General features: G+C 38.4%; 2 protein-coding genes across 7 annotated transcripts; both read left to right on the forward strand.

Annotated features, from left to right (window-relative positions):
* Positions 1-2823: 2823 nt before the first annotated feature.
* gnb1 (G protein subunit beta 1) lies at positions 2824-38377 on the forward strand. Of its 3 annotated transcripts, none has more exons than XM_022765977.1 (11): positions 2824-3199; positions 24512-24618; positions 25934-25972; positions 26209-26315; positions 28844-28907; positions 29689-29851; positions 31609-31675; positions 32045-32246; positions 32815-33031; positions 35479-35594; positions 36126-38377. In XM_022765977.1, exons 2-10 carry the CDS (start codon positions 24562-24564, stop codon positions 35583-35585), a joined length of 1023 nt encoding a protein of 340 aa, XP_022621698.1. In that variant the 5' UTR covers positions 2824-3199; positions 24512-24561; the 3' UTR covers positions 35586-35594; positions 36126-38377. The 3 variants fall into 3 exon arrangements, with proteins under 3 accessions (XP_022621698.1, XP_022621699.1, XP_022621700.1); XM_022765978.1 differs by lacking the exon at positions 2824-3199 and adding an exon at positions 23147-23206; XM_022765979.1 differs by lacking the exon at positions 2824-3199 and adding an exon at positions 23796-23937.
* Positions 38378-40250: 1873 nt separating this feature from the next.
* On the forward strand, positions 40251-58329 carry nadk (NAD kinase). 4 transcript variants are annotated; one of them, XM_022765980.1, is made up of 12 exons: positions 40251-40359; positions 41187-41352; positions 45043-45126; positions 51602-51731; positions 52156-52264; positions 52362-52447; positions 52542-52644; positions 52795-52937; positions 53799-53898; positions 54988-55145; positions 55361-55443; positions 55891-58329. In XM_022765980.1, exons 2-12 carry the CDS (start codon positions 41201-41203, stop codon positions 56036-56038), a joined length of 1296 nt encoding a protein of 431 aa, XP_022621701.1. In that variant the 5' UTR covers positions 40251-40359; positions 41187-41200; the 3' UTR covers positions 56039-58329. The 4 variants fall into 4 exon arrangements, with proteins under 4 accessions (XP_022621701.1, XP_022621702.1, XP_022621703.1 ...); XM_022765981.1 differs by having other exon boundaries at positions 40251-40355; XM_022765982.1 differs by lacking the exon at positions 40251-40359 and adding an exon at positions 40497-40530.
* The last annotated feature ends 9402 nt before the right edge of the window (positions 58330-67731 follow it).

The raw sequence follows: 67731 nt of genomic DNA on the forward strand, positions 1-67731 counted from the left end.
TAGTAGATGTGTAACAGCAGATGTCAGTAATGCCTCAAAACGGACCAATGGGCTCTGACCTCTCTGGGAGATACATGCCGTAAGCATTTATCAGAGATTGTAGGAGATTATGCTAAATCAGATTACTGTACCCCAACCTGCCTATAAAAAGCAAGGTCATTATGAGCTTAGCCTCATGTAATGTCACTGGTTTTATGAAACGTATGAGATCATATTAGGCAATATTTGTGTTGCCATTTTGCCTCTTTTTTTCTAATCTGATTTCTCCTCTTATCTCTCGCTAATACCGTGAGATAGTGCTACTTATGGTCCCTGCTTTACTGACGAGCGCTGTGTGAGCGTTTGTGCGTCTCTGTCGGCCTATCTGTCTGTGAGCATTGTCACAGTCATTTTTGCACAGTGTACATATTTGTATTGTATATATTTGTATTTTCTATAACATTTCTTCACATTTTTATTGTAAATATTTTATATATTTTTTTATATATTTTTTTTTCTATTTATATGTAAGCTATCCGACCTGCTTGTTTTTATCTTTGTTTATATTTCTTTTCTTCTTACTATGTTTATTGTTATGCACCAAAACACCAAAGCAAATTCCTTGTATGTTAAAAACCTGATTCTGATTCTGGTTCTGGTTCTGGTTCTGATTCTGGTTCTGGTTCTGATTCTGGTTCTGGTGTATGAACAGCCTGTGAATGTGACATCACTAAATAGTCGCAGGGTCACGCCCATGAATTTGAACATTCGAAATGAGACAAAACACCTTTACAGCCATTTTATTTGCAGATTATCATCATCACATAGTAAGTGGTATAAATCATAAAAAGAATAAACTTGTGTTTACTATAAATAAAAATACAGAAATTATTGAGTTTTAATCTCTGTTCTTTTTTTTCATAGCGGCTTCAGTCTATATTTAATAACTAAATTGGAGCTTTCTTTGATACAGTTACAGGTACATCAAGGTGTGGACTGCTCTCTTTCCGCTCTCCTCATCAAAAGGCTGAATGCAGACAATAAGCTTTCTCCCCTGGGTGGTCTGAGGCTGTGCTAAAGAAGCTTCACAACACATGTATGCAGACAGGCAGGGGTGTATCCAGGGGCAACTAAATCTCAGCAGCATTAACCTGGGCAGATGAGTCCTGGTGGAAACCCACACCTAGAACACTGTCTGATACACACACACACACACACAGGGACAGTGTTTTCAGCTCGTACCGTGTTTATCTACCACTTTTTTCTTAGTTAAATAAATAAAAAGATAAATTAGGGCTAATTTAATCCACCACCACCAATATGAACTACTCCTTTATGTACACCTGAGTTTTGGTGGGATTACACTCTCTCACACACCCCTCCATACAGTACCGTACAATTACTATGGGGGATGCTCCTCTTGTAGGTGCACTAATGTGTGGTTACAGAGCTGAGGACAGTTCATACAGGATAGCAGGCCAGCTTCCTCCTACATGTTTGAGGTTAACACAATAATTTTAACCGACATGCTTTTTTCAAGGTGCAATCAGTTATTAAATTTCTGTTTATGTAAAATGTGAATGTAAAGAGATGACAGCAAAACAGATCTGACACAAACACTTCATCCCCAAATGCTGTGCTGAAGTAGACAGAGCAGTGCCCTCTGAGGAGTGTTCTTCATGCTGCCTTCGTCTTCCCCCATCGGACCAGGTCTGTACCCACTCTGTTGTCCCAGAGGACGTCAAAGTGTTCCATGTCTCCAAGTAACGCCTCAACCCGCTGAGCATTAACGTGTCCTCTGAGCACTCTACCTAGACTACTGGAGATAATGATCAAGTCATCTATGTGCTGTAGTGATGGTCCACCCACAAACAGTCAGCCTGAACTAGAGTACTGGGACATCAGTTCATGAACCATAAATTAAGGCAAATGAGACAATCAAAAAAAAAAATCCATTGATTATATTGATCTAATTTCTGGTGATAGATTAATGATAGTCCAGGAATTACTAATGGATCAGTATAAATGATCCAACATAGATAATCAAATTATCATTGTAGGGGAAAATGTGAGTGTTAGGTTAGGCAATTATTTCATAAATTTTAATCTTCAAAGTAAAACTACAAGATCCAGTTTAGTTTCTAAAAAATATATTATATTGAATGTACATGCACTAAAGTTGTGTTGTGGATGCTTGCTGGCAGGGAAATACATGCACCTCTGTAGTTAAATTTGTGGCGCAGTCTGGTTTGAATTGCAAATGAGACAGCTATTTGCTTGAAGTGGCTGTTGTATTGAAATGAAAGTCACATTTTCCTGGAGTTCTCAAACGTGTTCGTAGACACACAGTCACTTGAGGCCATATATACAGCCTGTCCAATTCAGTATGATCCCAGGGGCACATTTATTTGGGATTTAAGAATATACCGTGTGTCAAAAGAGACAATATTGATAAAACCTAAGTGTGTACAATATTCATTCAAAATTTTAAATTAATAATTCATGGTAAATTTTATTGTGAAAGTAACCCCCAAAAACCTGTGGCACTGTACAGACCAGTTTCAGAATGACTGGCATAAACATTGCCTTGTGTGTAGACAGGCCGTTGTTCTAACTCACTTTAACATAGAAAATGTTCGTTCGCGGGCCATATTTTTATTTTAACACTATAAATGAACAAAGTTGTAGAATTAAAAGCTGTGTTTTGCCAGGTAAATGTTATCTAGGTGCGCTGGTGTTACCAAAGATGGCAGTATTTCCTGATCTGTTGGAGTGGTCGCCGACCCTTCGCCGTGCGTTGTGACGCTGCCGTAACGTGGGGTTTCCCAGACCTGAGTGCAGGGTTACCGCGCCCATCTCTGCTGTTTGATGGCTGGAGGAAGAAGCGACTGAGATCCTGGCGTGAAGGAAGAAAAAAGAGGGACGACGACGGTGGGAAAGACAAGAAGGGATTTTTGCTTTGAGTTGGAGTTTGCGTTGAAACGGAAGAACGCTCAAACGGGACTCTGACACGTCTATCTGGGTGAAACACCGCCTTGTCTCTGCGCCTCTGTGCCGGTGTGTCTCCCCCCTCGGCGGGTCAAAAACTGGGTTCGGGGAGTGCCGCTCCTCGGTAGCTAAACTAGCTAAATCTGAGCGCCTGGGCGGAGAGAGGAGAGACAAGATTTTGCCGTTTCCAGTCAATGTGATATAAACAACGGATACCCTCGACTGAAAGCGGGTAAGGATATGTATTGATATTTGAAATTGCGCTTCAGGAAATGCATTAAGTGTCTGTGCAGTTGGCTAGCCTGTCGAGCAGGGAAGATGAACGAAAGGGGTTAACTGGGTTGAGTAGCTCCTCCGTTAGAGTTAGCTGCTGTTAGCTTGCTGCTAGCTAGTCGTTGCTGCCAAGAGAGTGGGTGTGGGCCACTGTTGGAGAAACTTAACGCACTGCGTTAACCCAGGTGTCAATTAACTAGAACAATATTGAACTGATTTCATACCCAATAGGTCTATCCGGCAACCAGGTAGTTAATGGCCACTGCTAGTGTTAAATAGCAGGTTAGTTGGTGACAGCTCGGTAGGTTAGCCAGCACCCCTCTCCAACGTCCGGGTATCTTTCTCCCTCTCTCAAGAAATAAGCTGTCTAGGTTAAACTGTATCGGCTGTGATTTAGTAGCCCATTTACCCCAGCAATATTTCAATATGGGATTCAACCAAGACGTAATATTTATCCCAGTTATTACCAACATTTTGGATGTGTAGGTCGGCTCACATTTTTTCACATCTTTGCTCTGTAGATGGCAAATGATTACCAGGTAAGCTAATTGGTCGTACATTTGCCACTCTCAGTTTATTGTTGACAAACCCTGGTCGAGCTGTTTAAGATGATTACACGGTTGCAACTTCTTGCACTTGCATAACTCAAACAAACATGAAGAGAGCTTGGATTTACTTCCACTCGTATTGAAAATTTGTAGCATCATGCAATTGTCAAGGAAGGGAGTCTAAAAATGGCTACTTCACCAACAGAATCACCACCACCCCCACTATTCTGTAGCCAGTCCATACAAGTTAGCCAGCAGTGGCCACAGCCTACGTTTCCAGCCTGGTATGGCTGATCTGGGTGTGTATATCCCGAACATGGCAGCCAGAACAATTTGCCTGTAGTGAATATCAACGGCGTTGTTGTTGATTGCCGCTTTTATGTAAAACTCATGCATTGAAGCGTTAATATTTGCCTTGCTAAAATTATTTACGTAATGCCGAATATCTCAGCTGTGGGCACTTATTTGACAGGCCCTGTTTAAACGGGCTAGTTGAACTCTCGGCGTTTAATTCAGCGAATCGAAACCAAACCATCACGGATTATAGCCACTGTATGTCACAGCTAACGTTATATGTTCACATTCCCACGTTTAGTCTGCAGAGTCAGCCATCCAGCCGTCCACTGATTGTGCTGAGAAGGAAATGGCTTATTCGTTATCGCAGCTGATCCCGAGAATACTCAAAGCATAAAAATAATGAATTTGCATTTATCGCCAAGTGGTGACTCTTGATCGCATGGGGGGAAAAATGACAATAAGCGCCGCTATGGACCTGTTAGTGGCAATAGCCATTTTAGTTTCACGAGTGCCAAACCGGCGTCAGTTTGCGAGCTACACAGTTCGGCCTTAATTTGAACTTCTTCTTTTAATGATGTGAAAACGAGATAGTCTAATTGGATTTTAACAATCTGTTTATCTCGATCACGGGTCTGTTGCAGGGCAAGTTGTTAGCAGCTACAGTAACCATGCCCCACCGGGCCGCGCTGCTCCATAGTATTTCAAGCTCTGGCCCGGAAAACGGGCACGTTTTTTTTCTTTCTTTAATCTCCGATGTAGCATCAAATCCTGGTCAACACGCCGACGTAAGGTGTAAGAATAGAAGAGAGGAGATCGGAGATTTTTATTTAGTGGCAGACATTTCGAAAGATGGTTTAGCAACGAGCCAGACGTGCTGTCGCAGGAAGCCGAGCTGAGCGCCTCCTCCAGCACCGAGGCAAGATATATGTAGCCTACCGCTTTGACGAAGTTATTGACCAGCAGTGTTGAGATTTTTTGCATCTAAAGAATTCATTTCTGAAAATAGCCGATTTCTATTCGTTTCGGGAAATTTTCATCGTTTCTTAAAAGAGGTATTTACTGGTTCACAAAGATGAATTCATTTCGCCAGTGTGCCCCCTCCCTCCGCCTCCTCGAATGAATGGGTTCCTGTATTCAGGGCCCAAGCAGCTGCAATGAACAAGATGGCGTTCAAAGCCTTTTTCATCACCGCTTTTTCTCAGACTGAGAGAGACAGCTGCCGAGCATCGGATGGGTTCAGGCTTGGCAGGAAAGATTTCTTTGATTTTCCCCCTATAGTAAAAATGTACAGAATGTATTTGTATTAAAAACGTTTTAAAGCTGATGGGATTCCTGCCCAGATGAATCTAATATGTGCACCTTAGATACAGGACAACATGGTGGGGAAGGGGTGTTGTACATCTTGACTATGAACCTGAATACCAGGGAATATGGCAACTATGATAAATATTTGTGTGATTTATAATAAATAAACATTTGAATTAAATGTTTTTGATATTAAATTTGATGTTTCATTTGAAGCATCTGTAACCACACCTTAGGAAAATGGGACATATTTTTCTTAATTCTGACTGGAAATCACAGTTAAATGTTACTGCATAAATTTAAAGATGTCTATAAATTAAAAATAAAATCTAAACAGACGTTTTGCTCAGGTTTAAGATCCAGTGTTTTTTCCACTTTTTCACATTTTATACTTTAGTCAAAGCTCATCATTTGAAGAACTTTATTTGGAAAACTTAACCTTTTCTGTATGATTTTATATGTCACTGAAATTTGAGTTTGCTGATTATTTCTCTGTGAATGAACTGGTCCAGCACTTTAGTCTTTTAGTCTTACTGCTTCACCTTTTTATCCACTGCAGATAAAATATACAAAGCATCAGATTGAGCATGTCTAAAGTTTGTCTCAGCAATAGTTTTGGTTTGAGAACAACCTGTAAGCACATCCAGCAGCATCCAATTATCAAACTAATCATAGAACATCGTTCCATTTAATGTTAGCTAGATTGTGTGTTCTGGATGTTACCCACACTGACACCTAGAATGTATTTGGCACTGTGTTCAGTGGCCCTGGTGGACAGTGATGGCATAATGTGCGGGCATTTCTGAAAAACTGTTGATGCCTCTGTGATGATACAAGTGGTGGATGACAAGCTTGTCTGACTGCCTTCATAGCAGTAATGTGTGTCTGAAGGACATTTGTCCCTGGGTTTGTACACAGCAGAGCTTGTCAGTAGGATGAGTGTCACCACCATATAATGACCATGTGTTTAAAACCTGTTGTCATTAGTCTTTCGCGCTGGGAGTGTGTGGGGTGGGGTGGGGGGGCTTTTGTTTTTAAATAAGGATTTTCATCCCGCTCATGTATTTTTTTTAATCTGCAAATGCAGGATATGAATGGGATTAAATTCTTAGTCTGTGGATTTCACTCTTTGGGATTATATGGCTTTGGTCAGTGATAGTGCTGATTTTTATTCACCTCTGATATGATCCTGTTTTTTACTGTTTGTCCACTAGGCATCTTTAAAAAGCAGAGAAGTACTGAGCGGCTTTACGAACAAACACCTGAAAAAGCATCTGCATCTTGAGTACCCAGCTGTATGTTACTGCAGATGCATTTTATAGATATTGAGACCTTGTACCATCTTGTACAGTGAACTATACACAATTAACATAGTAAGGTACGTGTTGTAATAGCTGCCTTAACATGTTTCTACTCATTTAACAGTGGCAAAAGAACGGCATATATTTATCCATGCTTGGTCATTTCTAATGTGGCGGCAGAGGTGTTTCAAATAAATATGGCTGCACTGAGTTCACATTAGCCGTAGCAACTGACAGTTGTAGAGAGGTCAATTGTAGCTCGTCCAAACCAAGGCGCCTAAAGTAACTCATGTAACCTTAGCAGAAATATATTAAACAGAAATGAAGATCAATCTTAAAGCTTTTCAGTGTGAATCTGTAAATCCCACAGTCTGAAACATTTACATATAGGAAGCTCATATCTTGAGTCAGTTACATTCGTTAGTTGAAATACCCCATTTTCGACTGCAATATCAGCACCATGTCTTTTGTCATTTTATAAAAGCGAGCGTGTTGGATGTGCCTATAAACATTGGAAAAAGCGGTGTGGCTTCAGGTGGTAAACGATCCTGTCTTTAGGGTTAGGGCCAGTTTTTCTAGTATAGTTAACAATATATTTCATCAGTGTGTTTTGTATTGCCCTTCAAGTACCATATTCCCATTTAGGATGATCTTACCAACAGTGTGGCCAAAGTACCACCACACAATTGACGCCTTGCCACCTAGTTTATCGAGAATTGCTCTTTACGTTTAAGATCTTCATTTTAGGTGATGACGTTTGAGGTTTCCTCAGACGTAGCACTCTTGTCTTTCTGTCCAACTTTTATCACCAAAACAACAACATTTAGCGAACTCAACCAGCCCTGCTGCAATTGAGGGAAGTGGCCTGTCGATTCCTGAAAGACCGCCATATGATTGGTTAGAAATAACTTCCTCTGTTTGATTTGATCGATGTTCATACATTGTCTAGCAATGTAACTTTTTTCAACAGTATATTTTCTTATTGAGGAACTGTTTCTACTGTGTCCAGTGGTTTTATTGTTTGTATAACCTGTTAGAAACACTAGACAAAAAATATTGAATGAAAAAAAAAAAAACTGTCATTATTGTTCAACCCAAGTCGGGTGATATTACATCTTTGGAAATACAGCAGTGTTATCCAACATGCAGACACATTTGCAAGTCACTCATGTGTCTGACACCACATGAAGGCATGAAGAGGCACTGGTGTTCAGGTGTAACTTCAGATGTGTGACCATATCAGATGTGGAGAACATAGGATGTGCTGTACACATTGTAATGTTTTGCATATGCACATAGTTAGTAAATGATAACAGTACTGAGATATTCTCTTGTTGTAAGTAAATATTAACCAAAAAATGTGCATATTCCTGAATATTTACGAGGATGTTGTTCCATAAGTATTTTTTTTTATCTTTGCTTTCTTTCTTTTTCCTGCTGTGCCAGAAAAATACCAAACTATGACCCCACAGCTGTAATACATATTGAACCCTGAATTTTACATGGAGTTAAACATGCATTGTCTTCCCAATGGGCTCTAATAAAATAGCCTTTTGCAGTTTTTTTTGGTAACTTTGATTATGCAAGTCAGCTTTGTACCCTCCTGTGCTGTGATTTGCAGAAAGTGGCATTGATGAGCCCAGTGCCTCTTTTAACTCTAAATTTGACCATATCCAAGCATTCAGAGATGGAAGCACATCTTTATCATTTTAAAACAAAAAAGAACTGACATTTTTGAGAGGCAGAGTAGAGAACGTGTTCTGAAGGGAAAGCGGTCGCATGTCGTTCCACTGTGGTTAAGTGTCTGAACACTCAGTTTTCTGTAAAACATCTATTTTCCTGGTTCCTTATTACATAATTTTAGTGCTGGAAAAAACACCCAAGACAGCATGTCTACTAATACATGGGCCTTGGCTTATCCATTGTTCTGTGCTCTTGAAGGCATAGCTCTCTTCGTCCACAATGGTATCTTCATCAACAAGCTTATTCTTGTGTCTTAATTTAAATGGACCATTAGTGGTGGCCTCTGCATTATGGTTTCCATTACTTTACTCTTGGGTCTGGCGCGATGTGGTTAAGCAATCTAAATCCCTTTTCCTCTTCACTCTCCAAGCTTCCTACAGAACACAGCTGAAAGAGATTCATCAGGATTTGTGTTGCGCATCCATAGGCAAATGTAGGGCTACAGATTGTCTGTCGGTACAGTTGTATTTTGAACAAAACTTTAAGCTGTCGAAGGAGTTTGTCAAAAGATCTGCTAGCAGATGAATACCTGTATCCATTAGTAATGATAATCCCTTGAGCTGTATTAGTTATATCTACACACCAATGTGTTATTTTTAACCCAGAGTGCCAGAGGAAGGCGTAGGGCTTCAGGCTACTGTTTTCAAAATCAAATTTGGCATTTACTCATATGTCTTCAAGTATGGCAGTTAGTGCAAACACCAGTACTCTAACAACAACAAGAGGTCTTTCCCTATACACCCGAACAATTTGGAGTTTGCATGCCGCAGTAAAAGACTGATGATGATGCTGGTAATAACTTCAACAGTGGGGTTAAATAAAACTATTGTACAAACAGATTCAAATGGGACTAAAGGGAAATTGTCAGAATACATATTTAGCATACAGTCGCCCACCATGCTGCGTAACAGTTCCCACAACATGCCTGCTCCATATCAAACTGTTTGATATTTCCAATTCTTTGACAGTGGAATAAAAAAAGGCAACACAGGCTTTGACTGCACTGAAAGTTACATCTAAATAATACAGGAGGAAGAAAATCCTAGCATGTTCCCATCACAGGAAGTTTTCCAGGATCCATGAAACCTTTTTTTGAACTTAACCTGCGTCCTATCTGGAGGAGCCTGGGTCTAAATTTAGTATCTGAGCCATCGTTTTGTCTAACAGAAAGTCCCTACACCAGAGGTAGTACATCCTAATGGCCCTAATGTTGTATTGAGTGATGGTGATGGTCAAACACAAAACCCAAAGCTGCTACAACTTGTGTACAGCATTCATTTACATATTAAGCAAGTACTGGGTGCCAGCAGTATTTAGTATCATTATTAGGATGAGGAATGGACATTTCTTGCAATGTTTATTAGCATTAAAAACAAAGTTATACATCAAATTTTTAAGTAATCTACAATTGGATTAAAATAAAAAAGTGAGTGAACGGTGAATTTATGAAGTTACAAAATTACTTTGTAATCTATTTTATTGCATGAGAAATGTATTTTAGACATTATATAGTGGTGTATTCTGTATTTCACTACTTGGCCATGAATATATGACCACTGCAGGTCCTTTCAGTTATTCTCCTTTAATTAATCTGTACTGTGAAAGTTTTGACCAGAGGCCAGAGACGATCGCGGCGACTGAGACCCAAAATATTTGTATTGTTAGTGGTGAAAACAGGACATATCCTACATTTTGAATGTCATATACTACCAGCATTTCTGTCAAGTAATGCTGCCCTCCTGCTGTGCGAGCCCACCAATAATCACATCATACACAAAAATAATTTTTAGCACAGACCACATGCGACCAGGTTTAGCTGTGATTTCTCCCTCTCTGCAGGTCAAACGCCCTTATCTGTATGGGTCAATGCAAACCTCCTTTACAACAGTCCTCCTGTCCAGGGTTGAAGAAAGGTGTGACACAGGTTGCCATGTAGTAACCTAAATCACTGTAACGATCAAATAAATGGGTATTAATTTAATGATATTTTTACGTTAGTCAATAAATAACAGATTCCTCAAAGAGAGAGAAACAGAAAATGGGCACTTACAGCAAGCGAGGGAAAACAGATGCACTGCATATATGGTCAAGAGGACAGAAGTGAAACCGAAAACTAACTTTTATTTGGTAATTCTGTAAGTCTATGGAACCAGTCGACAGAATGGTGTCTCAGCCAACAACCAGAGATTAACCTGTGACTGCTGTGACACATGACACCTCCAAATTTTCCTCCCATTCCTATCATCGGCAAAGCATTAGAAATATCAAACAATGTCCGAGTCGCAACATTTTGGGAAACATCACACAACGTTTTGACAAGATCCATGCTAAATATGTATTCTGACAATTTCACTTTAGTCCCACTTTTGACCTGTTTTTATACAAGTGTTTTTTTGTACAGGAATACACTAAACATTTGTGTTCCTGAATCTCTGTTTTGTTAAGCACGCTAGCTTGTTTGTCTATTTTGTTATGATTTGTTTTTTCTCTCCCTGAGCTATCCCCTGGGTCAACATAACAAAGGAAACTCTGCCTAATGTTTGCAGTGTGTGATTTGTGTGTAGTTTGACTGTAGGTGCTGTTATGTATCCATAGCTTGTCACCACTGGCCAAAAGGTCTCAGCTAATGTTTTGAATAGTCAAAGTAAGTGGCACCAGGGCCGCTTAATGACCCACACACAGGCCTGTCACCACTCAGACGCTGTGTAACCCTGCCGAAAGCCTGTCGCAGGCCCTCGCAGTACTTTGCATGCCAACATCTGCTCTGCTTCGTACAGAGACCGCCTCTGTGTCTATTTACATTCTAGCCCTTACATTTGACTGCCACAAGGAAAATGTGACCAAACCTGAAAACCAAGATGACGGGGAAAGACTTGCCAATATTAGTGAGATTTCTTCCTCTTTAAAGCAAGAAAGGCCATAGTCACTTGAGCAAAAGAGTGGGCTAGCTGTCATGTGACTCTTCACACACACTTGCTCTTCTCTTGGAAGCTCGGAGAGAAAGATGGGGGGAGGGGTATGATTATTAATGCAATCAAAGGAGTGTATTTTATGTTTTAAATAAAGTCATGCTTTTGGCTTTGGGCTAGCCTGACCCTTTTTCCTTTTTTTTCCTTTCCTATTTTAATCTAACTCATTCATTTCCCTGTATGAAAAGCTGGTTGTGCAGCTGTCCAAAGCACAAAACATACCTTTGTTAATGTATGTGACTTGTTTTTTTTTTTGCCAGCCAACACTACTGCGAGGCTGTGGAATCTGTTTTGCTTAAGCCCTTTTCTGGGAGTTGCTTTTTTAGTTTTTTCCTTGTTGTGGTGGTCAGAGAATTGTATTACACACCAGCTTATAGTGAATCATACTGTCGGATATTTTTTTGTTTTCATTTAGTGAGTTTTATTATCCTGTTTTTAATCACTTATTTTACAACAGCGAGTGTCTGCTGTTCCTACCAATGATGCACCCTGTCTAGTAAGAGCACACCGCATCATGGAATGTTTTACTAATCAATCAATTAAACTCTACTGTCACTCCCATTGATGTTATGTCCCCAATCACCAGACATTAACCCACAGCAGGCAGCTGCACAGAGAGAGCACATATAAAATTATACCCAGTTAAAGCGACAGATCTACTTTAGTAATGTTTGTAGGTAGGCCCAAACCTTTTATGTCATAGTGGAGCAGCTGTGTTAAAGGAGTATTTTTTTATTTTTGAAAACTTTGATTAATTTGTCAATTTTCTGTATGTGCTTGTCACTGGGTCTCATGGGTAACACCTGCATTGAAACCATTTATACTCGGATTATTACATTTACTTCTACAGGCGAGTTAGAGTCACCATGTTACCCAACCATGAGCCCATTAAAAGAATCTATGAAGAGGCAAAATAAGGTTTAATTTGATTTGTTAATCCGTGTACTTTCAGTAGCAGAAGGTCAAGGTAACTTAAGGTTGCAACAGTAGTTAGTGTTAATAGTGTTACATGGTGTTCGAGGCACATGCCGATTGCCCACTGGCCCCACTGTCTTTTCATTTTTTTTTTTTTTTTTTTTTTTTAGACATAAGTTTGTGCCTGTCAGTGGAATTTCCCAAGTTCAACAAATAAAAAAAAATAAAAATAAAAAAATTCTGAAATACTAGTTATCAATGCTTGGTTGGACGCTACAATTATAAACTGAGTCGCATCACAGAGTAGCGGAGTCTTACCATGTGAGGAGAGGAGAGTTGACTGACAAGACAATTTGGTGTCAAATTGAAAAGTGAAATTATTTTGGGATTTAAACCAAATGCCAAAAGGGAACCTGATAACATTAATGAGGTAATCTGCATCTGGAGGTAAAACTTCTGATCTATAGACATTGAACCGACGCATCTTTTCTTTTTAAAATGTCTGGTGTAATCAGTAACACCAGTGTTGTCACGAGTTTATTACCCGTTGGGAATATTTCCACACTGTAGCATCCCTAGTAACTGTGCATTGTGTCATTGAGAGTATGTTGTTTTTCTTACACTTTCAGGTAGTGTGACTCTTGTCCAGGAAATGTAAAGGTTTCACCATACTCTTCTTGCCCCTGGCTCCAAGTCCGCTGATGTGGAAAGGTTTTTGTGTCACGCATACAGCTCCAATGTGTCCTGTGAAAATGCTTCTTTTTTTCTTTCTTTTTTCTTTTTTCTTTTTCTTTTTTTGAAGAATAGCTGAATAATGAAACTATCTTTCTGGTACAATTCCACTACACGAAACTATTCAGGGAAAAGGTAACGATAGCCTCTAAAAGTTAGAAAATCGCTGTGCTGTACTGTTTCATTTTTCTGTCAGACGAATTGTGCACATAAACTGAGCAGAATATCACGATCAGAACTGTGTCAGCTTATGTATACTCATTTGTACCCCCAGGATTTTGCCCCACTTTCAGTGGAGCAAAATGGGTTATGGAGCCCGAGGCTGTTCATTTTCTCTTCAGCCATTTTTCTTGAGACCCATAAGGGTTTGAAATCCACCTACTCCTCAGACATTGGTTTAAAAAAAAAAAAAAAAAAATTCAAACTTTGTCAACCTTTGCTCATTGCCTAATGTATGTCATTAGGAGAAGTGGCCAGTATATGGCACAGTGCTAATCATCACACCGTTGCCAGGGCAGCCACTCAGAAACATCTCAAATTGACTTTATATTGACATAGTTGTGCAGACTTAAAGAACTACTACCATTCTCCTCTATGCCGCTAGAGGCAAAGCTGGGGTTGGTGGTTGTTCTGACTGTAGCCTCTTTGGTATTGCTCTCACTTAACTATATTTTTTTTACCTCCATCAATGAGGTTATGTTTTCACCTGTGTCTGTTGGTTGGTTTGTTTATCAGCAGAATTACGCAAAAATACTGAACTGATCTGAGGCAGATCCAGGCATTTTTGCGAGCATTGCGAGACAGGGCATTTTTTTGACATTTTTATTAATTTCTCAGGAAATAATGTATGGATCTTGATGTTAAAAAAAAAAAAAAAGAAATATACTATATAAATATTTATTACTGAGATCTGTAAGTTTGTACTTTTTGGTGGAGATCCAGATACCAATCCGGATCTGGTGGAAGAAAATGTTTGGCCTTGGTGCAGTTATGCTCTACTGAGTTTCAGAGCGGGTGGTGTTTGTATTCACTGTCAAACAGTCCACCATGTTAGTGCTGTCACACATTCGCTTGTATTTTTGTGGCTGTTGTAGTAAAACTTGACTGACTGGACTGTTGGACAAAACAAGAAATCAAAACAGTGAGGGGAGGTTTTCACTGTTTTCTGATACTTAACTGACTAAATTATTCCTTGAGAAATTATTCAGCGTATTAGTTTGAGCAATTTAGCATATAACATGAAGTGGAAAAAAAAATGTATAAACATTTTTATACACAGCCAATTACAGTACATTTCACAATATATTCTTTCATACTGATGCTATCCAGGGAAGGAGAGTAAGGCTTCATCTTCTCTTCTACAGTGCTGCAGTTGCCTTGTGTTCGGTAGGAAAATGCCAGAGAGAGAGAGAGAGAGGATGTATGTGTTGGAAAGAATGACAAGAAGGCTTTTAAGAAATGTCCAGGAGCAATCCCCTTCTGTCTTCTCTTACTGCATCACCAGCCCCCTTGTTCCTGCCTTCTTTGTGACCTGGTTGTGTTTCAGCTACATTTACCATGCATCACTTCCCCACAGCACTTAGATGGACCCTCACCCACAAACCACACCAAAAAAAAGGAAAAAAAAAAAAAAACCACTTGCACTTACAGTATCGTTTGGCCTGTGTTTTGCACAAAATTAGATCTTTAAACACAGAAAATTAAAACTGACATAAAATGTATTGTACTTTTTTTTCGCATCATTCAGCTTTACAGTAAATTAGTAAAGCAAGGTGATATTGCAGCATGGTCTGTGCAGGATTTGAACATCACCTCTCCATCCCCAGTGTGAAATTTACAGATGTGGTCAACCTCGGAAAAGTGGGAAATAGAAAGGACATCATTAAGCCAACACAAACCATAAAAAATGCTGATGCTTATGAGATTTGGATCAGGGCAGCTTATTGTTATAAACTGCTAGCTGTTATAGTTGACATCCACTCTGACTGGACATATTGTTGTCAGTTTGGTAGTAAGAGGTTGTCGTCAGTGGTTGTCAGTAGTGTTAGACTGGAGATGCCGAGGCACAATGAGAGATTTGCCTAACTCAACTCAAAGTGAGAGAGCACAGGGTTGGGAGAATGCTTGTAAATATTGCAAAGAGTTTTCTTCCACTGGATGGATGGACGGAGAGAAGAAGAAGCAACGAGGTGGCTTCTCTCCAGACAGAGTGCTTTTCTAAAAGCCATCCCAGTTGCATCAAGACCTATAAGTGCAGTCCCATTGTAAGACTGGAATAAGGTTTTTACGGCCATTCTGGCATTGACCTAGGTGCTACGTGAGTGACCATTTTTAGATAAAAGATGACACACAACACAGAACAGTTTCTTACATGCAGCTTTTCATGGTTTGACAAAGTTGGAATGGGATAACCTCATTTTTGTTAGTCAGGTTCCTTTTCCCAGAACTGATGATGTGTACATTCACATCATCAGATACGGGATAAGACCCCCCCCCAACTTCCAGGTTTGTATTCATTTCACACACATCTTGTGCTGTAACTACAACGACACGCTTTCTCACACAGCCTGCATTTTCAAACCAATTGCAGTGTTTATCTCTAAGTGAAACAGGGCACATAAAAAGTGATGCAGAGCAGATGGCTTTCAAGAAGCGCGTGTTCATACATCATACACCCAAGTCCATTAGTCTACAGAAGTATTAGGTCTTAAAAAAAAAAAGAAAGTTATATGTTTGGTCTACTCCCTAGTATGAACTTGGTTAAACTAAATTGTGACACTTCAGTTGACCAGAAACCACAGCTCCAAAGCAAATGTGATGAATATCTAAAGTCATATTTTGTTGATTGTGTCCAACACATTTGACTAGATTATGTTTCAGAAGTACAGAGCACCGAGAACACCATACTAATACTGGGTAGGGCCTCCCTTCACTCTTACAAAAAAAAAGTTTAAATTCTTAGTGGATTCCTCAAGATGTTGGAAACATTCCTTTGAGGTTCTGGTCCATGTCAACATGATTGCATCATATCATTTCATCAGATTTGTCAGCTGCCGGTCGGGTCCATAGATTCATGCTGTCGACGACGAATTCTGGCCCAATGTGTCATGTAAAAATGCTTTATTTAAAAAAGAAAAAAAAAAAGAAGAAGAATAGCTGAATAATGAAACAATAATGAAACTAGATTTCTGTTCTTGGCTGACGGGAACCCAATGTGTTCTTCTTCTGCTGCTGTTGTACATCTACACCGAGCTTTGATCGTGTGTGAGTGTTGTTTGTTCTGAGATGTTTTTTCTGCTTGCCACAGTGAGGAGTGGTTATCTGGGTTACCATAGCCTTTCTGTCAGCTCCAACCAGTTTGACCATTCTCATTTTACCTCTCATCAACAAGGTGTTTCGGTCCACAGAGCTGCTGCTCGCTGGATGACTTTTGGTTTTCGTGGCACTCTGAGTAAAAACTCTAGAGACCGTTGTGTGTGACGATCGGCAGTTTCAGAAAAACTCAAACCAGCCCGTCTGGTGCCAACAATCGTTCTGATGTTTGATGTGAACATGAGCTCTTGACCTGTATCTGCATATTTTACATGTATTGCCTTGCTGCAACATGATTTGCTGATTGGATTATTGCATAAATTAAGCAGGTGTATAGGTGTTCCTAATAATGTGCTTGGTGGGCGTAATTTCTGCTAATTCTGTCATTTCTTTCTAGTCGTCCTCTTTGCGCTTTGAATACCACACTTTGAAATTTACATTCATTCGCACAACAAAATTACCTTTACAATAATACACAAGAGCTCTTAAAGGTTTCAGGTTAATAGTGATTACTGTTGTTTACCTTTTGGTTCCCTTTAGTAATGTTCATCAAAGTCACCTGTCTCATGGCATCCTCAGTATACTCAGCTTCTTGCATTCAGTCACTCTTGATTATTTGTTTACCAGCATGGTTAGGCCTAGTGAAAGTCAGACTGACCTAATTTTGTGTGTCAGCCTCCTCTCTGTCTCTTCATTTTTATCCCTGCATTCGTCTCTTAACATAAACCTGCCTGTCAGGATGTCCTGTGTAACTTGTTCCTGTAATGCAGCTGATTGCATTGCCTGGTTCAAAAGCCTGGATGGACACTGGCAAGTGCAATGGTAGTAGCTGAAACCACAGAGCAAGTGTATTTGTAAAGTGTGTGTGCTGTCGCCACATCCGCTGAATGTTTTGACAAAGGGAAGAGAGAAAGACAAGCACAGCTAGGGAAACACCCTTAAAAAGGAAACGCCTGCTTAGAGAGACTCTGCGCTCGTATTAAGGCGGAGGCAGCGTGCTGACACAGATGAGTAGCTGAGACACTGCCACAGCCGGCTACTGACTGACTTGCAACAAAAAAAACAACAAAAAAAAAACAGCCCCATCCATATCCTGCTCTACCCCTCATACTGTATGTTTACAGGAGCAGGAAGTCAGCCACAACCTAAATGGCACTCTGAAGCACTAGAATATGTGATCCCACAGAGATTGAGTGAGAAGAAACAATCGGACGGGGGAGACGGGATGCAACACTCATGAAGGCAAGGGTGTGGCAGCTGGTATCCAAGCAGGAGGGCATGAATTATTAAGCCCACCATCTCTACACCACCTTTCAAATACTGACTTGAGCTTAATACTCGACTGTCTGTCTCTCAGCTTAGCAATACAAAAAAAAAATCACCATTACTGATTAGACGGGGCTGCTACAATACTGCTCAAACTCCCAAGGTACACTATGTCCTCCGTCCATATTCTTTTTTTTTTTAATATATATAAACACGGATGTCCCTGACTGAGTGACTGATTACCCTTGCACTATTGGCCAGCTGAATACCACCTGACTCAGTCGTGAAGTTACACCATTGGTTGGCCGGACAAGAGTTGGAGTTTCTCCATTGGCCGTTGCTTTTTCAAAATGAATCGGCTCCAACAGTTTCTATAAGGGGTTGGGTGAGTTTGTTTACAGCCCTCAGTGTTGCCGACTTTGTGCATTTGATGCTAGATTTACAAACTTTTCAGACGCACGTTGTAACAAATATAGCAACTTTTTGGACAAACCTTAGCTAGTTATCAGTAATGCCCCGCGAGTGAGAGGTTCAGCTCTCAGTGTGAGAGGCCCAGACGGAGGCTTTACGCCGAAATAAGAAAGATATTCTGTCGCTTCTAACTCTCCCTCCGAGCGATCATTTTGCATATAAATAAAGCCGAAATCACAACTCAGTCTTTCTCTTTAACTTATGTGTTTGGTGATTTTGTCAGATGACGTCACGGTTATAAAATCAGGATGTTAGCAGCAGCAGAGCGCCGGTTTGACACCAGGCAGAATGTAAATATGACGCACTGTCATCGGTTGTTTACAGTGGTCCAAAAAAATCACAGACCATACATCATCCAGTCATATACGAGGTTTTGACCTAGTATTATTTATTAGAAGGGATGTTCCAGTCACCCTCTTTGTCTTTGACACGTACCATAATATTTACATGCACCCTCACTCTACAATTGAATCTGAAAATATGCACAACTTTTATTACCAGCACACTCGTGTCATTTCAGACTACTCGTTACAGTTTGTTTGTAGTTCTCTTGTTCGCAATGCTGTTGGCTCCAGTGTTTTAATGCAGTAGGATGCGGCATCTTTTTTATCACCTGTATCACTTGATGTACTCAGACCGAATGAATAAGGGAAAGGAAACTGTTCTGGGCTTGTATAACCAATACCAGTCCATTAAAGATGCAGCCATTTTTAATGGACTGGTACTGGCGTAGTTGAGGTTTCAACTTTGCAAAACAGAGACACAGATGCATTTTCAGATTTAGCCTCTTAATCTGAACATATCCTATAAAGGTCATGGACAGCATTGATGCCTTGTTTTCTAGTATTCATGGTATGATAAAATCTCTGAATGTGAAACTAAAAATACACTGCAGCAACTTTGGAGGGGAAAAAAAACATTGTGCTTTCAAGGGGAAATGCTTGTGAAAATCCCCCCACTGACAATTGTGTTTTCATTTGATTTTGTTCGCCGGACTCATCGGTCACATCACATAGATAATCATTAAAATGTTGCCACAGTAGTGGGGCAGAATGAAAATGACAAGTAGATCTAACAGTGTAATATAATGACAACACAACCTCGGAGTTGATCAACACATTACACTTTCAACAGAAAATGAACTTTGTATGTTTCACCAAGGTGGTAATTTATTGCAGGCGCATTATACTGGATGGCATTATGCTGTGAACCTTTTCTGAGCTGACCTCTGTATGATATGTTCAACACTTTGTACTGTGTATGTACGTGTGTTTGTCTGAAGAGAAAAGCTGTATTTTGAGAAGAAGTAAGTGTAGGCCTCCTCTGCTCAGTGTTTAATGCTGGGAAGCTTACTGAGACTTGCTCCCCTTCACCAAGGGGTTAATTAGCAGCTCCCCTCCCAATTGTCCTCTGCTTGTTCACTCTCATTAGTTTAATCTGGCTCTGTCCTCCAGCTTGGCTCTCTTGCCTCTATCCTCTTGTGCACCAGGACATCTCACTACCTACCCCACTCCTTATGTCATCAGGGTGGAGTCAATTCCTCGACCCCAAAAATCTACCGCCAAACCCCACTAGACCATCCTGTGATTTACATCCCTTCACACCTGACGCCTACAGCTTTTGTTTAGCCTTTATTTAATTTTGTTTTTCATTAAGATATCTGAAATTCTTTCAACATTTAAAGGCAAATCATTCAAAGGTTATTGTGTGTCTTATCAGAGGTCCACTTTTGATTTTTCTACCAGTCAGCTTCATAGTGCAGTTTTATTTTCCTTTCCTTAACATTGCACGTCTATAGTTTCAGAAATATGAGAAAAAAATGTATATGTTACATGTCTAAATCTATTTTAAATCTAATACATGTTACTATGTAAAATGGTTTTTAAATTTTTTTTAAATAAGCTTTCAGCCATCCATGAATTCACTGTTGTTATTTATCAATCCTTTCTTTGAAATAATTTTTTATCCACTCCCATTTTATCATCATGTGCCCGGCATAAAGAAACAACCACAGAAACCTTTTTCCAATGGAGAAGCTCATTTAGCACGTTTATAAGTCAGTACAGTGTGAAAATGAATGGTAGGTGCACGATTATTGCCGTATGGGAAGGAGAAATACCAATGAAGTGCATTTGTGTGCGTGGAGTCGAATTACACTTCCTCTCTCCTTCTCACTGTGTTGTGCTCGAGATGTCGGAGCTGATAGGAGTGGCTGGAAAATGTGAAGTCTGCTTCCCTCCTCCTCTTTCTCCTCCTCCTCCCCCACCACCTCTCTAAAAATAGCTGGCAGAAAGAGAAGGCAGTGAAGTTGAGGCTCTATCTGTTGGGCTGCCAGTGGTTTCAACACTCCCACCACCAGCACAAGGGAAAAAGAGTCTTCTGAATCACACCTCTAATACTAATCACCAGTAAAAGAGCGCTGCCTTATTCTATGTCTTTGTCGGTAGAGATTTTTAAATTCCATCAATTTCAAATTGACATGATCTAGGAATTTTTGCCTTTTAGAGGCCAGGTCATTTTGAGCACAGAGGCCCAAGAGTAAAAGATAAAGATTTGTAATTCATTTATACAAAGCAGATGGAAATTGAGACAATTTTAGGAAAGTTTTATTTTAAGGACCAAACGGTGGAATGTTCCTGACAGGCAGCATCGATCACCTGACCTCAGCCAGTGAGCATGTGTTTCAGTTGTTTAAGCCAAAGTGATGACTGAAAGCCCCTAAAACAAGAGAGAAGTGAAGATAGCTGCAGTACAGGCGTGGAGAGATGCCAGGCCTTTGCTCATGTAAATGGATTATAGACTTCTTGCAGTTTTTGCTTTGCAACCAAATATGACTTCATTTAACTTGATATATCAGATTCTGTTTGGTCCACTGAAATTGGCTGGCTGTGTTTGTAAAAGGACCCAATATGGATTTATAAACCCTTAAATTAAAGCTGAAAGCTAGCCTATTAACCATAAAGCCATTGTTTTCACCTCTGACACGTGTGCTGGACTGCAGCACATCAGAAGTGCTGCAGTCCAGCACATGCCAAACATACCACTTGTTTAAATGGCAACAGACTGCACCTTAAATAACGGTTTTATAACGGGCGGTTTTCTTTACTGCCAATACAGATTACGATTATTGGTAATCAATGAGACAAAAAAAGCTATTTGGAGCCAATATACATTTACAATAAAAAAAAAAAAAAAAAAATTATCGTAACACAAACTCTAACACAAAACCTCTTTTAAATGTTTGTAAACACATGTTTTGATTAGAGACTGGAAAACAGAAAATTTCAACATGTTTTAAAGCTAAAGTACAGTGAGTTCCCAGCAGCATTTCTTATACATGGAACTGAAATTTTAAATAGATTAGATAATATATAATTGGTCAAGGAGCTTCCCAAAGGATTCTTTCTTCAAAAATGAATGAATGAAATAAAAGTAAAACCAATGAAACTTCTGTCATCTGTTAAGAATTAATTGTTACCACGGTACAAACGCTAGCTATCTCTAGTTGCATTTGCACTAATGTTAAACTAAAAACATAACCGCATAAATAAACCAAATGAATGTTAGCGTGAGCATTAGACATCTTTTGCTGCAGCAAAGTGTATGATCTGTGGACTCAAGTGTAGTAGACTAGTGAATGATTTAAAAGCCATTGCTTTCACTTCCACTGAATGAAATCCCTTATTACTTTTGTCCTTTGTTAAATTAGGCTTCCTGAATAATCGCTTACCAATGTCTCTTTTTTTCTGCTGCTATGCTACAGCCAAACATAACAAGTTCAGGCTTTTTGTAGTGGAGTCAGCCCACTGGTCATCATAGACAGAGGTCTTAACGATTGTAATCTTCATTGCAACTTCAGCGATATCTTCATTCTTACTTGTCTCAGTGATGCGTCTCTTTCTCTGCTTTCCCACAAATACGGTGGACAGTGTTGATTGGCCATTTTACTCGTGATGTACAACCAGGCCGGCGACGCTGCAAGCGGGACATTGGGTCACACTACAAGCATTAACGCATCAGAGACAGACAGCTGTATCGGAGCCAAAGCAGCACATTTTTATTATTTATTTGATCTGCGGTCACGTGATATTAATACTAGTGAATAAGGACTACCAGAACCAAATACTTTGTGAATATATATGTTGCCTGAACACTTCATAGTCCACAACAGGCTCTAAAAGATAAACCAGAGGTGTCCTCTGTCTTATTTTCATTTAAAGCTGGGACAACCCGTGCTTGCTTGCAGACAGAATGGATGCTGCTCACATGTTGTAGCAGCCACAAGGCTCGTGTGACCAGTCAGCAATGTTTAGCGCTGCAGACTCCACCCCCATAGTTCCCGGGCCATGTTGAGGCTCTCCATAGGGAGCAAGCATGATTTGGGGAGTGGGATCCAGTGGCCCTTTGCAGAATTGGGCAGATGTTTACAAAGAACACTTGTCGGGTGCGATATCTGACAAAAATGCATGTAAGTCACTGTCATGCTTCACCATCCTTCTGCTGAGGTTAATGATGTCAGCCACATGGAATTTATGACTATCAGTGACATTTTAATAAATATGGTATAAACACAGATTTAGATGAATACACAGAGAATGGAAAAAACTAAAATTGTAGTACAAGGCTTGAGGCAAAGATTCTTTAGCTGTAAGGTCTGTAATAATTGGACACGAGGGATGTTTATTCACTGCACTGTCAGTGTTCACCCTAACCTAGACTATATCAGCCAGTGGAACATACCCATGGCATTTTTCAAATGTTCACATTTTACAGTTTGGTCTGTGTTTGCTGAAATTTCTTGTTCGAAACTTTCCTGCTCATACCTTTTGCTGAGAACCCACTCCGGTGGGTTTTATTACCTGTTACACAGAGGGCTATTACAGAAAGAGACAAGAATTAGCCAGTGATATTACCATGAGATGTTTTTATCACCAAGATTAGGGGGTTAAGACGCCTTGCTTAGAATGCAACGTTTATCAGCGCTGGCCAATCAGGTGACAGGTAGCCACGGAGATGTCAGGCGCTTGAAGGATAAGGTGTTCATTCAGAAGGTCTCGACACGCCCTAGGACAAAGGACCTATATTGAAACCCAGAGAAACAGGGGAGGTAAGGTTTGTTTGCAGGACAAATGGTGCTGTAGTTAGCTTGTTTTTGACAGGTAGGCAGTGATCCTATTTAGAATATTTCCTATTACAATTTTGTTTTTAAAAAAATTTGAGAGTTATTGGTCTGTGAATGGCTGAGAGGAGAGCATCAAAATTCCTTAATTTACATCACTGGATTTGGTCACTGAAATTCTGAATAATCTTGAAGTCAACCGTTTCATTGGAAAGTTTTATCTGATAACTTGCTGTGACTCGTCTGGACACTTACAGTAGTAATGACTGTACAAACTACAGTCTCTCTTCCATCAATGTCACGGATACCTCCAAGGCCATAAGCCGGACGTCATATTTGTTCCAGTAGTATTTTTCTTTTTAGTAGAATTTGTCTTCTTTCTATGGAGAGTGAAAGTGTCAGGGCTAAGAGTGTCAACCAGAGGATTGGGGTCAGCGGGATAGCCACTGCTTTTAGGATCATCAGCAGGTTTTGTCTTAACCGGATTTGGCTGGAGGAGCTGAATCAACTGTGTCCCAGGATTACAGGGATGACATTGGAGGAGAGTTTAGAGTCCAGAGGCCAGAGCATTGACAGCTTCGGCAGACCCTGCCCATCAACTCAGCTCCTCGCGGCTCCACTAGTGTAACGAAACCCAAGCCAGTCTTTTGGTCTGCCTCTCCACTTCCTTGATATCTGGACTCTTTAATCCTTGCTTAGTTTTGACAGTCATTAAGAGGGTACGTTTTTGTCCCTTGTGGTCAAGTGGATTCTTTTAAACTTTTATTTTTATTTTATTTTTTTTCGGTTATTTATTTTCGCCTCGGCTGTTGAGGAATGGTTATCATCAGCTTAGTTGGGCCAGATGTTTACCCAAGGGTTTGCTGTTGTTTGGGAGTGAGAACAAATTCAACATCATCCTCAAAATTGTTATCTTAAGCCTAAAGTAGCCGCCTAGTCCTTGTTGCTAGGTAACAGTTTCAAGCTGGCAAGGACAAGTCTTGAGCTGTCTAGAAAGTGTTGGGCTGTTGTGATTCACTGCGACTTTGTCTGGGCCTTACATATTGGATTTGAGAGACACTATATGATCCTCAGCTGCATTTTGTTGGAAATAAAATCATTATGGAAAACGAGGCACATAATGTCTTTACTCTTTGGCCATTATAGTATATGTAATTTGATACACTTTGATTCAGAGTAAAAAGTCAACAGCATGAGTTACTTAATTGTTAATTAATAATTAATTGCCTTACAAACGGGAAATGAGCCATATGTGGTATGTATGTTGAGCCTGTCATTTCTTGTCTCCTCCAGATCAGCAAGAGTCTAGGCGGCGGAGCGAAGCACACCATTAGCAGAGGAAAATGAGTGAACTGGATCAGCTACGCCAGGAGGCTGAGCAGCTCAAGAACCAGATCAGAGTAAGTCCTTCACAGTCCCCAGCTCCTGTTTTCTGCCTGTTTCTTGTGGTATTTTTCTCCCCCGTTAGTTTACAAATCCAGATTGACATTTTGTCTATTAAGTTTTGTAAATAAATATGTATATGTTATAATGTTGACATTATAAAGATATGACCCAAGTGATGCCATTTTGCCAGGTTTAGCCTGCTGGGTAAAAATTAGGTCTGCACGATGTGCAAAAAAAAAAATGATATTGCATTTATTTTTGGCAGATATTGCGATTTCAGTTGGAATGGTTGTTTTAGCATTTTCATTTTCACTGGAAAAAAATATATAAAAATGATCATGATGTGATTTTTTGTTGGTCTTGTACCAAACAAACGTGTTCCTTTTACGTCTGGAGAATATGATTTGTAGGCCGGGGTGTCTCTGTAGCACCACAACACTTATGGTGCTAACAGTGCACAATAATGTTGTTTCACATTTCACCTTTAGCAAAAAAAAAATTGCAGCTCCTGTAATCTGGATATTGCACTTGGCCACGTTGTGATTTCAATTATATTTCCGTTAAATGTGCAGCCCGAGTAAAAAATTATGTTGTACTTCAAAACACAGATCTGTCATGTTTAATATTTGGAGATCGAAAACTCTTTGCAGGTTTTATATCGAGGGACATTATGTTAATGATCATATTCACTGAAACCATTGCTTACAATGCTGTAAAACGGCCACTGTAAAACATTTCACTGATGATTTCTGCAGCATCACGTTAAAGTCTGTTCCTATTAACATCTTTATAGTGACACGCAACCAAGTGTGAATCCTTCGTGTTATGTTAAAGGATGCATGGTGGAATTTTTCCTCTCGTTTTGCTAAATTATTACATAATGACATTTATTTTATTATTAAAACAGTTACTATCATTGTCACAATGGAGTTAAGATGACATCACACATTTATGTATTATTTAATTTTGACATAACGCTTTGATTCAATGAATAGTGAAGTAGGCCCAGACAGAAGACGGTGTCACTGAGGTGAAACTGTTATAATACAATGCAGAGCTCACCGGGGATGTCAGTTTGTGAGAGAGATATGTCATATACGCATATAGATGTCAACACACAAACATACATGCAAGGCTTTTTCAGAATTCAGAATGTGAATTTTATTACCAGCGCTGAATCTATACATTTCAGGACAGTGTGTGTTATCAAAACGATTTGGTTTATTGGTTTTTCATGTTTGCGAGGCAGCTGCATTGATTCACTGATGTTAAACTAATTGTGATGAGTTCCTGGTCTAAAACAGACATGGCTGTGTTGTTGTGTTTCAGGATGCCAGGAAAGCGTGTGCGGATGCTACCCTGTCTCAGGTAAGAAATATGTTCATGCCACAATTTTTACTCACCATTTTATTATTGTTTATTATAAAATAAACTTAAATCAGCTTCGATGTTAACACATGATATGATTCCTGCATTTTTTCCCTTTTTTTTTGTCAGTCATATTTTTGAATCTTAAAAATCTTAACAAATAGAAGCTGAATAACTTGAAGAAAAGTTTCTAACAGCCTCAAAGTGACTTTTCCTCTGATCTTAACTGTGTTTAGATCACAGCTAACATCGACCCTGTTGGCCGAATTCAGATGCGCACTAGACGGACACTGAGGGGGCATCTGGCTAAAATCTATGCCATGCACTGGGGCACTGACTCGAGGTAATCTCATTCAACTCTATTCTGTCCATTAACTAAATATTTCACACACACCCCACCCCCTTCGCCCTAAATACAGGGTATTGATATAAAACTGTGCTCGTTACTTCTCCTGAGGGTCCTTGTAAAATCAGCCAAGCTCATTCTTGCCTCCAAACACAGATCTTTTTCTTTACATGAGTCCAAATCAATCTGTCAGACGAGCACACACGCAGCAGTAGGATATTTGTGCACATGCACAATAGGTAATGCATGTTTTGTCGAAAGCACATTGGGCATCCATCGGTCACTGTATCTTTTGAGTGTGTGGACTGTGTTGTGTGTCTATGTCTGCGTGTTTGTGTGCGTTGGGGGTGGGGTATGTGGGTAGGGAAAATACTCAAAATGGAGTCAGCCTTTGTCAGAGCTGTGTCGAGGCTGATAGCCAAGGCAGATGAAGCAACACTCCTCACTTCACATAAAAACCTTTTCCCCAGAGTTGTACACACCTCTCACCTCAGCAACCAACAACTTAATCACTGTGGTGCCGTTGTGCGTCAGTCCACAGAGGCCACTGCAAACTGCTATGTCACTTCACCATCCTCCCCAGTCATATACCCACAGAAAAAGTCTACCACTGTGTTTACCCACTGTCAGCTCTTCCTGTTTGTTTGTTTCATCTGTTAATGTTTCACCTCCCTAAGGGGGTTGGGGTATTTATTAGACTACCTGCTGAGATTCAGCCACCCAGAAAGAAGGTCACACCAAGATGTTTTGACCCATAGGCTGCTATTTTTAGCCGTGACGGAGACACTACTCAAAACGGTCTGGGGTGGGTTTCCAGCAGTTTGAGAAAGAACCCCTTCAGTTAGTCCCACCTCCCTTCAGCAGCCAACCGTATATCGAGTTTCAATCTTCACAAATATGTATCTTAAAAAACTTAAAATGCCTGTAAGACACAAATATTTGTAGTTGTGTCATATTTAAAAAAAATCTGCTGTTATTGTTTTCAAGGTCATGATGTCAATTTAAAGGAAAACTAAGGCAAACTATTTTAATGTGAGCACCTCATTAAAATGACACGAGGCCGGGTTGTATTCATTGATTCAGTGCCCTTACTCAATAACTGTAGTCTAATCACTGCCCTAATCTATTAAGGGAACAGTCTCTTTCTTCCTCTCTGGTTTTATTTCGGTGCATGTGAGAAGTCAGACATTTTAGTCATCACTTACAGTAAAAAAAAAAAAAAAGTGTGTTAATTACTAAAACTTTTCTACAATCGTACTTTGTATTGACATCAACTGATGGAGCTTGAATGTAGAACTAAATAACCTCAATCCTCATGAAATCAGTGAGTCATAAATCACCTCCCACATGAAAAGATTTCTTCATAACCACAGTTGACCCGACAGTTGTGTTTTGTTTTTGTTTTTATGGCTCTACTGATATAAGGCCCATCTTTTTTTTTATAGTTGCCTTATGGTTACAAGATGATTTTTCAGAAACAGCTAAAATGATAACAATGACAAACATTAGACAAACTGGAAAGTGTGGCTGTATCTTGTGTTTTCCTTTTTGTTTCTTTTCCTGATATTCACTTCAGCTTAACAAAACCACTGCGCACACACACACACACACACTCACACACACTTTGCTGTGTCACTTGACGGTTATGTGAGCAACACCGTTTCATTATGAGTTCAAAACTGGGGTTTTTTGTTCAGTTTTAAAAACGATGAGGAGGGGGAAAATTAAATGAAAATGGTTTGATTTGTTCATCTATGAAAACACCGGGTGTCTGTTCTCAGACCTGTTGATGTCAGAGCTCTAGAAAGTGAGCACCTCAAAGTGTTGCGTCATCATCTCCTAGCTGACACACACACACCACACCGCATCGCACCGCACCGGAAGTTGATGTGGAGTCTAATCTGAAGTTCGTACATCATCCTCGGCTTTGATTGTTTAAGTTTAATGTTCATTTTAAGTCTGGGAAGAGGACAGACTAGAATTCCCAGCACAAACCATTCTGTCCCCAGCTCATTATCTGCTGGGTTGTTCACATGTGAGCGCGTTCCCGTCAGCCCGGTGGTTAAGATTTGCATAGTCCCAGAAGGCCTCGGTGTGTTCACTCCTTTTCCTTTTCCTGTGTGCATTGGGACCATCGCTGTGGTTACTCTTGTTGGATTCACCCAGATAGCGCAGCCGCAGAGGTGCCTGAGAGCCCGCTCTCCGAGGCAGAAACAGGGTTTGGTCTGATTCCTGTTAGAATAACTGCGTTTATCATGCAGGGTTAGGTGGCTGTGTTTTTGAGGCACAATAGTATCATTACTGTATTATAAAATATTACTGTGGTACATTTATCTTGTTTTCAGGTACTAGAAGTTTTTAAATTAATCTCCAAACATGATTTGACTCCGTACAACATAGTTTTACAACAGTTATTGTTTTGAAGAAGAGTCTGTACAACAAAACTCAACAATTAGCTTCCAAGATGGAGGTGGTCATTTTGAATTGTTCTGTAGTTTGAGCTGTCTCATCTTTCTCTTCATCAGGCTTTTGGTCAGCGCCTCCCAGGACGGCAAACTCATTATTTGGGACAGCTACACCACAAACAAGGTAATAACACCAAAATCACTGTAATGAAACTGGGTCAGTCGCCTGTCATGTCATGTTTTTTTTAAATTTTTTTAATACTTTTAGAAGAAAAAAAGTTGCATGCAATTTGCTGTATGTGTGTTGAGTTCAGAAATTTATTGCAGGTGTTGTGAATCTGTAAATAACCACATTACAAACAACTCTCTGCTGCTTTTATAGTTGACTCAGCAGTTGAACAATAAAAGCAAATTTTAGCACCAAAATTGAGTAAAATAAGAAATGATGTCATCACAAAATATTACCTTACCTGTCTCACCAGTCACCACTTATGGCTCATTAGGTAAAAGTGTCTGTTATCCTGTGTTTGTCCAAGTCAGACCTCATCGTGCTTTAATATTAAACGTGACGGGGCAGGGGATGACAGATCTCTGCATCAGTACTGAGGGTAGTCTACACATATGACTCTCACCAGATTCCCCAAATCACCTGATTTGGTGAATTGTTCTCAGGTGAATTGCCGTCTTTACCTGTTCATCAAGCTCATGTCGGAATTAACCATCGCTCCCACATTTGTGGCAGCTGGTTTCATTTAGATTGATGAAACGCTGAGTTCATTATAAAACAATTCACAAGTGTTTGAGGGCGCCAAGTAACGCTATTTATAGTGGACATTGTGCCCTTGGAAGGTGAAGTTAATATCGCAGACAGACTTTGTCACATGCCCTCCCCTCTGTCTCTCTCTCCCTCCCTCCCATCTGTCACTGCATACTATCTAATATTAAATCTTCCTCCTCTTTTTCAGGTCCACGCCATCCCGTTGCGCTCCTCCTGGGTGATGACGTGCGCCTATGCCCCTTCTGGGAACTACGTCGCCTGTGGAGGTCTGGACAACATCTGCTCCATCTACAACCTGAAGACCCGTGAGGGAAATGTGCGTGTCAGCCGTGAGCTGGCCGGGCACACAGGTAGGCCGGACACACACACTGGCATGTACAGGATTTGGTTTTTTGTTTGTTTGTTTTTGAAGGTCAGATCGATCGTCAATAGTTCAAATTCGGACTGATGTGTTCAATATCTACTATTAATAATAACGATAATAATAAACTTTATGTAGAACTTTTCTTAACCAGGTTACAAAGAAAATGGGGAATTAAAAACAAAAGAAAAACAAACGCATCATAAAACAGAATTCAGTTACATGAAAATATAAATTTTATCGTCGGAAAATAAAACACACACAAAAAAAAAACAACATATCAAACATTCATAAAAAAAGCTTTCCGATGTTTTAAAAGACACTAATGAAACAGCAAAAGCCCAGTCACCTTTATTCACCAGCCGAGACCTGGGAATAACCAGCAGAGCTATCAAGTGTTCGTCTGCAGTTTGAAAAGATTCTGTCGCCTGTGGGACAATAAAAGTTGTATTTTAGCCCAGTTTAGTTCAATTAACGCCTCATTGCCGACCTCTGTCATTTATCTGTGTGAATGACACTGAACTGACACTCGGCTCCACTGAAACTGCGTCACCCAGGTGGTGTGTAATGACTCTGATGGATAGTTTAAAGGAATACACTTTGGCATCAAGCAGAATAATCTAACTCGAGTTGCGGCTAACACACACTCATCACAGACTAGAGAGGAACAAAAAAATCCTCCATTCGGGAACTCTGAATTCTCCAGATCGGTCTCTCATAAGCTTTAAATAGTCGCTGCTATTTACTATTCATACTGTGCTTAGCAGAAATACTTTATAGGACTTATAGCTGAGGCAAATTCTAAATTAAAGTTCTGATTTTAATGAATTATCGACACACATTAGCTTGCTTGAATGACAGCGAGAAGTAACTGAAAACCAGCCCATGTGCGCTGCTTTAAACAAAAGGAAACTTTAAGGACAAGCACGGTACAAAATGGAGCGCTCGATCTCTGCATTTGTTTTTAGAGCTAGTTTACTTAAGCTAGCTGCTTAAGTTTTAATGTGTCTTTTATTCTGAGCAGAGAAAAGATCAAACCCGTCACAGTTAGTTTGGTAAATTAAGGAAATATAGCTTCTATCAGGTAAGGATGGGACACTTTACCCAGACTGATGAGAGCACGTTACATATATTTTCTGAAGTCCTCCTACAGACAACCAGTCAAATGTACCCGCTCTGTTATTTGTCGATGCACAGTATGCTCTTTTTTTTTTTCTTCTTTTTTTCTATGTGAACCCCATGTTCTTGTGTAACCTTTAATTATTCTCACATCTAAAAGATGCCAGTCACATGGTGCGTCTGTCTCTATAAAAACAGGAGCTGGTCGAGCCATATCCCAGCTCAGACTAATGAAAGTGTTGAGCTCTTAGGCAAGGAGCATTCATCTGATCAGTGTCACATGATGCAGGAAGTGTGTCAGCATTTTAGTTCTAGTTCCCTCGCTATAGGGAGGGGTACATACACTCTGCCAGCTAGTAAAGGATGTACCGTGGAAGCAAGTCATGACCCATTAGATGCCCTGCACTTTTTTCTTTTTTTTTCTCCTTCTGTTTCTGTTAGTGAGTTAGTCGGTTCATCTCCCCCACATCCAGAAAGACAAAGTGTTCTCAGAGTGATAAGGAGTACGATTTCTTTCTCTGTGCAGACAGTGAGGAAATGAATGAAGCCTGTATCTCTTTTTAATATTATAGAGAAGCTGATCCATAATAAATGAGGTATTCAATCAGAGTGTTTGATTCCTTACAGGTTACCTGTCCTGCTGTCGCTTCCTGGATGACAACCAGATTGTCACCAGCTCTGGAGACACCACCTGGTGAGTTGTGATACTGCACCCAAGTCCAGTTTGATACAACACCACCGCAGATTTGAACCTCAAAAAATGCTCCTTAATAACATTTCATCAAGATTTGACTTTTCTAAATTTCAAATATACTGTTAGTTGTCAGGATATAATATATTATCTCATCTGTCGCCTGTGGGTTTTTATGGTTATCAGCAATATTTACATATAATATTATGTATATGTTTATGGAAACATAACAGCCATATCAGCTTCCCACATCATTGTTTAAATTCTCCTGCATTAGATACAGGCACCAGCGTCACATCAGGGGTCAGTCCGTTTCCTTCGTGAAGGATTTGTATATTTGTTTATATATTTGTCCGTCCTGCTTTCTTGCAGTGCTCTGTGGGACATTGAGACCGGTCAGCAGACAACTACATTTGCCGGTCACACCGGTGATGTCATGAGTCTCTCTCTGGCACCCGACACCAGGCTGTTTGTGTCTGGAGCCTGCGATGCCTCGGCCAAGCTCTGGGACATCAGAGAAGGAATGTGCCGACAGACCTTCACTGGCCACGAGTCAGACATCAACGCCATCTGTGTACGGCCACACACACACACACACACACACACACACACACACACACACAAACAAACAAACACACACTCTGTCTTACATGTTATATACTAATCATATGACGCCAAGGTCCTAGACATTCAAGTCATATCCACCTCAAGTCTGTCAGAGCAACTGTTAGGTCCTGAAGAGTAAGTCAAAGTAAAGTCACACGTGTTCTAAGAAAACAGCAAACAGATGCAGATTGTTCAGGTCTGGTGTTGGCGGCCATGACAGTGACACTGCATCTGAATGTTTTTCTTTCAGAGCTGTGTTCATAGTGTTTCTTTCATATTCTGCTTCAGAATTAACTCTACAGAGGAGTTCATGGTTGTGCCCACCAGATAATTGTTACTGAAATTGTAATCAATATACTTAGAAATTAAATGACTTGGTGCCACATATTTCTGCTTTCAAGTGACACAGAAAAAGGTGTGGCTACTTTCTGTTACAAATAAGAGCACATGTATAATTTCCTACAATCGTTCTAAAGTGAAAGATGCACCTACAAAAGTATCAACACTGAAAAAATCTCCTTCACCTTTTATTGCAGTTCTTCCCCAATGGCAACGCCTTTGCCACCGGCTCAGACGACGCTACCTGCCGGCTGTTTGACCTGCGCGCCGACCAGGAGCTGATGGTTTACTCACATGACAACATCATCTGCGGCATCACCTCCGTGGCATTCTCCAAGAGCGGCCGCCTACTGCTGGCCGGCTACGACGATTTCAACTGCAACGTCTGGGACACTTTGAAGGCCGACCGTGCAGGTAGCCCCCCCCCCCGCACGGCCCTGACAGACTCCTCCATCATAAAAGATACAGATACACAGTAAACACATTACATGAATTAGCAAAAATCCACATTGAAACACTTTTAAAACACTTTTTAAAACACTTTAAAACAACAGCTGATGATGTATATCAGTTTAAAATGTGGAGTAAGGTGTGTTGAGAAATGGTGAATGTCCGTCCCGGCCGTTGTTCAGAACTTGATCCACGTTTCAGTCGCCTTCCACCACAGTCTCTCCTCTTTAAAAAAAAAAAAAAAGTCTAAGAAGATATGTGCTTTACTGTAGGGGATGGTTTATTTTAGAGTAAACAAATGAAGCATACAAATCAGTCGGCCATGGAGCTGTCGTGAATTTCATCGAAAGGCCACGTCAGAATTATGGTTAGATCACAAACAAACCTCAGTCGGACATGACGGAGCATTTTTTTTAATAATTGTTGCACTGATACATGAGGAGGATTATTATTATTAAATCACTGCAACAGATCGAAAATCCAAAGAAACATTTGTCACAGTTTGACTAAAGATGTAGTACTTACAGTGTGGACTAATACCATTCAGATAGCTGACCCCAGTTGCAAATTATTCATTATAAAGCAGATGAACAAGTACAGAGTTGTTTTATTAAACTTAATAGTTAATTAAGTAACTGTAATTGTAAAATGTGTTTAGATGAATTCGTTTAATCGAGCTCATCTTGTGTTGTACTGTGTCTTTTCCTGGACTTTATCATGATGTGACCGCAGGTTTTTGATTGATTCTGTATTTGGACGATTTAAACAGTTGTTTAGTCGATCATGAAGGCGACTGAGTATTTCCAAACAAAGTTATGAAACGTTAACTGAGTAGTACCAATCAGGCGAAGGAGACAAGAATATCTTTGAAGGCACTGAATGTGCTACAGAATACAGCCGACCACCGAGAGGTCTGTGGGTACTCTGAAGGCGCCGCGGGGCTCGGTGGCTGCGATGGGAGACACAGTCATACAACAGCTCTTGCCTGGATGCTTCACAAGTCGCAGCTTTATGCTTGTTTAAAAAACTCACATGACATGTGGACTAGTGCTCGCTAGAAGGCAACTCTGAAAAAAACTGGGAAAAGAAAGTGGAAGGAAATTTATGGTATGATCAGACAGAAGTTCGTTTTTTTTTTTTGTTTGTTTGTTTATTTTTATTATTTTTTTGTTCGACATACTCTAAGCTTTGTATTTGGTGAAAACCAAAACATCATGCCTCAGACATACATCAAATTCCAGCACCAGGCTGTAGGGGGTTCTTCTCAGCACCAGGAGGGGGAACATGTCAGAGTTCAATTCTTTCCAGAATATGCAGCAGGACTTGGAAATTCCTGTTTACTCACGGACAGTTTTATCCACATTAAATTAATTCTGTTGCATTTTTCCTCCTGTTGATTAGTGCTGGAAATATTAATAGCCACTGTACATACCTTTTTCTATTTAAAGAGTATATATTAAGGAGAAATCATTGACCACTGGGGAGACAGGAGCAGGAGGAATGTGTAGTTTTATAGACTAAATTTAAGATGGTAACCTTCATTTAAATTGGTCCAAAAAACAAGATGAAGAATATATTTATTTACACAGGAAGCAGCTTCTTTATCGGAGGTTGTTGTTTCAGCAGTATCTTCATGTCGTACCTTTACCTGACATCACAGCCGACTTAGGGTCTCACATCGTGCCCTTCACCACAGAGCAGCAGGTCACACGTGGCTGCAGAACCAGTGGAGTCTGTATATAGTTCAATATACAGGTGATGGTTGTATGATTTTATATATGTTGTGTTATATAAGCATTTGTGGTTGTAGGAAGTGGGACCTGCAGACGTGAATGTTCACGCTACAGGAGACTAGATGAGGACTGCAGTCTCAAGAAAAATGACAAACCTCCCTGTTCTTTAACAAACTGTTGATCAGGAAACAACTTCTCTAGAGTCCTGTTGTTGTTGTTGTTGTTGTTGGTTTTGTTTTATCACAGAATAAAAAGCGTTAATATACCAAGAGTCACCTGCTCCAGCAGAGAGGAGCTCCCGTGGAGACATGAATACTTTACAGCTATTGACTGCATTGTGGGATAGGGATCAGAGAGGGTCACATCTGAGCACGCTATTTCAAATATAACACACACACACACTTATTTGATCCATTGGTGGGTGGAATATTGATTATCAGCATATTGGGACAGTATTAGCCTTCAGTAAGTGTCTAAAAGCTCGGCCACCTATGAGAGTCTTTACGGTTTTAAACAAACAAACTAAAACATCAGCACATTGCAAGTTTCCACAGACATGTCATTTAATACAGAAATTAATTAACGTAATTCAGTCTATAGCCAAGACTAACCCAGCATGTGATATCCATCAGGCTGAGCGGGGTCGCTGCAGTGTCTCAGTCTCTGCTGTCTCCGTAGGTGTCCTGGCTGGTCATGATAACCGGGTGAGCTGCTTGGGTGTGACCGACGACGGCATGGCAGTGGCAACAGGGTCCTGGGACAGCTTCCTCAAGATCTGGAACTAGAGTCTGAAGGTAAATGAAGCCAGAGGAAGGGTCTCTGGTGATGGCTGTCAGAGCTGTGCTTCTGTAACAGCATGGAGACTCATCTAGAGTTTGTATTTACTGCCATCTGGAGGATGAGAATGAAGGTGCAGCATATGAAATGTAATGAAAAGGAAAAATCAAGCATCATCACATCAGCTAAATATAGTGGAATTATGTCACCTGAGGGGCCATGTGTTAAATTTCACTGGATTTACTTTGTTTTTCATCCATTTAGATGTTTTTATTTTTATACCATGCAGGGACAGTTTCTGTCTGATCTGTGACATTTCTTGTCAAGTCTCAGTTAACTTGATATTGGCCTTGAAATTTTACATCTTAAACAAGAGTGAAATAAATAAATGAGCATTTCTTTGTCTCCGGATTGTATACGTTTGATTGATTAGCAGTTACAAATATTCCATATATCAGTGATGTGCATATATGATGGCAAATGAGTAAAATTGCCGATTATTGATAATGAAATAATATATATTTCTTTGTTTTATTTTTTTATTCCAGATGGCATTTGGACTCCAAGGTTGAGTGGAAGACCATTCCAACATCACAATGTTCAATTTTATTGCATATCCAATCTTTTCAAAAACACCATGATACTGACTCCAAACACCCCAAAAAACTATCAAGGGCAAAAATTCTCTCTCTCTCTCCTTCTCATTTAAAAGAGCACAATTGTCTGTCACTCATTCAGCAACAAAAAAAGAAAAAGAAAAAAAAAGCTTGAGGAATTTAGTGGTTTCTAAATGGAAGGGAGGGAAAAATTGTGCATTCCTCCCATGACCATGGTCTGGTATTGTAGTAAGTGAAAATACAAACACCCCACCACCACCGCTGCCGCCACCACCAAGCAAACGTGTCCTGCGTCCTCATTACACACAGGTCTGAGTGAAGGTTATTACATGACAGTGATCTAACTCTTAATAGCTTTTTGGCCATGTTTATTTTTGTTTCTTTGTTGTTTTCATTATTTTTATTTTTTTTTGGTTAAAGAGAAGTAGATCAGTGAACTGTCAGTTAATGTTTAAAATGAGGATCAAAGCTTTGTTTTATGTCCTAGTCTTTACACATTTTAGAGATTGTTTGTTTTTAAGTTGACAACTAAAAGAACCTCCAGATCACGTCATTTTAAATCCAGCTTTATCCCACTGGAGAACAAAGCGAGAGAATTGAGCTTCAACAGGGAGTCCTCAAGCCACTTCTGGCCCTTCTGTATATTTAGTCCCATGATACTTTTACTGTTTCTTTTTTTCCAGTGTAGTCCACAAATCTTTGTTTGCACAAAAATTAAACTTTGCATATATAGAATAATGTCTAAAGAAAAAAAAAGTTAACTAACCAAGCACATGCTGTTTATGATAATGAATGCTCGTTTTTAAAACGAAAAACAACAAAAAAAATACAAACCATTTTAACCATTCTTACACCTTTTTGTCTGGCGACAGTGTAGAATAATTAAATGAAGATTAACCCATCGGATCATAATCCACCCCGCCCCCTTTTTTATTCATTTTTTTTTTTTCTCCTTTAATTTAGTTTTGTTTTCCCTGGTTTCTGTTGCCCGTGGTTGGGACCGGTGATGTGATTTGGTCGGGTAGGGAGTACCTCCACTTTAGCCCGGTTACAATCCGGACGTTTCTCTTTTAACAGAGGTGCCCATTCCATGCTTGGAAATGCAGTTACTACTCTGTGAATGACATGTTGTATAAATCAATGTTTGAAAATAATGATAATGAAACTTTTTAAGTTAAAAACGAAAAAAAAAGATTTTGGTTGTCTGCCATGGGTGGGTTATCTCTTAGAATCGCATGCTGTAGAATTGCTTAAAAAGGTGCATATGGAATTAAGTCCTTTGATGTTTTTCTTTAAGAAAATAACCTGTTGAATATATCAATACAATGGTATTTATATTTTTCTTTTTCTTTCCTTTTTTTTTTTTTTCTTCTTTTTGTTTTTGGCTACTCCGTGCATACATGATTCAACTAAAATGTCAAAGCTATGCACTTGAGAAGCAAACCCTGCAACATAAACGGTTACTTGGTCCATACTTGGGAGGGATTCCACAAATTAAGAAGTAACGTAAATGTTTAAATTGTACACACATGCATACGTACATTTATTCACCTAAACATACACAATCTCAAATGGAACAAATAAATTTTCATTCCTACTGTAGCAAACAAAATTCCACTTACAAGAAAAACATTTTATAACAGGTTTTTTTCTGTCCTTTAATAAAAAATGAAAAAAAAAAATCTTGCAGCATCTGAATGGCAGAATTTTCTGTTGTTCCCTTCTCCTTGTAAACAGAGACGCTCTTTCTTTAGCAGTAGTGACATTTTTTCCATTCTGTTTTTTCTCTGCGACATTCTGTACAAAAAATGTGCTGTAATTGTGCGTTAGGCCTGGAGTTGGCAAAAAATAAAATGAAATAAAAAATATTAAAAATTAATTAAATTCCCTTTCCTTTTCTCTCTTTCTCCATCAAATAACTGTAGAGCTCTGCACCCCCACTGTTCCCTTTTCACCTTTTGTATTTAATTTTAAAGTCAGTCAGTGTACAACCGAAAGCTGGATGCAAGATAGAAACTATATTAAAATGTACTGTTATTTAAGATGTAATAAAAAGCAGTTTGAGATGACCTACTGTGTTGAGTGTGATTCACTTAGAGCGGTTCCCACTGAAGCTAGAATGTTGCAGACTGTTTGGGTTTCCTTGTAATTATGTTCAAGTCAAATAAACAATTTCTTATCCACTGTTGAATCAGCCTGGCTCCTCTTTACGGTCATTTACATGGAGTTACCTTTTCCCTTCGCGTGCCGGTAGCCATGCACGATGTGTCCGTCAGCATTTACACTGAGGGTGAAGGGACACTGTAGTTACTGTGAGGGCCCCCCCCCCCCCAGGTGCTGGTCCCTGTCAAACCCAATGTAGCTTGACTAGTGCTCTTCAGTTCAATGAAGATGTTTGGGAAAAACTCCACGGCCTTTACTGCCCTCTACTGGCCATAAGTATAAAATAAGGGGGTTTTCAAGCCAGATTTGAAATGTATATTTTAATATTAAAAATTGTACATACCTAATATGTAATAATATATAATAATATGTAACCTATATTGTTTTCAAAATAATGTAACTTCACATTTAATCATCACATAGTACTCAACTTCATTATCATATCATATAGTCCAGAGTGAAGGAGCCTACATTTGAGTTTGAAGAATAAATTATGAGAAATTAAATTGAATTCTTTATTTGGATCCCCATTAGCTTCTGCTACAGCGGTTGCTAATCTTCCTGGGGTCCACATAAAATCATTCATACACAAACAGCATATACACATACAACAAACAAACAAACAAGCACTGACTGACACCCTGTCAGTCTAAACAAAATCCCATAATTAAAAATCTAATTACTCAATCACACTTATATCAAATAATTTAAGCAATACATGCACAGAATTTAAACAATAATCTAATGCTCAGGATTAAAACAAACAGACATCCTGGCAGTTGGTATCATTCATTAAATTAGTTATCACTGAATTAGGTTCTGCACATTGCCTCATTGCCCCATTGGTCACTGACAATCAATGTGCTCAAATGTTTATGCAACATTTACGAATGGATGGTTGATAATTTTATTTTAGAGGGTTAAATACTCTGTGAGCTTCAATAATGATCCAATAGATTTTATCCACCTTGTCCTATTGCAGTTTACTGTGGTTTGTATTAGTAGTGTTTTACATGAGGTCACATCAGGCAGGACTTGCAAGGGCTAATAAATGCACTGTTCTGTTAAAGTTTGATAGAGTTTTGACTCGTGAATATTATATATCTAATGAGAAAAACACACAGCTATGAAATGACAGAGAGCCAGACAGACATCAACACAGAGCTGGCCCTGCACTGTGGTCAGACCACATTCAGTCACGTTGCATCATTTGCCCACATTACATCACTGTCCCGACAAAATGGGACAGTTTCAAATTGACACAGCCATGTAGAACTTTCTTTCTTCCAAACCACACATACAAATATACAGAGTGGTCACAATTAGCTTACCTAAAATTTGAATTATTGAGCAGTGCGTTGCAATATAAAAAAGAAAAGTGTATTCATTACATATTATATGATTATATTTAAATGTATTATATTAATAATTGTTATTATGTTTCTAATTGCAACATTTCTATATCGGATTATTATTCTACTCAACAATTACATATTATAAAAAAATTATTTAGTTATAAATCCACACAAAGTTGATTACACAACCCAATATCTATAAAAAAAATGAAAAAAAAGATAGTAATTTATTAACATGACTGTAAACCAGTTAATATAATGGATCATCACTTAATTCATACAGCAGCTGTACATTTATTACTGATTTAATTAAAATGCAACGTCGCACCGTTCACCTGTACAGTGTCGTTTATTTATTAAAATGTGATTACACGGTTGTTCATTTATTATTTGTTATTCTGATCCTAAACTTAGTACTAAACTTTCACTTGTTTTGGTCAGTTTGGTGGAGTCGTCCAACATGACGTCAGCGAGCAGAGGCCCCTGTGATTGGTCGGTCAGTGTCAGGAAGTGGTGAGCTGACTGTTGACAGCTCTCCTGCAAAGTAAGATGGTGTAACATTATTATCCCATGAATCGATGGCGAGGCACTGATCCCACGGCGGTTTGCTGCGCTCCAGATCCGTGTCGTCCCTTGTAACGTTGTAGGTAACTGCCAGCGTTAAGTGATAATAACGTTTTTTACCGAAACACGACTAGCTAATAGCTCCGCTTGCTAACTAGCTTAACGGTATTAGTTAGCTTCAGTTTGGATATTGTACCATCTGGGTCCGGCGCCATTCATCTCCCCACAAACCGCGTGTCGAAGAAAGAGTTATTGTAACTAACGTTTTGCCATAATTACACTTTTTGAGAAAATCTGATTTTAATAACAAAGCTATCTAGCTTAAGGCTGCTAGCCTCGTTTAGCCGTAACATGATTATTACACGGTGTAGCTACGTTATAGCTAGTTATTTACCCAGCTAGTTAGGCTAACTCGTGAAAACCTTAACGGAATTAATCTGGAATTACGAAAAAAAAACTCCACTAATGTGCAACTTTACATTTACGTATAACTTCTGAGTTTTTCAGAAATCTCGGTAGCACTTCATTTCACGTTGTTAAACACTTGTTGAATTGTTTTAACTGCACAGCTTGGTATTTCTGTAATTTATCGAAGGCATTAAATGGATATTAAAACTTAAAAATCACCATAAATATATGCGTCCTCGTGGATTGTATGAATGCCGAATTATAGACTGACTCTTGTGTATTTATTTATACTATAGTGAAATAATGTTATGTAAGGTATTTGCATTTATCAGTTAACTTGCCCCTTTTTTCAGCGGAGTTCTGAACAGCTTTTCCCTCCATGTAAAGGAGATTAGATCAGGGCTGTGTATTTGTGTAACTGATTTGACTAATGATTGTTAGCCTGTTCACATTGAACTGGAGCTTCATGAATGATTGATGTGCCCTCTCCATTTACTTGCAGCTTGGCTGTCTGACATGGATGGTGGAGAGGAGGTGCAAGTGGAAGCTGCCCCATACTGCTGCTCCACCTGTGATGGAGGGGAGGTCGCTGGCCGCAGGCTGGCTCGACGCAACAGGAAGAGCCGCAGCCTGAGCACCTCCTCAGTCGGCAGCTCCTCTGAGTACAGGTAGGTGTTGACAAACCTGTGATTATGTTTGAAGTTAAAGGTCAGGAGAATTGTATTACTGGGTTACTACATGTTAACATTTCCATCCTTTCCTTAAACCAGCTTGTATTCTGGCCAAAGTAGTACGAAACAGGAATTTTTACTGATGATTAGGGTCTCACAGGTAGATTTGAAATCAGCTTTTAGTCAAGTCAAGTCAATTACTTTTCAAATAGAGCAGGTGTAGACCTTTTCTTTATAATAGTATTTACAGAGACCCAACAATTCCCACCAAGAGCAAACATTTGGAGACAGGGGAAAGAAAAACTTCCTTTTGAAAGAGAGAGTGAGAGCACACAGGGGAAAAGACGACCATACAATAAAAGTAATAGTAATAATAATGATATTAGCGGCAATAACAGAAATAATAATAATAACGTTATTGGTAACTTAAGCCAAAACCCTATTGATATTTACTCATCAGACTTGTGACACTTGTGTGAACTAATATTAAAGCAAATACATTTTGATTTTTGATTTATTCGCACATATAAAACATTAGAAATACATTGTGTATAGTTTGTTTTTTAAAGGAGAGAATGTGCAGGTGAGGTAAGTAACCCATCAAGGGCTTATGTTAAACCTCACCTCAATGTAAAAATAAAAATTACATCATACAAAATGAGAGAGGAGGAAAGAAACACAGGAAGAAAGATAGATAGAAAGATAAAGAAAACAGCATAAACAACACAATATATACAGTGGAGGGGATACAGATATCAGCCAGAGACACAAAGAAAAATACATAAACCAAGTCACTATTAGTTAACCCATCTTTGCATTTCAGTATTATTGTTTATTGTTTAGGATCCAGTCCAGTCTGTCATCATGTCTGTTTCACATACTGTTGCCTGAGGGATTAAAACGATCACTTGACAACTTGACACCAACATCTGTTCAAGCTGAAAGAACACATCCAGGTGTGTCTGGTCCTGATGGATGAAGACTTTAATCCAACAGAGCACGTTGTCATTGTCACAGCACAATAACCCGCTGTTGCTCTAAGTTGCTTGAGAAATGCTTGAAACAGCCTTGTGACATGATCTGCGTTGCACCACTTCAGACGTTTATGAAATGTACATGTGTGTGCAGTCGCCCCCACCATCTGCCACAGAAATGACCTCAAGGAAACAGAATCTTTGAGGCCTCACATGTTTGTTCACTGTGGGTTGTGCAAGGATTCTGTTTGTATGTTTTAGAAACAGTTATTAAGTATCTGGCAAAGAGAAGTGAAAAGACGGCGGCTTGTTTTAAAGCACGAATCTGGACTTTTCCATTATTGATGTGGAAATGAGGAAACAAACAGTCACTCACAGATTGAACTTGTGTGAGATGTTGAAACACCCTCCCACAAATTCAGTTTTTTCCTAATTTGTCAATAACACTTCTCATTTATGTGACATTTAAAAGAAAAGTGTTTTCAGTAAACAAACCATCATCTAGAAATTGGAATAGGAAGAATGTTCTCGAGTCACTCTGTGGTTACAGGACAGTGACTCATAAAAACCAGACATGAGGGAAGCGGGCTCCCCGGCTGAGTGGTGCTCAGGATCTGAATGTGAGTTTGGTTAAAAGCCTGAAAATAAGTCAGACATGAAGACAAGCTGATTAATTAATATTTGGAGTTTGGAGTTTGAACGTTGCTAAATAATCTTTGAGCGTTGAAGGAATTTGATTTCTTTTATTTCACATTAGCCTATCAGCTTTTTACTAACATAATATGTGATGGTTTACCGTCATGTGATTAAACCGAAATGTCTCTCTGGATGAAAATAATTCTAACCCAGTGTTTGAAATTACAAATGACACGTTAGTCATAGTTTATTGGACAATCCAGCTGTATAAATAGCAGTTGTGAAATGTAGTTCCTTGTCTGCTGCAGTGTCGGAGTTTCCCGGCTTATTTCTCCTGTCTTGCACCTTTGCTGAGTTGGTGAACGTGTCAAACTTGAGGCTGTGTTCAAAAAACATTTTGTCCACTAGAGGGCAACAGCAAAACCATCTGACAGACACACAACACAAATCTATCTTGTGTTATAACCAGAGACAGCTGAGAAAGGAGGCGAGCACTTACAATCATTGAATGTGATCACAGATTATGATTCTTTCGCCCTGTAGTCACAAGCCACAGATCTTCAGGACATCCTGACGTTATCGTGGCATTTTTCAGACAAATCAGGAGAAAAATTAACTTTATTGGAGACCTGTCTCTGTCTCACGACGAACTCTTGTTAGATCTGACCACACGGATCTCTTTTCTCTCTGTTGATTCTGGTTGTGGTTTCACTGCTGCAGTAAGAGCGGCTGACGATGCTTTCCAACCGCAGAAGTTTAGAGGGACATAAATGTGAAACCTTGATTTGTGTAATAATACTATTATTGTTATTTAACTGTTTTTGGGAGGGAAAACAGAAAGTATTACAACTCTGGGTTGATCAGATATTAAGCTACCAGATAAAAACAAGCAGCAAAATCAGGCGTAAATTCAAACTGTATCTAGTGTTGTGTTGTGTTGTTATGTTTTGACACGAACAAGAAATCACGACCGCACCCTCATGAGACAGGAAGTGTAGACCATCTCTTACCATTGGTGCTGCTTGTAAAGTGTCATTTTGTTATAGAGAATCTTTGTTATAACTAAAATGTTAATAAACAGTCATTATCAACACATTTGATTTGTGTTTCTAACCAAAACAATGAGGTTGTAAAGGCTGAAAAACGCTGCAGCAACAAACTGTCACATGACACACACATTCATTTAACTCAGTGTTAATGATGAAAATATCGATTAGTGCAGCTTTAAGGAGCAGAAAACAGCAGATGGTGAATTTGCAAAATCAGACTGTTAAGAGGATTTGTGTGGCGCGGCGCGAAAAGCTTCTGTAGTTCGAGGCGACCATCTTGTTTTGCCCCACAGCTGAATATCACTGATCAGAAAGCAGCCGTTCTGCGGATTAACACATCTGACGTGTTCATGTTAATGGTTATTTAAACTGTCGGGCTTCATTTCATCATTTACTGACACAGTGTTTGTCCTGCAGGTAGGGGAGATAGAAGTGTTTGTTTTTCATGTGTTTTACAATGAATTATTACCATTTGCCACCCGTGGTGAAATACAGTAAAACAGTATATGGTACCAGACCTATTGTTCAGCATGAGTGCTCACAGAGAGCTGCACAGTTTGTCAATGTTATGTAAAACATAAACTCCAGTGGTTTGTCACGGCCGGGTGATCAGAGAAATCTACGGTGTATTTATTCATCTGATATCAGCTGATTATTAATTCGATTTCTTTTCACTTTCCTTCAAACAAAGGAATAAAAATGAAATGAATTTAATCAGAAACATAAAGACTCTTCTAGTAATGTAGAATTTTAGAGACGTCCGTCTGAAGATGCACAACACAGTCCGATCTGGAGTTCAGCTCAGTTTCCTGTCAATTCAGTAGAAGATGTTCTGTGGTTGTTGTGCATGTTGCACCTGTAAATAAAAGGAAACTTTCGCTTCTTTTTTTAGTGTTTAAAAATAACTTGAACTTAAAAAGAATGTTGTTTTTTTTCTTCAACAAATCGCAGAGGACTTAATTTTCATACCTGTCCAGCAGCTTCCGTTATCTAAACCTGAGTGTTTGTCTTGTCTCCGTCTCTTTCAGGAGGACTCAGTCGCTTCATGGACCAAGCCCTGTGACCACATTCGGCCCGAAGGCGTGCATGCTCCAGAATCCACACGCAGTAATGTAAGTCACACGAAGTCACCGGTTCCTGCATCATAGGGAGTGTTTGTACCTGTTGGTTTGTTTGGTTTGTTTGGTAGTGAGAGTTGAACCTGAGCTGCACCAAACACCATGAAAGCCATTTGCTGTTGCTTTTAGATCTTGCTGGTCATCAGTTAAGGCTGTTAATGAGTTGAGGAAGTATAAAGACACACGCATCAAAAGCCTTTGTTTACTTACTATAAAAATCTGAATTTACTCTTCTTGTGTAAACAGACCACACTGCTGAGCATTCAGCACGGGGCTAATCACTCTGACTTGTTTCTGATGGGAGGAAAGTAGATCCTCCCCTGTGTATTTACTGTGTATCTGCTGAATCTACAGTAAGTGCTAAACTTCTCCTAAAAAGGTCATTTATGAAAACATTTAACCTTTTGAGCGCAGGCCCCCTTAACTTTCCTAACATCCTCTTATGTAAAGTTAGTTAGTAAAAAGAAAGTATTGCGCTGTGTATGGAGATGTCACGTATCTGCTCTGCTTCAAGCACGTAAAGCACTTTTACACTAAATATTACTCACTGCTGTATGATCATCTTTCCAAACCTTAGGCTCTGTAGGTTTAAACAGTGTTTGGTAGGTGGTAATTATTAACCTGCCAAAGGCTAATAATAATATGAGATGTGTTCAAACACTGGCTCTGCTGTAATTATCATTTATATATATTTTAATTTAAACAGCATGTCCGTTCACAAACAAACGCACCTGCTCTAACTTTTGATCATGAAATGGAAAATGAAAAAGCACATTGTGGATTTAATGCGCTGTCTAATGAAATAAACATGGAATTGCATTCTGGGTACCTTTTTGGTAGCAACTGAAATGTGTCTCAAAAATCAAAATCCTGGAGAGATTTTTTCTCTTGTTTTTTAATCCGATATCAGCTCGTAACTTTTTTTTATTTAAGTTAATTTAACATTTTAGAACTCGTGTTGCTCTCTCTTTTGATAAATGAAAAAGAAAGTCACAAAAAAAAATTGTTTTGTTTTTGATACCAAAACTATTTATGTATCTCTGATTGGCACCGGTCCTGAATTTTTATTTTTTTTGTGTGTGTGTGTGAATGTTAAATTAGCATGATGCTACAAACACAGAAAATAGTATGACTATTGTATGACTATTTTCTCATCAAGTAGTTTTGTCTATAAAAGTGAAGAAATTATTTAAAAATATTATTTATCAGAATATTTTAAAGCCCAATTTGATTCCATCAAAATGCTTGTTTTGTTTGACTCACAGTCCAAAACCCAAAGATACTGAAGTGTAAAATCTTTATTCTTGACCTTGGAAATAGTAGTTTCACTAATGTTGACTCAAGGTCCACTTATTAGCTTTTTCCAGAACTCAAGACTGAGGTGACACTGAAAACGTCACATAAAAGACAGACATGTTCACATTGGAGAAGCTGGAGTTATAGTGTGCTGAGCGTTTTTAATTAAACGATTAAACGATTAAAGACTTATACTTTCAGATCCGACACAAAGCTTTTAGTTGTAGTTGAGACTGTAAGAGAGGTGCAGGTTCATTTAATACACGTGTAAGCCTGTAGCTGCAGGGCCAGTCTAGTTTAAATATAGGCCACAATCAAACATTTTATCAGCACCTTTCTGGCAGATTATCAGCCTCTTCACAGAGGTTCGTATATATTTAATTGTTGCAGAGCTGTTGCGTTGGATTGCGTTGTACATAAGAGCAGTTCTTGTTACTGCATTATGTCCACCTGTTGCATAGATGTACACAATGAATCAGTAAGCAGAGACACGAGAGACTCCGTGGAGGCTCGGTCAGACTGCTGACCTTATGACTCCCACAGTCACATAAGTGGCTCCCGGGCGCTGTTTGTTTTTAGGCGTCAGTAATTGAAGGATTAGCTTCCTCAAAGCTGCTCGACAGGTTAAAAGTAGCAGAACCAGGTCATCTTTATTCCAAAATAAAGGTTAGACTGTGGTTATTTCAGGAGGTTCCAGTCCCACTGAGAAATACTCTGCAGTATAATATAATATAATATAATATAATACTCATGTTGCTTGGTTCCAGGCAGTGAAGCAATAAAAAAAAAAGGTGGAACAGCACCATAAATCAGAGTAAAGTTGCTGCTGTTTGGACCTGGAAACTGACACTGGACCCTTGATCCGCTCTCTGTGGAAGGGTGTGGTTGTGATACTGCTCGTTGTAGATAGGGAGCACAGCTAGCTTGTTTGTCTTTTTATTGTTCTGGGCATTATTTGCTGGAAAACGTTTGTCATTCAACTACAGAGAGAAAATTCCTCCAACGCCCGAAACACACCCCCAGGTGAAACAACAACAATGAGCCGAGGAGACGGCCGCATCAGTACACTCTGTCCCACATTCAGTCGTCTTTATTTGGTCTTCTCTGCCGACTGTTGTCATGTCAGAGGTGTCAGAATCCACGTGAGAACATACCAACAATATGTTAGGATATATACTACTGACTGCGCTCAGAACTCGTACGTCACACTGTGCCCACGTGAATCACTCGAGCCTTGTTGAATATTTTCTGTGCAGACGATGGACAGAACATTTAGGTAGAAAGATTTTAACTGAAGTCAGATACACAAGGACGTGTTGAATTAGGGCATATCTCATAAACAACTTATATATATATATACCGGTATATATATATTATTTGATCAGGAAGTCACATCCAGATCAAGTGCAAGTACAGAAATATAAAATAAATAACAAAAAAGAAAAATTAATAACAGAAATAAAAATTTTCAGCGATTCCAAATCTACTTTCAGATATGAATTCATACAAACAAGTGGACGTGTGTTTGTACAGACAGCGATCAGAGCAGAGTGCATTAACATACTCAACCAGGTGACAATAAGATGACGACATAAACGCTCAGGTTAGAAAAGAGATAATGTAAAGCAGTGAAGTGAAGCAGTTACACCCCGAGTTAGTTAGACTTGTAATCATACTTGTGAATTCACCTGCTGGTTTCAGTGTGTCGAGTCTGTTCTGCAGGTTATTCCGCACCAGTGGGGCGCGACATATGAAGACTGGTATATACTGCTGGAACATGTAAAGTCAGACAGTCCTGAGAACGTGTATTAATTATTAGATATTGATTACATTTCTGGAGTAGCCCTGGTAGAAGTAGTGTTGATAGTGTTGAAATCTCTTCGGGTAGTTTCCACATTCCTGCACGTGTTTCTTTATAAATGCTGATTCCTCCCAATCAAAAAGCAGGTGTAGATGTTGTTTGCATTCACATTTTTTACTACAACGCCTGATACCGTTTTATTATCCAAGATAGTATATGTCCTTAGTTCAGAAATATTTAATAAGTCTACATTAACAGAACTGGTTTTGTTTAACTCACTCTGTAATGGGATATTAGGAAGCTCGACTACATCCTGTTGTATTCCCATAATACAGCGTTGCATCATTTACCCACGAAGCCCTGTTGATAAATTTCACCCTGGACTTCCCCTTCCTGAATGTCACCAGACCAGATTGTTTCTTCCTGAAAGCTGGTAGTAATCTAACATGAAGGCTGGGCCGCCTGACATAAAAACACTGGAAGAGCCTCAACGTATTATATAAAGAATGACTGTGGAACAGTACGTGTCTGACTGAGCTATAATAGCTGGATATACTACTTTAGCAGCAGCAGTGGTGTCATTGTTGTGTTTCAGTAAAACACACCTGTCCAATAAGGAAAGCACTTCCCCTAAATGGGTGTGTCCGGCTGAGCAGAGTGGGCGGGGGCTGAGATGAAGTCAACCTTAAGATGAGTGAGAGCTTTAATTCAGCAGCAGAACGCACGAGGGAGGTTTAAGTGTTAAGTCCTCACTGGAACTGGAACAAATATAGCCACAGTGAATCCAGCTGGAGGGGTTGGTAGCTGATACTGCAGCCCAACCACAGTGCATGGAGAGACTCTCACCCTCGCTCAGCCTCTCAGACGGCCGGCGGCTGACTCACAGCTGTGTGAAACAGAGTCAAATCTCTGCTGCTGCTGCTGCTGCTGCTCCACAATGTGTAACACAGGAGGAAGTTGTTAGAGGCAGAATGAGCTGTTCTGTCGGAGCGGGCCACCTGGACTGAGCTCCGTTCTCCGGCTGAGTCGAAACCAGAGGCAGCATCCTTGTTACATGTGTACAGTCATGAAGTTCAACCAGTGCGTACTGCAGGACACACCGGGGAACCACAACGAGAACAAAGTGTGGAAATGGTGAGAGCGGCATCTTCTTCTTCTTCTCTGCTTTCATGAGGTGAAATATTAACTGGCAGCAGGCAGTGTGGGAATTACTGCCAACCAGATGTTCAGAGGGCTTCACTGCAGTCAGCTAAAAGTGATATTAACTGATGTCACGCCAGAGCTGCGCTTCTAACGCTTGGATAAAGTAGAGAATAATGTTTTCCTTTTTTAAGAACAGTTAACAAACGTGTATTTGTCCTGGGTTTGCAGGGGTGGGGTGAGGTGGATTGGTTGTATCGTATCAACTGGCAGTATGAACACTTCAGCAGTGGCAGTGTTTTCGCGTGTTATCACACACACTGTGTTTGTAACAGCACGTCGGCCCTGCGATGTGGACTGAGCCGGGTGGTTGGATGAAAGCAGAGGGTCAGGGCGTGGACGCTTTGAGGTGGTGGGAGGAGGAAATGTTCATGAATAGATCACAGCTTCACGCCGTTTCAAATGCTAATGAACTGTGTTTGTTTGTGAAACTCGACCCCCGCGCAGTTTCAATTTCCCACTTGTGCTTGTCCACGTCTGGGTCAGTCAGGTTCACTTCATGTAGGAAATGTTTGACCGTGTTTTTGTAAAGATTCAGTTGCCACAGTGACAGACACAATAACATGCAATCTGATACTGGTCACTGCTTTTGCAAATCATCTGTGGCAATTTTAAGGCTTCTTTTGTGGCGTTTTTGTGTTTGATTGCAAAATATTGCTTTTAGAGATTTTATACTTTTTGAGGGGAGAAAAAACAGGAACAGGATATTATAATGATGCTGCTTTCTTATGCTGCTTTTTTTTTTTTCAAACCCTGAAAGTGAAAGAGCGGGAATACATTCTGTTGCTGCAGCTTCCGAGCAATCACACGTTGCTATGTTTGTTTTTCGTGAGTTTGTCTGATAATTTCAATATTTATCTTGGACCAACAATAGTAGATTGATCACCATGGAGATCTGGCACGGTGGGAAGACGTGTCAGAGTGCACAAAAAAATGACTCGTTAATCGTCGTACGGGTCAGCAGCAGCTCGTATTCACACGTGTGGAGAAATGTGGAGAGGGGAACAATAAAAAAAGAAGAAGAGATTCAGGTTATCAAGATTTGTTCGGAAAGGTAAACAACATGTTAGGTGCAAGAGGCCCTGAAGTCATGAACGCCTGAGCTGTTATATGTTGTGTTACAGCTCTCAGTAAATCATTTAGTCTTCGACGTCACGTGATGACAGCTGGATGTATTGAATATATTCACTCAACTTCTCTCGATACGGCTGCTCTTAACCAGGTTTGAAACAGCCGTTCTCCACATGTGATTGCCGTAAATGTCAGATTGTGGTGCTGATGCTGATTCGCAAGCTTTTTTTAAAGCAGAGAAAATGTCTGTTATGTGCAGCGTGTGTGAGCAGCCGCCTGCAAGTAAAGATTATGTATTGATCCTTTGACGGTTATTCAAAGCCGTGTTCGTCATTTCCTTTAATTTCTTGTTCAAATCTAGTGAGGGCAGTTTAATCTAATGACATATTTCTTCATATTAAGACTAATCTTTTCACCACTACTGCTGTACTACAGTAGCGTGCGTGACACAACAGAGCCAACACAAAAATGCATGAATGCTCACTTCTGTTAATTTAGAAAATGGCCCTTTAAAAGCCATAATCACATCACACAAGTAAAGCCTTGTATAAGACGTAGACTGCAGGCCGTTGTTCAATCAGTAACTTACCAAACTCTACGTATGACAGAGCCGTAACTAACGCAAGTCAACAGACTTCGGTGTTGTTCGATAATCCAAGACTTGGACCCCTTTGTGATTTCTCAGTTTCAACTTCGACCCGTTTTCCCATATGATTTGGATCAGTGCTCATCCTGTGGGAACGTCTCCTGTTAGTTGGTATTTTTAAAATGTGTTTTTACTCTGAGAAACTTCTATCTTGTCTTTTTCACAGATGTGTCTTTTGTTTTTTGTTTTATATTTTACACTGTGCTAATAATATCCCACGGTCTCTGTCAAGGGTTGAGCTGAGGAGACGGCCCTGCAGACGACACATGGGGAGTTAGTGAAGTACAGTATGTGGTAACAGAGCTAGACTTTTAAGCCGCTGTCTCTAATTGGATGTGTGCTAAGCAGTCCTGGTTATGATGAACAGTACAATGCTTCAGTTAGTTAACAGATCTTACATCAGCTGTTGAGTCTGTGTTTCTCTCCTGAGGTGAACTGTGTGTTTTTGTGTCCAGGCACATTCAGGATCCCGCCAGCCAGAGACTGACGTGGAACAAGCCACCAAAAAGTGTCCTTGTGATCAAGAAGATCCGAGATGCCAGTCTGCTCGAGCCTTTCAAAGAGCTCTGCACGTTTCTCACCGAGGTACGAACACGCGCCGGCATGTTGACCACAAACGCATGTGTCAGCGTTTGTGTTTGGGGGAGATGGCGAGGGATCAAAACTCAACGTCTCCTGAAAAACAGTCAGAACAGAAACCAGATTTTACTTTTACATCCGTGCCACAAAGAGTTGGCGTTGATTTCAAGGCCCCTCCTTGGATGCAGTCAGGGCTGAACATTCAATCCTAATATCATCAAAATCTCAAGGTAACGTGTCACAACAACGGACCATAAACTAAACGTAATGTTGTAACAGAGACGCTCCGGCCTGTAAATCATATCCTCCAGGTGTAAAGGAAACATGATCGTTTGGTACAACGCCAACTGACTGTGAAAATAACGGGTTGGCATGGTTACGGTCTGTTCAGATGCAGCAGCTGTTATCGTCTCCTTCTGTTTCGTTGTAGGTGAAAAACTTGATTGTTTACGTGGAAAAAAAAGTCCTGGAAGACCCGGCCATTTCAGGGGATGAAAACTTTGGGGCCATTACGAAGAAATTCTGCACTTTCAGAGAAGGTATGAAAAGCAGGCGGCCATCTTTGTTCTGATCACTAAGGACACTGTACGATTGTTTCTTATCTTGATGTTTGTGTGTTTGTTTTTGTTTTTTCAGATCTTGATGACATCTCAAACCGCGTGGACTTCATCATCTGTCTCGGTGGAGACGGGACTTTGCTGTATGCATCTTCGCTCTTCCAGGTATTCAGCCGCCGTCACTTTAAAAACAAATAAAGAAGTTTGTGTGGGTTTGTACGTTTACCAACCTCTTCCTCCTTCCTTTGTTTACCTGAAGGAGAGCGTTCCACCAGTTATGGCCTTTCACCTGGGCTCCCTGGGCTTCCTGACTCCTTTCAAGTTTGACACCTATAAGTCTCAGGTCACCCAAATTATCGAAGGTACTGAATGTTCCCAAACCTGTTTCTCAGTCTCCGTCTTTCTAGGTCATGAACGCTCCTGAAGCTTGTTGTGCTCCAGTTTTCTATTACAAGAGAAAACTATATCTCACACACGTACACTACATATATTTACACCTGCGTTGTTTACAGGAAATGCTGCTATCGTGCTGCGAAGTCGCTTGAAAGTGCGAGTGCTTAAAGAGAACTGGGAGAAGAAGGCCAGAGTGGACGAGAAGGGAATCATCCTGACCAACGGGGACATCGAAAGCAGCCGCAAAGCCGTGCAGTATCAGGTAGAGTCTGCACGTTAAAGCAGGACTGCGTTATCTCCCGCTCGTGAAGCACAACCCAGCATTAATATTCACACTCTCCTTGCATATATGTGCAGGGAGATTTAATGTGTCTTTGTTTGACGACGCTGGGAGATGATTGGCTCTGGTTCTGGTTCTTCAGTGATCGTAGGCAGCAAAGATCCAGGGTGGAGGAGATAAGATATTCCTTTATTAGTCCCACAGTGGGGAAATGTGCAGCATTACAGCAGCAAAGTGACAGAACAAAGAGAGAAAAACTGCATAATGACAAATATCAAATACTTAAAAAAGGATAATTAACATAATAATGTACATATCAATATTTAAATATAACGAAAACAAAAAAAAAAAGCATCAATAACAGCAACAGTAAAAATAGAAATGCTTGAATATTTGCTGTGACACCGTGACAGAGAGAAAACAAGGGCTTGAACATGTCGACACCAAAATGGCTCACCCATGTGATGTCGTCATGACTCAGCTGTCTTCACTCTGATGCCCGAGGGTGTTTAAAACACACAGTGTCATTAGCTCAGACAGCAGGTATGAGCTGCACTAATTTAACTGGCTCTTCAGGAGAGAAGAGGCGACATGTTTCAGCCGTGTTTAAACGTGTGAGCTGAAGCATGTTTTTAGTCTTGTTTTCTTCTTTTCTGTGTTTGTGTGTAATTACAGGACTCAGCTGCGCAATGTGGCAGAACTGGTGCAGTGTGTGTGTGTGTGTGTGTGTGTGTGTGTGTGTGTGTGTGTGTGGACTCCGACTGCTGGCGGTCTCAGGCGTCAGTGACGTAGACGCAGAGCTGATTCTGCAGAAGTTAACGCGTGAATGTTGTTTGTTTTCAGGTGCTGAACGAGGTGGTGGTGGACAGAGGCCCCTCCTCTTATCTCTCCAACGTCGACCTCTTCCTGGACGGACACCTCATTACCACAGTGCAGGGAGACGGTGAGCGAGCTGATGATCTCTGTTTCCCTCAAGTCCAGAGCGAGAGAGCGTGACACATGAATCACATCAGGGTTGTGTGTTGTTAGAGATGAAGCTCTTCTCCTTTTCCCCGGAGAGAGTGGTGTTTAATACAGAATCTGTCTGACAGCCCCAACAAGATAGGAATACATGTGGATGGGGCAAAGTTTAGTCTGTGCGCCTCTCACTGGCCTTCACCTCCCAGAATGCCGTGCACTCTGTACAGAAGTTTCTAGTCGTGTTGGAGGACATTCGTTAAATAAACAATACGCACCCAGAGAAGAATCTATTTAAAGGTTCACATCTTTAAAACGCTCGTCAGCGGTCAAACCTCTGAACGTGAGTCGTACTTGGTTGTGTTCAGCTTAGCGACAGAATTATTGACCTATTAAACTTTATACACACGTTAACACATATGGTGACGGTTTAATCTCGTCATCAGGGAAGAAATGTTCAACTAGATACAGATTATACTTCAGCTATTCTCTCCAAATGTGGTGCAGCAGGATGGTTCAGGTCCTGCAGGAGTTTTCTGTTCAGTGGTGATACAGTTCATTGACATTAGTCCTTGTTATAGTCATTTATAATCATGTATGTCTAAATCAGTCAGTTGATGAATTCCAAAAATAAAAGGTCACTTTTGATACTCAGTTTATTGCCGAACATTTCCTGGTTTCAGCTTCTCCATGTTTCATGTTCTTTAATATTTAAAGTCTTTTGTTCTGTCGGTCTGAAGACGTCACTTCGCACTCTGGAAACTTACGGCCTTCATCTGACATTTAATAATAATAATAATAATAATTAATATGTACGTTGTAAGTTAGGGAGACTAGATGTTGTATAAAAGCGATAAAATATTCAAAATGTTCAAAATAAAAAATGAAAGCAATAGAAGGACGATAAAAAGACGACAACACATAAAAGCAAATCTATAAAAATGAGTTTCAAGAAGTGATTTAAAAGAAGTCACTGACTCTGCCTCGTCTCCTCGAGGCAGGTCGTTCCTGAACGCAACAATTGTCAACAATAAAAACAACTTTTAACACGGTTTGTGTCTCTGTGCGTCCTCAGGTGTGATCGTATCCACACCTACAGGAAGTACCGCGTACGCCGTGGCAGCGGGAGCCTCCATGATCCATCCCAACGTCCCCGCCATCATGATCACCCCCATCTGCCCCCACTCGCTCTCCTTCAGACCCATTGTGGTGCCTGCTGGAGTGGAGCTCAAGGTATTTACACTGACTGTTGGTTAACAATTAATTTTAGATGCTACAGATGTGTGTTAAGTATTTTGTTGAACAGTGTTTCAGTCGTGTGATTTAAAAAGGAGCAGATCTCATGTGAATTGAGCACCGAGGGCAGAAAACATGTTTTCTCTCACCTGTGCAAACAAACTGTTTCCTCCTGGGAATTTTCTGAATTCTTTGCTGTTGGTGTTTTTCAGATCATGCTGTCCCGTGACGCCAGAAACACAGCCTGGGTGTCGTTTGATGGAAGAAAGAGACAAGAGATCTGCCACGGAGACAGGTTAGTCCACATGCATGTTTGTCATCACGGCAGACAATGAGGCTGAGCAGAATAAATTAAGCAAAAATAAAGCCAGCAGGTCTGGTAATGGATAATAAGTTTAACTCCCTCGGCAGCTGCCTCGACACTTACAGGCTTTTGTTACGTAACCTCATTAATGCTTAATGGGCTTGAGGCCAGGAGAGTCCCCTGTGCCAGATCCTACTTCTTCCTCCTTCCTTTATGTAACTCATCCAAAGATAATCACCTCTGCCTCTTGAAATGAGCTGCCACTCAGTTGTCAGAGTTGTCAAAACTGTTGCTTCAGAGGGAAGTTGTGTTACTGTGTCAGATGTCAACACCTCCTCTTTTGTTCTTGTGATTGCAAATACCTGTGACTTCTCCTTCCTCGTTCAGCTTGCAGGACCTTTTTCAACCTTTTTCTTTTTCACTCATTCCTTTTTCCAGTATTACCATCACCACTTCCTGCTTCCCCGTTCCCTCCATCTGTTTCCGGGACCCGGTCAACGACTGGTTCGAGAGCCTGGCCCAGTGTTTGCACTGGAACGTGAGGAAGAAGCAGAACTACCTCAGCTCAGAGGACGAGGAGTTCTGAGGCCGATTCCACGATCTTCAAGGTGTTCTCCGAGGTCTCCAGGACTTTTAGCTCCACTGTGCTCTGTGCCGTTTCATGGACAGAAGGTGTCACCAAACTCGGCCGTCACAGTAACGTCGCTCTTCATTCATAAAATGAATCCATAGAATAATGCGGTAAATTAACAAGCACCGGGCCAAACAGCACATTCACTGTGGTCCTCAGTTTGTAGTTTGGCTGAATTCATGTGTGAGAAAAAGAGGAAAACTATGAAACCCCAAAGTCAAAGACATTTATAAAACAAATACTCATATGAATAAAGTACAAAATAAATAACTGAAATAACAGAAAATTCAAATTCTGATTATAAAATGTTATTTCACCTTCTTTCTGTAGTAACAGTTTTATTTATTTCATAAAAAATTGTAAATCTCTTACAATTTACTCTTACAAATTCTTACAGTTACCTCAGTTGCGTCGTGCTGCCACAGAGACAAAGACACACACCACTGTCTCATCTGTCTACTACAGTCTGTGGCTATTTTAGAGCTAGTTAGCTAGCTGCTAGCTAATAACAGTTGTTGAGTGCTGGGGGGTTGCGGGCTTGTGATTGGCTGAAACTGAAACTCAACTGTCTTTGAAAAGTGACAATTATAAATTATAAATGCAAATATAAAAACACCAGCAAACTTTTGAAATAAAAAAACTTCTATAATGAAGCAAAAAGGAAATTTATAAATCTGTTACTATGAAAATAAAAGAATAAATAATGAAACTGAGTTTTAACAAGTTACAAAATAATTTTGCAGTATTTTGAACACTTTGGGTCTCCATAGAGAACCTCTCCTCAGAGAACCAGGATAACGACCTGCCTACGTTTACACGGAATATATATTAAATATGCAGCAGGAACGAAGAGCTTGTAAAATTACACAAAATACCATTTAACGTCTAATGTGTAAACTTGTTAAAATGGTGGATTTCTGAACGGAGTCTGGCCTCACTGTTGGTCCAGCGTTGGCCCTGTATGCTGTGAACACCGGCCTGTGGTCCGATGCAGTTTGTAGACAAAGTTGTAATCAGAGGTAAATGCAAAGCTCGGGAGGCTCGTGGACTAAACTGTGTAAGCTGAGTTGTTGCATTACTCTCGACGGGTGTTATCAAGTCTGTTGTAGCACTTTTTTTAAATCTCTGCGGCAGGTGTCAGGGACACATCCACTACTTTATAAACAACAGGAGCTTTTTCTCTCAGTTTTCTCAGCTGAAGGCCATGTTGCACTTTTATGGAAAATTCTTTATATTTAAAAAAAAAAAAAAAAAAAAAATTCTGATAAAACTTTCCCAAATTGTGTTATTAATCAAATCAGGAAAAACTGAATGACAAATGTTATTTACCACAACTTTCAGGTGCATCCTAATGAAAGCATCTACTTGGCAATAGTGGCCCAACTGTACAGATGTGCCTTAAACACTGGTATCGTTAATGTATAGAAATATTATTTTTCAAGGTTTACATCATGGTAATTTTTTTTAATCACTCACTTGCACAGATTTGTGGTTTTGCAGATTTTCACTATATTCACATGTCGACTGTCTTTGACACTCGATCTGACTAACTGAATGATGTCGTCTGTCCCATAGTTTCTCTGTTCAGTCATGTAGTGAAGGCGCTGAACGACACGTAACGTGATGTTCATTCCAGACAAACAGACGACAGGTCAGACGTCGTCAGCGTCTTTTTAAATGTCTGTTTTTTAAAATGTCCTTTAAGCCATAGCTGAACTCTAGTTTTTATAGACCAATGTCTGTGGGCTGTGGGTGATTTAGTGGTGTGTGTGTGTGTGTGTGTGTGTGTGTGTGTGTGTGTGTGTGTGTGTGTGTGTGTGTGTGTGTGTGTGTGTGTGTGTTGAGGGATTGAATTATTACAGACGTTGGTGCATCCTTTCTTCTCAGTTTGCTACAAGTCTGCCGCTGTGCAGCCTGTGCTGAATACTCTGAGGTGGCCTACCTTACATATCTGTTCAGATTTAATGTCTAGATGTTAATATATATATATATGTTTATATATATTTACATTGTGAATTGGCTCAACAAAATGTGTCGGGGTGAAAAAAGACAAACATTGGTGTCAACCTGTTGTAACTCTCAAGAGGACCAACCGAGCTCTGAAAGGCAATCATTCCTTTAACTCTGAGTCTGTACATACATGTGATGCTTGAATAAGATGTATTTTGTAACGTCTATATGTTTATTAACCAGTTTACAATGTATCATTGCTGAAAATAAATCTATTTGGTACTTTTTTACATTAATGAGCTCTTCAGTCGTTAGTTCTTTTTTTTTTTGATGAAGGTTTTGTTTTTGTTTGTTTTTTTAAGAAGGTTTTGGTCAGAATTGGTCGGAAATACTCGTGGAAGTACTTGAACATTCAAATACAACTAAAGCTAGTCTAATAGTCGTAACGTGTCATAACCGGCCGATGCAGTTTGTTTCAGTCGGTGGTCTGAACTGTTCAGTCCCAGTAAAACCAGTTCTGTAAACACCCAGGTTTTGGCTTTCTACAAAGAACTGTCGACTCTTCCTTCAAAGTGCTTTTCACTTTTGTAACTCTGATACTCTTTACTCTTGACTTTTGTATCGGTAAATTTGTTCATGTTTCTAATATGAATTCTGCTTTTTCTTTTTTTTTTTTTTTTTCTAGAGCACTTTAATAAACAGAGAAAATGTAACCAGGAAGTTTGGATCCCTTTGTATCACACCTGAAACCAGACCTTCGGTTCATGTTTGCTGTAAATGACTGTGGTTGAGGTCGTTCAGTTTGTTAAGGTAACACTAAATGAAGAAGTTATCTGGATGTAACTCATACATCTGAAACTATAATAAACTTCCTGTTCACTTGTCCTTTTCAGCAACAGATCACAACATCAGTATGGTTTTGATATTTTATTAAGAACCTTGAATGAAAAAACACTTGAGCAAGTGCAGTAAAGTGCAGCAGAAAGTTTAGTAAAAAAGAATATTAATAAAAATATTTCAGTGTTGGACAAAAAAGTCTAGTCTAGACAATCACAAGCTTTAAGTCAGACAATTACGATTTAAAAAAGCAAAACTAAAATCAGTCGACTTTGAATATAATTTGCAGAAAGGTTATTTTAAGATAAGAACTATTTTTTAAATGGAGGTTGTTGGCCACATAAAAAATACTTTGGTGACTACACATAGAGAACAATTGTAAACTGTTACGAATTTAAGCTACAAAGGCATTTCATATCGTTTCAGTCAAAAAATGCTTAAGCTGATTTGTGGTTCTTCACATCCTGTAGATACAACAGGCACACCGACAAAAGAAATGTTAGCTAAATAAAATAAAAGTGGAAACAGGAAACGGCACATTAGGCTTTTTTGATGTCATTTTGGTGGAGTTAATGAATATGAATCTGAGCTGTTCGGCCCTCAGAGTGCAGCTGTGTCCTTGGTTCCACGATCCCTCTGTGTTTTTATCACTTGCTGGGTGCAAACACTGCAAAAAAAAAAAAAAGTACAATAAACAGCACAATTTTTGCATTCTGCTGCTTTCTAACCAAGATATCAGTAAACCCTCAAGGTGAGAACAGTCAGGAAAAGTCACTTTTCTCAGAATATGAAATGTGATAATGAAACATGAAGAGGGAAGAGGTTCAGGATATTTTGAAATTTGTGACTGCAGTAGTTCATGTTTCTGTCATTTAGAGTTGGTTTTGTCTTTCCACTCAGAGGAACTTCTGAAGTACTGAAACCAAGAAAAAGCAGTGATGTCAGACTGTACTTACTCCTCTCCCTCAGGCCTTGGCCGAAGCTGTGCACCAGTCTGATGAGGCCCCATAATAAAACCACTTTAATTGCCAGGGAAATCAAAGCTCCGGTGACGGCAGCGGCCTCCAGGGTGTACGAGCTGTCGTGGAACCATTTCTGTACAACCTGTAATTAAATCAAACCATCGTTTTCCTTCAGGAATCCTTCTCTGAGTGTACAGCTGATCCAAATGTGCACACACATGATGTCCAGGAAACATCATGTGCATGTTACAGGGTCCATTAATTCAGTGACGTTTTATGCCTTACTATACTATGACGTTTTGTGACATTTTTATGACATACTATGGTGTTTTTTGACATTTTTATGCCTTAATATGCTAAGACTTTTTTTGACTTTTTTGTGCCTTACTATACTTTGACTTTTGATGCTTTACTATACTACAATGTTTTTTTGACATTTTTATGACATACTATACTATGATGTTTTTTGACATTTTAATGCCATGCTATACTATGACTTTTAATGCCTTACTATACTATGACGTTTTTTGACATTTTTATGCCTAACTGTACTATGTGATTTTTATGACTTTTTATGCCTTACTATTCTATGACGTTTTTTGACATTTTTATTCCATACTATACTATGACGTTTTTTGACTTTTTTATGCCATACTATACTATGACATTTTATGATATACTATACTATGACGTTTTTTGACATTTTTATGACATACTATACTATGATGTTTTTCGACTTTTTTATGCCATACTATACTATGACATTTTATGATATACTATACTATGACGTTTTTTGACATTTTCATGCCTTACTATACTATGATGTTTTTTGACTTTTTTATGCCATACTATACTATGACACTTTATGATATACTATACTATGATGTTTTTTGACATTTTTATGACATACTATACTATGACGTTTTATGTCATACTATACTATGACGTTTTTTGACATTTTTATGCCATACTATAATATGACATTTTATGCCATACTATACTATGACGTTTTTTGAAATTTTTATACTATACTAATCTATGACGTTTTTTGACATTTTTATGCCATATTATACTATCAAGTTTTTTTGACATTTTTATGACATACTATACTATGAGGTTTTATGCCTTACTATACTATGATGTTTTTTGACATTTTAATGCCTCACTATAATATGACGTTTTATGACATACTATACTATGACGTTTTTTGACATTTTTATACTATACTATTCTATGACGTTTTTTGACATTTTTAATGCCATGCTATACTATGACTTTTAATGCCTTACTATACTATGACATTTTTTGACATTTTTACGCCATACTGTACTATGACGTTTTTTGACATTTTTATGCCTAACTGTACTATGTGATTTTTATGACTTTTTATGCCTTACTATACTATGGTGTTTTTTGACGTTTTTATGCCATACTATACTATGACGTATTTTGACATTTTTATAATATAGTATTCTATGACGTTTTTTGACATTTTTATGCCATACTATACTATGACGTTTTATGCCATACTATACTATGACAGTTTTTGACATTTTTACGCCATACTATACTATGACGTTTTATGCCTTACTATTCTATGACATTTTTATGACTTCATGCCTTACTATACTATCTCATTTTTGTGACTTTTTATACCTTACTATACTATGGTGTTTTTTGACGTTTTTATGCCATACTATAATATGACATTTTTTGCCATTTTTTTGCCATACTATTCTATGACGTTTTTTGACATTTTTATGCCATACTATAATATGACGTTTTATGCCTTGCTATTCTATGACATTTTTATGAAACACTGCACCTTACTATACTATGACGTTTTTTGACATTTTTATGCCATACTATAATATGACATTTTTTGCCATTTTTTTGCCATACTGTTCTATGACATTTTGTGACATTTTTATGACATACTATACTATGACGTTTTATGCCATACTATACTATGACGTTTTTTGACTTTTTTATGCCATACTATACTATGACATTTTATGATATACTATACTATGACGTTTTTTGATGTTTTATGTCATACTATACTATGACGTTTTTTGACATTTTTATGACATACTATAATATGACGTTTTATGCCATAATATACTATGACGTTTTATGCCATACTATACTATGACGTTTTTTGACATTTTTATACTATACTATTCTATGACGTTTTTTGACATTTTTATGCCATATTATACTATGACGTTTTTTGGCATTTTTATGCCTTACTATACTATGACGTTTTATGCCATACTATACTATGATGTTTTTTGACATTTTAATGCCTCACTATAATATGACGTTTTATGACATACTATTCTATGACGTTTTTTGACATTTTTAAGCCATAATATACTATGACTTTTTATGCCATACTATACTATGACGTTTTTTGACATTTTTATGACATACTATAATATGATGTTTTATGCCATACTATACTATCACGTTTTTTGACATTTTTATATTATACTATTCTATGACGTTTTTGACATTTTTATGACATACTATACTATGACATTTTATGCCATACTATTCTATGGCGTTTTTTGACATTTTTATTCCATACTATAATATGACATTTTATGACTTACTATTCTATGACATTTTTATGACTTTTGAGAGAGATATAAAAATTCATAAAAAGTCATATTACTAGTAAGGCTCATAAAAAGTCATCAAAACGTTCATATAGTATAGTAAGCGCATCTAAAAAGTCATGTATAGTTAAGCATTAAAAAGTCATCCAAAACGTCATATAGTATAGTAAGGCATAAAAAGTCATAGTATATATAGTAGGCAAAAAAGTCATAAAAAAGTCATAGATATAGTAAAGGCATAAAAAGTCATTTAACAAGAGTCATAGTATAGTAACGGCATAAAAAGTCATAGATTTATAGTAATTGCATAAAAGTCATAGTTTAAAAACGTCATAGTATGTAAGGCATAAAAAAGTCATAAAAAAGTCAATTAGTTATAGTAAGCGCATAAAAAAGTCATAAAAAACGTCATTTAGTATGAGTTAAGGCATAAAAGTCATAGTAATAGTAGGCATAAAAAGTCATATAAAAAAGGATCCATAGTATGAGTAAAGGCATGAAAAGTTCATTAAAAAAGTCATAAGTATAAGTAAGGCAATAAAAAATTCATAAAAAAGTCAGCCATATATCTGTAAGGCAATAAAAGTCTTAAAAACGTCATAAGTATTATAAGGCATCGAAAAAATCATAGTTATAGTAGGCATAAAAATCATCAAAACGTTCATAGTAATAGTAAGCATAAAAAGTATAAAAAAGTCATTGTATAGTAAGGCATAAAAAGTTATTAAAAAAGTCATAGATATAGTAAGGCATGTAAAAATCATAAAACGTCATAGCTATATAGTAAGGCTAAAAAAGTATAGTAATAGCTAAGGCATAAAAGTCCATCAAAACGTCATAGATATAGCTAAGGCATAAAAAAGTCATAGTATTCAGTAAGGATAAAAGTCATAAAAAACTCATAGTTATAGTAAGGCATTAAAAAGTCATTTAAAAGTCATAGGTATAGTTTAAAGAGATAAAAGTTCATAAAAACGTACATAGATATAGATAAGGCATAAAAAAGTGCATAAGTAATAGTAAGGCATAAAAAACGTCATAAAAAAGTCCATAGATATAGTTAAAGCAGTGAAAATCATCAAAAAAGTACAATAGACTATAGTAAGGCATTAAAAAGTCCATGTCATAGTCAAGAGCATAAAAAAGTTATAAAAAAGTCATAGATAGTAAGGCTATGAAAAGTCATAAAAAAGTCATAGCTTATAGTTAAGGCAAAAAAGTCAATAAAAAAAAGTCACGATCTATTAGTCTCACTTCTCAAACTAGCATATTAGGAGTAAGCATAAAAATCATAGTTATATAAGTAAGGCATAAAAAGTTCATCAAAACGTTCATAGATATAGTTAAGGCATTAAAAAGTCATTAAAAAAGCATTGCTATATAGTAAGGCATAAGAATCATTAAAAAGTCCATTAGACATATAGTAAGGCATACAAAAGTCATAAAAACGTCATAGTATAAGTGAGCATAAAAAGTCATACGTATAGCTAAGGCATTAAAACAAGTTCATAAAAAAAGTCATAGTATTCAGTAACGGCATAAAAAGTTTCAATAAAACAAGTCACTATATAGTAAGGAGCAATAAAAAGTCATTAGTATCAGATAAGGGCATAAAAAAGTCATAAAAACGTTCATAGTATAGTAAGGCATAAAAAAGTCATAAAAAATCATAAGTATAGTTAAGGCATAAAAAAGTCATAAAACTTCCATAGTATAGTCAAGGCATTAAAAAGTTCATAGCTATAGTAAGCCATAAAAAATCATAAAAAAAGTCAGATGGCCTATAGTAAGGCCTGAAAAGTCATAGAAAAAGTCATAGTATAGTAAGGCATAAAAAGTCCATAAAAAGTCACATTATCGAGTAGAACGGCATAAAAGTCTTAAAAAAGATCCATAGTTATATAAGGCATAAAAAGTCATAAAAAGTCATAGTATAGTAAGGCCCATTAAAAAAGTCATTCAAAACGTCATAGATATACTAAAAGCATAAAAGTCATTAGTATAGCCAAAGGCATAAAAAAGTCATAAACAAACGTCCATAGTATAGTAAGCCATAAAAAGCTCATAGGTATATTAGTAAGGCATAAACAAGTCATCCAAAACTTCATGATATAGTAAAAGGCATTAAAAAGTCTTATATATAGTAGAGACATAAAAAGTCAATAAAAACTGTTCCATAGTATAGTAAGCATTAAAAAGTCACTAGTATACAGTAAAGCGCATAAAAACAGTAAAAAAATCATAGTATAGCGTAAGGCATAAAAAGTCATAAAAAAGTCATAGATCATAGTAAGCATAAAAAGCTTCCATAAAAAAGTCATCAGTTATAGTAAGGCATAAAAAGTCATTAAAACGTCATAGTTACTAAGGCATAAAGTCATAGATATAGCAAGGATAAAAAGTCATAAAAAAGTCATAGATATTAGTAAGAGCATATAAAAGTCTTAAAACGTTAATAGTATAGTAACGCATAACAAAGTCATAGTATAGTAAGCATAAAAAGGTCATAAAAAAAATACATAGATATAGATAAGCATGAAAAGTGGTTCATAAAAAAAGCTTCATTAGGTATAAGTAAGGCATAAAAAAGTCATCAAAAGTCACATTATAGTAAGGCATAAAAAGTCTTAAAAACGTCACATAGATATAGTTAAGGCATAAAAAGTCATAGGTATAGTAAAGCATAAAAGTCATCAAAAGTTTCCATAGCTATAGTAAGGCTAAAAGTTTCATAAAAACAAGTCTTTGTAGTAAGTAAGCAATAAAAAGTCATAAAAAAGTCATACGTAATATAAGGGCACTAAAAAGTCAATAATAACGTAGCATAGGTATATAGTAAGGCATAAAAAGTCATTCAGATATAGTAAGGCATAAAAGTCATAAAAGATTTTCATAGTAGAGTAAGGCAATAAAAGTCATAAAAAAGTCATAGTAAGTAAGGCATTAAAAAGTCATTAAAAGTAGCCATAGTATAGTGAAGGCGATTTGAAATCATAAAATCATAGTATAGTAAAGGCATAAAAAGTCATCAAAAAACGTTCATTAGTATAGGAAGCTAAAAAAGCTCTTAAAAACGTCATAGGTATAGTAAGGCATAAAAAGTCAGTTAGTATCGATAAGGCATAAAAAGTCCATCAAAACGGCCGATAGTATGGTACGGCATAAAAGGTCATAGCTATAGTAACATAAAAAGTCATAAAAAGAGTACATAGTAGATTAGGTAGGGCATGAAAATCATAAAAAAAAGTCATAGTATAGTAAGGATAGAAAGTCATAGTATAGTAAGGCATAAAAAGTCATATTAAAAGCTCATGTTATAGTAGGCATGAAAGTCATAAAAAAAGTCATAATATATAAGCAGTAAAGAAGTCATAAAACAAGTTCACATTATAGTAAGGCATAAAAGTCTTAAACGTCATAGTATAGTAATTGCATTAACAACAGTCATTAGATAGTCAAGTAAGGCAGTAAACAGTCATCAAACGTCATAGTATAGTAAGCCATAAAAAGTCATAAAACGTCATATATAGTGAAGGCATAAAAGTCATAAAAAAGTCATTGTATGTAAGGGCATAAACAAGTTCATAAAAAAAGTCATAGTTATGAGTAAGGCATAAAAAGTCATAAAAGTATCATAGTTAGGTAAGGCATAAAAAGTCATAGTATAGCCAAGGCATAAAAAGTCATGAAAAAGTCATTAGTCAGCAAAGGCGTAAAAAGATTCATAAAAAACGTCAGTATAGTAAGGCATAAGAAAGGCATAAAAAGTTCATGTATAGTAAGGCATAAAAAGTCATAAAAAAGTCATAGTATAGTAAGGGCAAACTAAAAGTCATAAAAACGTCTAGTATAGTAAGGGCATTAAAAAGTCATAGTTTAGCAACCGGCATAAAAAGTCATAAAAAAGTCATAGTACAAGCAAGGCGTAAAAAGTCATAATTATAGTAAGTTCATTAAAAAGTCATAAAAGTCATAGATATAGGCAAGGCATAAAAAGTCATAGTATAGTAAGGGCATAAAAAGTCAATCAGAACGTCATAGTATAGTAAGGCATAAAAAGTCATAAAAACTTCATAGTTAGTAGTAAGGTGGGCATTAAAGTCATAAAAAAGTTCTTGTATAGTAAGGCAATAAAAGTCATAAAAAGTGCATAGTATAGTAAGGCAATAAAAAAGTATTTAAAAAAGTCACAGCTATAGTAGATGCATAAAAAAGTTCATAAAAAAGTCATAGTATATAAGGCATAAAAAGTCATAAAAGTCATAGTATAGTAAGGCATTAAAAAGTCATTAAAAACATCGATAGTATAGTAAGGCATAAATAAAGTCGATAGTATAGCACGGCATAAAATCAAAAGTCATTAGTATAGTAAGGCATAAAAAGCATAGTTAGTAAAGCCATTAAAAAGTCATAGGTATAGTAAACGCCCATAAAAAAGGTGGTCATAAAAAGTCATAGTTATAGTAAGGCAATAAAAAAGTCATAAAAAGTCATAGTTAGGTAGGCATATAAAAAGTCATAAAAATGTCATAGTTAGTAAGGCATTAAAAAGCATAAAAGTTCATAAAAAAAGTGCATAGTATAGTAAGGGCATAGATAGTAAGGCATAAAAAGTCTTAAAAATCGTCATAAGTATAGTAGGCATAAAAAGTCATATGTATGTAAGGCATAAAAAGTCATAAAGAAAGTCATAGTACAGTTAAGGCATAACAAAGTCATAAAAAGTTGGATTTAGCTTAATAAGCAAAAAAATTCATTAAAAACGTCATAGTATAGTAAGCATAAAAAGTCATAGTTATATAAGGCCTAAAAGTCATAAAACACGAATAGTATAGTAAGGCCATAAAAAAGGCATAAAAAGTCATAGTATAGTATGGCATAAAAAATCATGAAAAACAACATAGTATAGTAAGGCGTTTACAAAAGTTCTTATAGTGAAGGCATAAAAAGTCATAAAAAAAGTCACAGTATAGTAAGGCATAAAAGTCATAAAAACTTCATAGTAATTTAGATAAGGCATTAAAAAGTCATAAAAAAGTATAGTATAGTAAGGCCATAAAAGTCATAAAACGTCATAGTATAGTAAGGCATAAAAAGGTCATAGTTTATAGTTAAGGCGTAAAAAAGTTCATAACAACAGTCATGTAATAGTAAGGGCATAAAAATTAATTTAAAAAGCATGAATTATGAGTAAGCATAAAAAGTCATCAAAACGTCATAGTATAGTAAGGCATAAAAAGTCATTTAAAAAAACGTCCATATATAGTAAGGCATG

The sequence above is a fragment of the Seriola dumerili genome, unplaced genomic scaffold (genome assembly GCF_002260705.1).
Source record: "Seriola dumerili isolate Sdu_G_001 unplaced genomic scaffold, Sdu_1.0 BDQW01000801.1, whole genome shotgun sequence".
NCBI lineage: Eukaryota > Metazoa > Chordata > Actinopteri > Carangiformes > Carangidae > Seriola > Seriola dumerili.

What these genes read in the sequence shown, in the direction of transcription:
- gnb1 (XM_022765977.1), top strand. Translation starts at nt 24,562, where the DNA reads ATGAGTGAACTGGATCAGCTACGCCAGGAGGCTGAGCAGCTCAAGAAC. An exon ending in AGCTCAAGAACCAGATCAGA is followed by an intron (nt 24,619 to 25,933) that starts GTAAGTCCTTCA and finishes GTTGTGTTTCAG; the next exon opens with GATGCCAGGAAAGCGTGTGC. An exon ending in TTTGAAGGCCGACCGTGCAG is followed by an intron (nt 33,032 to 35,478) that starts GTAGCCCCCCCC and finishes CTGTCTCCGTAG; the next exon opens with GTGTCCTGGCTGGTCATGAT.
- nadk (XM_022765980.1), top strand. Translation starts at nt 41,201, where the DNA reads ATGGATGGTGGAGAGGAGGTGCAAGTGGAAGCTGCCCCATACTGCTGC. An exon ending in ATTCTGCACTTTCAGAGAAG is followed by an intron (nt 52,265 to 52,361) that starts GTATGAAAAGCA and finishes TTGTTTTTTCAG; the next exon opens with ATCTTGATGACATCTCAAAC. An exon ending in GAGATCTGCCACGGAGACAG is followed by an intron (nt 55,444 to 55,890) that starts GTTAGTCCACAT and finishes TCCTTTTTCCAG; the next exon opens with TATTACCATCACCACTTCCT.